The 72,089-nt window shown below is 39.4% G+C and overlaps 2 protein-coding genes across 2 annotated transcripts; both read right to left on the reverse strand.

Annotated features, from left to right (window-relative positions):
• Positions 1 to 2,449: 2,449 nt before the first annotated feature.
• Positions 2,450 to 14,544, reverse strand: LOC139458188 (protein turtle homolog B-like). Its single transcript, XM_071239522.1, has 13 exons — positions 14,487 to 14,544; positions 13,989 to 14,327; positions 9,269 to 9,550; positions 6,109 to 6,369; positions 5,382 to 5,663; positions 4,807 to 5,103; positions 4,327 to 4,623; positions 3,674 to 3,835; positions 3,337 to 3,355; positions 3,118 to 3,170; positions 2,923 to 3,012; positions 2,678 to 2,788; positions 2,450 to 2,472 (listed from the first exon to the last, which is right to left on the reverse strand). Exons 1-13 carry the CDS (start codon positions 14,527 to 14,529, stop codon positions 2,450 to 2,452), a joined length of 2,259 nt encoding a protein of 752 aa, XP_071095623.1. The 5' UTR covers positions 14,530 to 14,544.
• A 46,559-nt stretch (positions 14,545 to 61,103) lies between these two features.
• LOC139457060 (uncharacterized) lies at positions 61,104 to 62,108 on the reverse strand. Its single transcript, XM_071238503.1, has 2 exons — positions 62,054 to 62,108; positions 61,104 to 61,513 (listed from the first exon to the last, which is right to left on the reverse strand). The coding sequence occupies exons 1-2, from the start codon at positions 62,106 to 62,108 to the stop codon at positions 61,104 to 61,106; spliced, it is 465 nt and encodes a 154-aa protein (XP_071094604.1).
• Positions 62,109 to 72,089: the final 9,981 nt, after the last annotated feature.

A 72,089-nucleotide genomic window follows, 5' to 3' on the forward strand; every position in this document is an offset into this window, starting at 1 on the left:
CGTCTCTGTCATGCTTTCGTAGGCACTTGTCTCTCCTTCGCCACCAAGTGCAGATCCAAATGCTCACATTGAAGCAAATGCAAATGTTCCCTTTTCCCATTATGACAAGCATCCTTTCCTACAAATGTTACCTGTATGTTACAGTAAATCTGGAGAGTTAAATGTGACAACATCATACATGATAGGATCCGTCATACCTGTTACTGGCAACTGTTATCTATGGGATCTTATAATCCGAAAACACCTTTTGTATTGTCATATATCTTAGCTGTGTGTAATGGGGTTTGTCTGATTCCTCCTTCTTAAAGCTTGAATGATATTGTACTCCACTGACGTGATCTGAAACAGACCATTATGGCCATCGTATTATAAGTTTATTTTCGACTGAGAAGTGTCAAGAAGAGACCCTTGTTGTAAGATGTTTGACGGATATTCAAAAATCTTTGGCTCAACACACACGTCTTCTTTACGTTTGGTCAACTCGATACTAACAGGTGTGAAGTTATGAAGTGTTCACTGCCAGGTTTTCGAGGAAATTGCAAGCATGTCCTGCCTTATCCGTGTCACCCGCCACTCACAAAGTGCATATAACGGCTAAGCATGTGCTTGTTGCCCGACGCCACTCAGCAGTACTAAATCATTAGTAAAGAATGGATCAGCAGATGGTAAATAACTAAACGTGGTTAGTATTAAGCACTCACTAGCTACATTTGAAACCTCTGAACTCTGCTTAAGATTTGTTTCATTTATAATCTTCAGTCCTTGTCACAAGCGACAATAATGATGAGCAAACGTGGATTGGAGTCCAGTCTTTGGTTTAATGTAAAGCCCCTTGTACAAAGGTCCATCAACTACTCAGGAATTACTTTGCTGTGTTCGTGAACATGTGCTACTTTTCGTTTAAAGCGCGTGCTACATTGTACCTCAAATGTTGTGCAATGCAGAAACATAAAGCTGGAGCAGCTGGACTATATGCTCGACAAAAGGAAACGTTGACCCTGTTTACATGTAGCCATGTGTATAGTCAGGAGAATGTTCAATTGTACCTCAAACATATGCAATCTCTGTGATAACCAAGCCATTGCTAACCCTTTTTCACTTATTGTCAACGATCTATTCACATAAGTTTCACCAATGTTGTACCTGTTAAACTCAATGGAATCTGTTTCAGCAGATGCACGAGATTGTTTATTCTCTGTCTTGATGTTTTAGATTTACAGAAATAAATATATACATAAATAAATAAATACAGTTTAATCGGTGTATTCTTACTCTGTTTATTGAACAAGTGAAAGTATCTGGCCACTGACATCGTCTTCAGAATGACACTGGATATAAGTTGTGAAACAACATCACAATGCTTACCTAATGTGGTAACTCGTGTTCATGGTGTTGGCGAACACGTGGACAAACTGAACAAATGCTAACAAGTCAACCAAATAACGTTGTTTGTAAAAAGGAATGAAACGTATTTTGTAATAAGTCATAAAAAGGTAATGATTTATTTTTTATAAACTGACGTGCTGCGTGTGCGTAAAATATATCGCCTGGCTTTGCAGCAAGTATTATAAATCTGTAGATGGAATAGTGTTCACATGTAAGCCTAATTCAAATTAGGTATTCAGTATTCTTAATCTCTGAACAGCATGAACGCAGTTAGTTGTATCATAATTGATCCCCATTTCTTAAGTCTGTGACGTTGTATTCGTTTTTCCCTTCTTCAACACGCCTGTCGTTTATTTACTGTTAAATTATTAATTTCAGTGACAAACATAAAGGCGATACGCAAACAGACATGAGCATAACCAACATAATTTGACTGATCTCCATGGTCCATGTTTGGTTTCTGTAACTGTCCTTGTATCGAGCAAACGTTCAAACAATGTAATGAGTGAGTGAGTGAATACGGTTTTACGCCGCTTTTAGCAATATTCCAGCAATATCACGTCGGGGGACACCACAAATGGGCTTCACATATTGTACCCATGTCGGGAATCGAACCCGGGTCTTCGGCGTGACGAGCGAACGCTTTAACCACTAGGCTACCCGACCGCCCCTCAAACAATGTAATGAAACAGTGAAGTAAGTGATAAAGATGTTTTGTTGTTGAATTGTTGTTTAACGCCCCACTCACCAATATTCCAGCTATATAACGGTGGTCTAAAAATAATCGAGTTTTGACCAGAAAATCCAGTGATTAACATCAAGAACATCGATCTACGCTATTGAGATACGATGACATGATTGTATCAACCAAGTCAGCGAGCCTGACCACCCGATCCTTTAGCCGCCTCCTACAACAATGGAAACCCGTCTTTTACAACGATCATAGTTTGCTGAAGACCTATTCTACCCCGGATATTCATGGGTCTAAAGATGTTTTGAAATCTAATATGCTGATTTCCTTGGTCTGTTACAGGAAATGATACAATAATGAATTCCTTCTTCGTTACTTATTTCCATTGTCAGGACCTGAAAAGTACAGAACTACATGTAATTAAACACAGAATATGACAGATTATATGTCAAGTCACAAGAGCATGGGATGGTTAACGTGTTATATTAGCACAGGAAAGAAGGTATATGCTTCTAATGAACGGTTCTCTACATGCACACAGTTGATCCATGGCAATGACATAAGATTTCAACAAGGAAGAGTGTTTCATGTTTTGGGTACCTTGAGAATGTGCTCCAGTGTTCTGGTATGGAGATCCTTTGATGGACTCATAGGTCACAGGGGAAGTCTCTGCTATGCCTTCATAGGTACTTGTTTCTGCTGCGGCATCCACTGAAGATGTAATTCATTACGTATTTAACAAGAAATCCACATCATAACTCTTCTTAAGAGCACTTCAATGTTACCTTCACTGGAATACTGATATTTAAATCAGTATTGAGCAAAATGACAAAAGATTTATCTACCTTTTGTATTCTCATAAATCTTCAACTGAGAGTACTGTTGTTTTTCTGATTCCTCCATATTTGAATACTGGGCAGGACCATTTATTTGATCTGAAACAAAACAATGTGGAAATATTGTAATGATTTCAGTGCTAAACAGTCCCATACAGATTGATAATTTCAGCAAAAGGGTAACAACCAATACCCAGTACATACCTAATGATGAATACCCTCTGTTGTCCATTTCTGTAGTTTCAGGATTCCTGGTGCTGCAAAATTAATAAGGTCCGTTTCAACAAGAAACATAATTGAATGGAGAGCTAACATTCACAATGTAACATACGTCTTTAGTTATCTTATTATGGCTCTATTACCTTATTTAGTATTTTCACATGTTCTGTATATTGTTATCTTTAACTCTGACATTCATAATACCTTTTTCGTGATGCAGTTTCTGGAAAACAAAAATATCCACATGGTACATAATGTAAAACACACATCACACATGCCAATAAAACTCGTCATTCCTAAAGAAAACCTACAGCAGCAAGGATCAAGTCAACTGTAAATGACTGCATGTTTATAGTATTAACAACATAAATTTGATGATGAAAATGTGTCGTTTATGTCAATATTAATGTCGAACACATGCTAATTAGGAAATCCTAGGCCTGACAATTAGGTGTCCAAACCCATTCATCAATATAATGGAACATCCTTATGAAATTATTCCTATTGACAATCGCTTAACAACGGAATTTTAACTATATACCTTTCAGAATATGCCCGAGCCTAGGCTTGTATACCTTTCGGTACAGTACCATCAGAACAATTCCCCCAATGAGCAAGGTAAGAAGCATGCCTCCTACTGTGGATCCTGCTATTAGCCCTGTACACGAGCATGGAGTTTCGAGTTTTTGCTGATTTGGTGGATCTACAATGTAAGCCAAAGATCATAACAGACGAGTGCTAATTGTTTGACAGTGTAAAGGGTCGGATGAAAGGGTAATTGTGTCCAGTTTCCTACTGTCAAACAAACTAATATGGTGATTGTTGGGTGATGACACAGAATACATATGTTCGAATATCAACATATGTGTAAACGTGATGGATGGTATCATTGATACTGACACTGCTAAAAGATATGTAGCTCACAACTCATTGGCTCGAACACAGATACACATGATTACGTTGAATGAAAAGAACCCATGGAAACTTTATTAGATATGAGGAACACAACTTCAAGTACTTCAAAATAAGAAATGAAAAATATGAATTATATTTGTGAACATAAACAAGGAAAAAATGAAACTTCCAAATACAACATATTCTGATCTATTCAGTTGTTTATGGTGATGAGTTGTTAACTACATTTAACTGAAAATCAGATTAATTCATTTGTGATTCTGCTTGAGTGACACATACCTCCAGCAGTCCTAGTTTCTACTAATACATATCTGTTAGAATCCACATAGTCATTTCTAGGATGTAGTCGGAATATGTGAATATCTCCTGGTGTAAGCCCAGTCACTTCCACCACCATCCTCTTGCCGGTGTCTGCATAGGTCTTGTAGACAGTCCAAAGTCTTGTAGCAAACTTGAAATGCTCGAGCTGAAACGTCTGAGGGTGCCCACCATTGAACCCAGGCAGCCAAGATAACCATACCGACGATGTTGTTGCATTATCCAGATCTCTAAACTGTGTTGGCATCTGTGGTGGCCCTTATGACAAATAAATATAAAAAGGAATGCTATCTTAGCTTTCTCAAAGAATTTTTTCATGTTCAGCTCTTTATTTGTACAGTGTAGAAGAAATGTTTAAACAGCAGTCACAGAAAGGTATTGGAACATATGAACAAGTGCATCCTGAAATAGTGAATCATAAATCAGAAAGTCGCAGCTCACCTTCAGACACTATGCTGACTGTGTATGCTACTGTACCGCCTTCATCCTTGTTGGCTGTCAGACTGTAGTCCCCGAAGTCCTGCTGTTGGAGCTTAGTAAGGTGTAGTCTGGCAGTGACTGAGATGTCGGAGACAGGGCTGGAGAAACCAGTGAGGTCCTGGCTGGTGCTTGTGGTTCTACTCCAGGTTAATGTAGGAAGGGGGTAGGCCAGGACTGACACAGACACGTTCACGTTACCACCCAGTCTAGAGGCGTATTTGTGGTGCTGGGCAACTGTCCCATCTAGTCGAGAGGCACCTGGTTGAAAGTGGACAACATATGTAATGGCCCTGGAAGAAATCCGTTGAGGGCAGAATATTTTGAAGATCAAATTTATCGATTATGTAGAATTATTCATCAGGACACTTTCGTGTTGGCAGTATCAACATAAGAAACATGATAACACAAATATACAAGCATACCGTAGGCAGGCCATTTACTCAACAGCGTTATTATCATAGACAAAGTTGTGACATAAACCATCAATGGAAATCATCACAACACTTCCATCCGTAGAGAAAATCCAAAGAGATTACATTTGACCAGCAACTCCACCACCCTCTGGCTGACAGGTGCCCCGATGTTGTTAGTGGCAGTACAGGAGTAGTTCCCTCTTTGTCTACAGTCTGCCGACTCTAGTCTATATTCTGCTGTCAGGGAGTTATCTGCCCTTGTCAACTCCTTAGTTCCATTCAGTAACCTGATGACTGACCTTGGGTTACTATCAACATGACATCTCAAGGTCACTGGATCTGACTCGTTAACAGCCACTGAATCACCGTGAGAGTTGGCGTTAAACATACTTACATTGGCTGGATCTGAAAATATAACAGCGTGAAAATATGTGGTTCGCTTTACCATTATGAAGATAATGCATAACAAAGTGGATTTTACTTTTCACTATGTTCAAAGATTGTGATGTGTAGACTATATACTTACACTGAGCATCAATACTGACTGTAACACTGTCACCAGTGTAGACTATATACTTCAACTGAACATCAACACTGACTGTAACACTGTCACCAGTGTAGACTATATATTTCAACTGAACATCAACACTGACTGTAACACTGTCACCAGTGTAGACTATATACTTACACTGAACATCAACACTGACTGTAACACTGTCACCAGTGTAGATTTTATACTTACACTGAACATCAACACTGACTGTAACACTGTCACCAGTGTAGACTATATACTTACACTGAACATCAACACTGACTGTAACACTGTCACCAGTGTAGACTATTTACTTACACTGAACATCAACACTGACTGTGACACTGTCATTTCTCCCGTATGGATTAGAAGGCTGACACCAGTAGGGGCCTGTCTCTGATCTGTCAGCTTGTCCTAGACTCAGAGTGGCTCCCCTGCTGAATGCTGTTCCATTGTGTAACCAACTGTAGCTACATTTGGGTCTACAGAGGGCGGAGCACGTGATTGATGGAAGAGCCTGGTGTTCTGTCACAGTGTAGGAGGAGGTGGAGGGGGTCAGGGAGATCTGGTAGGGCCCGGCTGAAATAGATGTCTCTGTGGCACTAATACCGTGATACAAGATATAGTTGTACCTCCAACAACACACAATGAAAACAATGATGAGTTGATGGTATTCAGAAAGCACTTTGAAAACTATATGACAACACATTATGTATTTAATAGCAGCATGTACATAAACGAGCGATTGTTTAAACGTTCCATGGTTTGGTGTGGCTATCGAAATATAATTGTTCAGCATGATATTTACATACTCTGTTCATCATTTGTTCATGGTTATGACGTCTTGTGTCTGTTCATGGCGACAGACTGTGAGACAATAAGAAACAGTATGGGGAAACTTGACAGCGGTCTGCTTCTGTATGTATTTACAAAAAATCTAACTATCCTATTAAACACACGTGGTGCTGGCAAATGGTCAACATTCCTTGGAGTCTGTTATTCAACTGAAATTCGGAAAGCATGAATATGTGAATACTAAACTAACTTGCTTTGATAGTCCTTTGCTTTCTGCTGTAAACTCCATCAATCATAGGGCGGTCGAGTAGCCTAGTAGTCAAAGGGTTCGCTCGTCATGCCAAAGACCCGGGTTCGATTCCCGACATGAGTACAATGTGTGAAGCCCATTTTTGGTGTCCCTCACCCTGATTTTACTGGAATATTGCCAAAAGCACCGTAAAACCATACTCACTCACTCACTCCACCAATCCAAATGTTAAGAATTCAATACCATCGACATAGAAAATACCTGAGGTTTGTTTTGTGTTTTTGATCACGAGGAAGGTACAGGTAAGAAGTCCCACGCAATATGGCATATAAATTGAAATTTTAATATGTATATACAACTTATTATCGAGCCTATCCCGATAAATGCTATTTTCCTTACCAGTGTATTTCAAAACGAATCCATCGCGCAGCATCGAGTTTGAAAGTGGTATCTAACGGGTAAGGGTTTTTTGGCATATTTATAACTTAAACTTTGTAAATTCTAATTTGAAAAGAAAACGTCCCTGGTATAAGGGTGCCGTGTGAATATATATACAACTTTCGTAACTGATGATTCGATAATGGGCTCTTCTCTCAAATTGCAACCTGGAAATATGTAGTGCAAAGATTTCTCCGAGATCGATTGTAAGAAATGATAAGATCCAGACTCTGTAATAACGTTAATAATAACATCAACATTAGCATCACCAAGTGAGAGACATCGACAGTCAAGAGGAAAATGTAGCCACATAGTATCAAACTCGGTTATGTGTTTGTTAGGGGAGCCCGAGACACGATCGACGTATCAGTCATCACTTTTGTGATGTTGCCCATCCGATTGTAAACAAGTCAGCAGGTAGTTTATAAGTTATGAGGTAAGGGGAAATGTGGTTTGACGTCGTTTTAGGACTATTACACTTATAAAACGACGTGCATGTACGTGTGTCTGTGTGTGTCTGGCTGATTGTACTTGTCCGGACAAATGCCGAGTGTGTTGTGCTGGTCCACTGAGATGCAGCAGTTTAACATGAATACTCCACTCAGACACAGTATACTGGCCCTGAGCCGACCAGTCCTTGTTTCTGCCCCTAAATGTCGAGCTCCTGGCAGGGTACTGTCTTTTCATGTATTTTTGTGTGACGCGACCGGGAATTGAACCCACAGTCTTCCGATCTCCGGCGGACGTTATGTCCACTGGACCACAGAAGCGATCCTTTTGAAGTAATGAAATTGATTGTAATTATTGTTTGGCATCACCAAAAACGGTGCACTAAGACAGGAGATTGCATCGGTTGACATTTCTAGCTGCCCATTTTGTCCATAGGGCCTACTCTTATTTGAAAAATGAGGTTGAAAGTAGTAAGTATGATGAATGTTGTGTTGATGGTTCGATATAACGTATTGTTTATTAGTGATGCTCTGAAGCGTTATGCAACAACAATACTTGTAACATTGCAATAAAAAGGAGATGCAATAGATCACAGGCGACCGAAAAATCCAACCGACAAATTCAAATACATGTATACATGTAAACAATGCAACGAGTTGTGAGACAACTGCAATGTATGACTTGTTTAGTGAATGTTAATAGTTTCCTTTTGAAGGAGGTTATCGCCTGAAAGTAGAGTAAACATTGTGTACGCCATTCCAACGATCAGCTGATGACTACAAATAGTCCGGACATGGTGTTTATACAACTATTTGTTTATTTAAACGGTAATATTTCCGAAGGGTATATAATAAATATATATATTACTTAACATTGAACAAAATGTTACTTTATAAATATCTTCATAATAGCCTAACCTAAGTTACGACACATCAGGGGAAACATCTTGCCTGTGTAGGTGATTCATGACTTCATAAAAGTGAGTCTGTATACCCTTTCGATGTATATATTATATATATTCATATGTTTATTTATTTGGGAGCCCTTCGATATAAACAAAGCTAGTGAAATAACTCATCGCATTCAACTAGTTATTTCAACAATTCAGCGAGTGACGAGAGTAAAGTGTCCAGTGTGGATGACTGTTGTTTCTTGAACATCGTAAGGGTCTTTCGGGAGTAGATTAGTAGTAGATCAGAGTAAAAGTAGGAGAAGTGTACAGTTTCACAGTGGTACAGACGCCTCCATTCGAATAAACCGCTGATGATAAGAAATAGACCCATAATGACTTTTTAACAGTGGGTGAGTAACAAATTAATTTAGTAGATCACTTAACTACCAATGGCATGCGAACAGCCAGACAATACATCAATAGCTAATGTCACTGACCCCTTTCCTGTTTCGTCGAAGAAAGTAGTTCTAAATGTAGTTATTTGTATTTTATTATTGCATGTTTTGTAACTGTTCATATCGACAATTGATGATTGAGCCTTACATTAATCAGTAGTGTGAGACATTTATAAGTAACGTGTTTACAGTACTTACACTGAGTCTCTACGTTGTAACCCTGACTCCACTCTGACTCCAGGCCCTGACTCTCTCTCGCTCTACATCTGTAGCTGTGACTGTCCCGGGAACTCACTGTGAAGATGTAGGTGGAACCAGGGGAGGTAACTGTGATGTCAGTGTTGTCACGCTGCCAGGTGTAGGTCAAGGTCAGACCGTGGTCAGCTGGGACAGAGGTGGAGGTGGAGCTACAGGTCAAGGTCACTTGCTGGTTGTAGACAGGAGTTGTGGACACTGGACGGCCAGGAGTGGTGGGTTTGCCTTTCAAAAGACTTCATGTGTAAATTAGGAGCTTGTACATGTATACATCTTAATATATATAATGACAATAGTGGCGTGAGTGGTTGGATGAATGCTTAAGTGTGGCCTGGCCATGTTAGCGATCTTAACACCAGCTATGGATGAAACAATCTTCATATTGACAAATTGTAATGAATCGTAATGAAGTCTTATCATCCACTCTTAAAGATAAGCATTCGTGAGAAGGTTGCGCCTTCTACACATTTAACCATCTTATGAATCTAACTAGTGTGACGTCAACGACGATGGCCACATGCTCAACATTGATGTTGACCAACGTTATGACTAACTCATATGGTTATATACTTTCAAAAAAAAAACAATAACGAGTCTTTAAACGAATTATCATTGATTGACAAGATTACAATTCCTCGACTTCATCAGATACGATGTTAAGTTGAATCAAATCAACAGATAAGATACAATAACGATCTTTAATGTGCAAAAACCTTTTCTGTTGTGTGTTCAAATGTTGTGTCACGAGGGTTGAAATTGCGATACACATCAAGTATTGAGACATGTTTACATGACATTAACCCAAAAAAGTTTAGATAATGTATTTGATTGAATAAATAATATTCTTGCTCAACTAGACACATGTTACATTAAGTTTTATACAGTTTTAATACATCTGTCTATCCTATCAGTGCAAATAAATCAGTTTTAACTTCTTTTATATCTATGTTGTGCATATGTACGTGCAACAAACATCATTAATCTATATTTGAAGAAGTTTAACATCATTAGGACGGATTGGATTTTCCCTATCAGTATGTTAAATCTGTATTTATGTATGAATTTAAAGGCACTGTTTCAGTTCTGTCTTATCAATACATTGTGCCCTTGTTTGCAGGCATGAACATACTGGACGTGCGTTACAGATATGGTTCGAGTAAGTGAAGCTGGCAAGTGTCATTATTTGTAATGAATTTCTAGTTACGCAAGCGTAATCGACTCTGCTTTATGCAGAAATTCTATTGGATATGGAAAGGGATTTGTCGCTTTATTTACATGACTCAAAATACGGGATCAAGAAAGTACTGTGTAATCAGATGCAAAATACAGCCTTAAAGTGACATAAATAAGATCCATAAATAAGGGAATAAAAATACAATAAAAATATGCAGTACATTTGTTATACATGTAAACCTTATCCAAATATTCGTACTATGCGCGCTTGTATTTTCTACGATTTGAGCGGCATAGACAGTAGATTCTTAAAGCCCGTGTTTATAATTAATGCTTAAGCTCAACATCTGCCTTGCAGAAAGTAGGTCAGTAAACTGTCAGTCGGTTACAGATAATCAACAGTTGGAACATTGGAGTGACGTCATAGATGTATTTTAATTTTGGCTCCAAACCACCGTAGCGACTATATGCACAAGACAACTTTCCCGAAATCACGTCAGCTCTTCTTAAAGAAAAAAATACCAAGTACAAACACACAGAGGCACATTACGACCATGATCTCCCACGAATATAAGCAATTATCAAAAGCGAGTCCACTATAAGCAGGGTCTACAATTTCGATTTAAAGTGTATTGGATCTTAAGGAAACAAAGTTCTGCAGAAATGTATTTGTTATGGAGTTTTGCTTATAGCTATACCTGGGAATTGAACATGGCCCATGTAGAAGGATCCCACCTGCTTCATATGGCCAGAGTAGAATATCATACCACAGAGTCACCCATTATGCACCTTCTACATCATCCGACCAGATACCACCCGTTCATAGAAATATATATTTCGTAATGGATATAATACTGGTGGTTTATAAAACAACGATAATTAAATAACTTCTCAACTAATATTCTGAATTCATTTTAGGAAATGTGACGTGAATTGATTTCTAATTTTACACTGACCAAGTTAACATAAACAAATGACAACTGTACGATTCACTATAATTAATCATAAGTTGATATCGTCATTGCACATGCTGCCTCTAACAATATTATTAATCCACTTTTAATCCAAATTCTCGAATTAATTAATGATCTTGCGACTGGCCAATATGACATCGTCTTTTGTTGGTTACCAAGCCATGTTGGTATTACAGGTAACACAATGGCCGATGCTGCTGCTAAAGCAGCACTCAACAAATCTGTGACACCACTTCTCATCCCCTACACTGATTATCAACCTGAAATTAGATCTTACATTCGTGATCTGATGCAAAAGAAGTGGGACACCCAAGTAGGTATCAATAAATTACATCAAATTAAACCAAATATTGGTTACACCTACTTGGGCTGTCAGTCCAGATTTGACGAGATCATTATGCGACGATGTCGTATTGGCCATTCGAGATGAGTACGCATGAATATTTATTGAAAGGTGAGGATCCTCCGTTTTGTATCCCTTGTGATGAAAGAATCACGGTCAAGTATGTAAATGTCCTGCTTGACTGTATTGATTTTTCCATCACAAGGGATAAATATTTCAGTGTAAAAACAGTGAAGGACCTTTTTAGTACAGTTCATTCTCATTTAATACTAGGTTTTTTAAAGGAAATAGAACTTATTCATAACTTTTGATGTATTTACTGTATTGTTTTAAAAACTGGTAGTGCAAAATTCATAACTTAGATTGTTAGTGGCTGTACCCTCGAGGGGGGTTGAAGTAGCGTAAAATTATTGTCCTCCTAAGAGGGTATGTAAGTCCCATATCATTCAAAGTATTTTTCTGCATGCCAGGTTTTTAATCGTAGAATATTCGTCATTTTAATGTTTGGCTTAATTGGTACACTGTCGCCAGTGACTGAAGGGATGATATAAATCCTGCCGGGGTCCATGCAGGAAGCAAAGGTACTGTAAGTCCCCATGGACCCTAGCATGGTGATCTACCTTCAGTTGCTGGCGATCTCTAGCCCATTTTTATATTGTGTTGTTCTCTGATACTTATGCCTTTTATATATTCTCAACTAGTTTTAAAAAGATTCTGTGATATTCTAGTTATTGTACTGTCCATCGTTGACAACTTTTTATATTGTATACATTTATGTAGTATTAATGTACTTCTCGTCACGATATGGATGAAATACTGCCGATGTGACGTTAAATCTTAACTCACTCACTCACTCACACAACAATATTAATAAGATACGAGGGTGTGATGAGGCGATGACAATGTTGCAAAGGACACACATGTATTCTTTGTTTTCATAAGGGTATACATTCATACACATTATTCAGCTGCTATAATGTTTGCTTGCTCTGAATATACACGGGTTTTCAAAATCGATCAGTAAAATTGATTCGATATTAAAACTCATGATATCACAACATACATACAAAACGTGGACACGCACTAAATGCACAGGTAACCAAGTGACTGCTGGAGTTCGGCTCAGTATGCTTTAATGCTGTTTGTTTATTTGCTTATCCGTTTGCTGTTTACCCCTGTCATCAATATATCAACAGTCTGTAATTAATTGAGTCAGGATGCACTTCTCTGTCAGAATTGTGTCATCTAGGCGAGTTAGGCTTTGTCAGCAGCACACACGTCTTGTGGATTTCTTAAGAGCGGTAACAGATCAAAAAATGTCCTCCCACATTGATAGTGTTCACTCACTCACGACAATCACTTGGTTGCCGTCAGTGGGTGAGCGTTTGTTCGAGATCGGGCTGGTGTTTTTTGTTTGGGTTTATATTTTGCTGTTACAACTGATCCGTTTCTAAATATCATTACTTTGTAAATATCCTCCTGACAGTAATATCTAATGGGTTGTACCAGTGTTACTTTGCATGCAGGCGACACTCATCTGCATTACAATCGTTTGTTACCTGCGACATCTAATATTATTTGAGTGAGTGTGGTTTTAATCCGCTTTTAGCAAAAATCACGGCGGGGGATACCAGAAATGGGCTTCACACATTGCACCCATGTGGGTTATCGAACCCGGACTTCGGAGCGGAGGTTTTTATATTATTAGAAACAGGGAATGCAGGTATTGTCATAGAATAACAACTCGTTCATTTTAAATACAAAGTTGTCTATTTCATAATCAGGACACGCTCTGACAAAAGTCAAGAGATGAAATGTTGCTTTTGTTTTCAAACTATCCACGTGGTTGTATTTTTATTTAAAGTAGAACTTATGTTCCATAGAACACAATTTTTGCAACCTAGTGTGTATCATAAGTAGGTTCTCATTTGCTGATATGAATTGAACAGTGTAGAACAAAGCACCAATGGAGGGAATACTGTTACCCCTGTGTGACAGCCGTCCATATAACTGAGAGTTCTATAACTAATTCATAAACGCGGACGATTATGTTTACATTACATTCTTATTTAAGACACAAGTTTATTTTTTATCTGAATATGTATACGGAGTATAAAGAGAACTAACCTATGCGTATGAAACGTCAACAAATCAAAACTAAGTAGCCACTCACCCAGAACAACAAGTTTCTGTCCACAGTTCTGTATCACACTTGTAAATCCTCCATTCCCACATGTGTATGTCCCTGCATCAGATGTCTGGATGTTGCTGAGGGTGAAGGTGACGTTCCTGGCTGCTATGTTCCCCTGGTACACCAGTCTGTCTCTGTAGTTGGGCAAGATAACAACTGTCCCGGTACTTGTCACAATGACCACAGCAGCACCAGCAGGAGTGACAGTGTAGAAACCAGTATTTGCCCCCAGACCTCCCTGTGGAATCTCCCAGCTGAACCTGGCTGTGTCAGACACTGCAGACAACACTGGACTGGCACTGGGGGCACTTGACACAACACCTGCAGGAGGAGGTATTTGGACATGTAGCATATAGCATGAGGTATGACCGTACATTACGCCAAGTAGAATATAATCCATTCATCTCAAGTATGTAAGGTAATTTAAGTATATTGTAAAATATACCGTCATTACACATGTGGGTGATATGAACGAATTACCTGCAATCACATATAATACAGTAGCAGTAGTTATCTTCATCATGCTCGTTGTCTGGTTCCTTGAAGAGGCCTGAAATATAGGTTCATCATTTTTCAGTAATTTGGATACTGATTTGATACATTTGGTATCTCTGAGATATGCGTATGAGAAAAGGATCACGTTACTGTCTTACCAGCTGTCTATTTTTGTTTATGATGATAGTGTGTGTGATAAAAGTAGCTAATGTGTCAGACGGTATGACAGTAAATACGCATTTCACACTGAACGCTGATGGATGATTTCGATGAATATATGCGTATTAACTTCATAAACTTCAATAGGATAGAATAATGTGTGATCATAGCGTTAACTGTACTAAAACAAACATTATTTAAAAGTGTGATATACGCTCACATGACATATGTTTTATATCAACATACATATCTTGACTTCGAAACCACGATCAATGGATCCTGGCATGCCAAAGAAAGGCCGGCCTATGACTGACAGAAAGACAACCACCCTGATAATATGAACATACATACTGGTACAAGGCATCAGTAAGGGGATAGGTTTGAATATCATCAAAACTCTCTGCTTTTCCAACGTCAAAGGAAACAAAAGTATTATTTCTCTCCTTTAAAAATATTTCCATTAGGACATATACATGCTATAAACATCAACGACCGGAAAATGTCACCCTCCATCTGTATGTCCAGCTTCCCCAGCGCAGTCGCGGACATTTCCATACTGGTGTAATCAGGAGTATGCGCTTTTAGCATTACGGACAAAGGGACACAACTCAGCATAGCCTTTAGACGACACATACAATCCCATTTATGTCAGTGTGTGTTCAGTTTCTAGATTGTACCTGTTTTGTGTTTTAATTAACCCTTCACGTACAGATAATTGACACACAGGTAAAATGTATAAACAAATACAGGCCAGGTCAAAGTACACGAGTATGTAGAGGTAATGTTTGGTTATTCCCAGATATGTTATGTCATGTGTGTTCAGTGAGTGAGTGAGTATGGTTTTACGCCGTTTTTAGCAATATTCCAGGAATATCACGGCGGGGGACACCACAAATGGGCTTCACACATTGTACCCATGTCGGGAATCGAACCCGGGTCTTCAGCGTGACGAGCAAACGCTTTAACCACTAGGCTACCCGACCGCCCCTTCATGTGTGTTCAACATGGTGATATAAATATACATTAACAAATAAGATGACATGTGATAAGGTTAGAAATATATACTTTACACATACCTGCTGAGGCTTCAGTTTGTCCGAGACAGTTCGTTGTTCCAGTCGTCGTGTGTGACCGGGTAGCTCAACACGGAAGTAATATACAAGGCCGTGTTTACATGCTTATCGGTCGCTTCAAACTAGTTCAGTAGTGGCTAAATATAGCGGAGTCAATCTCTGGCATATGAATGCATGCTTACTGTTACAAATACGTGAGTGAGTGAGGGAGGGAGGGAGGGAGGAGGGAGGGAGGGAGGGAGCGAGTGAGCTTTAACCCCGCTCAGAAGTGTCTTTTGATTATTTCAGGGACTTTCAATTTGTCAAGCCCCTACGTATTAACAAATTCATGTTTACATGCATATCAGTCGCTTCAAAGTAGTTCAGTAGTATCTAAGTACATTGGAGTCAATCTGTGTCACATAAATGCAGGTTTATTTAGAGTTTTAACGCCGTTTTAGACGGTATCTACATAACATCATGGCATGTCAACTTGTCAAGCCTGAAATAATGCAACCCTTTGACGTTTATTTCTTCCGTGAATCCCACATGCTGACAAACCAAGAAACATAAACTTGGATATCCAATCGGACCCACGATCGTGCAGTCCTGTCACGCCTATGTACTCCTCTGTATACGGTGGTTGGTGACCTGCGCCCTCATCTGTCTAGATACTCAGTGGCGATGTATGGTATATGTGTGTGGCATGACGTCGTTTAGTAATACAAACACAGTTCCGATTGAGTACAGCTCAGTTATTGCGTCAATATAGACGTTCAGTATACTTCTATTTAATCACAGAAAAAATTGCAAAGTTTATGAAAATAGAAATAACTTTTAGTATTAAGTAACACAAACGGATCGAGACTCGTAACATGCTCTGTCAAAGCCACATACAACGTGGGAAACTGCTTCCCTTGGTCACGCCAGAAACCTATGATTGTGGGTTCGAATCCCGGTTCGCCCCGATTATGTTTCTAGGTTTGTCAGCACCATACTCGTGCTCGTGGGTTTCACCGAAGTGGAGTAGTATAGGTAATAGGGGTTCTGGCTCACTTCCACTGGAGCTGGATTCATATACCTATACTGCTACTACAGGGGGAATTTTTTATGTGTAAATGACTATGCGATTCAACGATAGTCATGATTTGTATTAAACGAAATATCAATATTAATTAATAATGAATAAAATTTACTATAGCCCACGAGGATATTGGAAAGGTGTAGGAGCAATAAAAAAAATAGCCACCGCTGCTAAGGTATCTAAAGATGTGGCCAAGGATTGGTTAAAGAAACAAGCGATGTGGCAAATATATTTACCGGCACCGCGTTATATACCGAGGAAGAAGTTTGATATTTCTACGACGAATGAAGTTCATCAGGCTGACCTCTTGTTTCTTCCTCACGATAAGGTAAAACGCAAAACGTATAAATACGCTTTAACAGTAGTGGATGTGGCTAGTCGATACAAAGAGGCTGAGCCATTAACCTCGAAAGATTCAACAGAAGTAGCTAATGCACTGAGTCGCATATATAAACGCGGACCGCTAAAATGGCCTAAGCTATTTCAAGTAGATCCCGGTCGAGAGTTTATGGGATCGGTAACTAAACTTTTAACAAAGCACGATGTCAAAATTGTCCGTGGTGAAAGAGAGGCCCACCGCAGTCAAGCTATCGTCGAAAGATTTAACCGGACTCTAGCGGAACGTTTGTTTGGCTATCAGTATGGGATCGAAATGAAATCCGAGCGATTGAGATCAACCGAATGGGTGACACGATTATCAGCCGTTGTATCAGCGCTGAATAATGAAGTAACGAGATTAATAGGGAAGAAACCATCCGATGCGATTAAAATGAAATCCGTGACTTCCGAATCTTCAGCACCGAGGAGAGGCAAAGAACAAAAACTTCCGGATAGAGTAAGGGTAAGATATTTATACCAGCCCGGTGAACTCGAAGGAGGCCTACGTCGCGCAACCGATCCCATATGGTCCCTTAAGACGTATAACATTAGTCGATTGGTTACGAAAGAAGGAGAGCCTATTCTTTATTATCTTCAAGATGGACCGGGCAGGGCATTTGTACGAGAAGAGTTGTTCATAGTTCCCGACGGTACGGTATTACCACCATAACCATAAGCATAGGTAGTTACACCATCATTATCAATCCATCTCTTTGTATCTAAGGGGGATAATGATGTCTTGTTCATTCTTAATCCATATATCCTATGATCATAACTTCTTAAAGAGTTCATCTCGTGTTTGAACGTTCTACCATTGAATAATGATTCTTTATACTGTTCGTGTTTGATATGCTTTTTTACCACATACTTCTTAACACCCTTAGCTTTTCTTATCTCTCCATTATCGGACTTTTTTATAGAATACATCTTAGGTCTTAATCCTACATACTCCGCTATAGGAGTCCCAGCACATTCATCCTTCATCTTACCTAACACCTTTTTATTTACTACGCTGTGCAGTGGATTATCTTTTGGGTAATCGCTCGTGTCGTACATATCTATTTTTTCTGCCATATCTTTATACACATCCTCGGTTTGTATTTCCATCAACAAAGAATCTGTGTCGGTATATAACACCTCGCATCTATCGCCGTATTGCTTCTTAAGTTCGTTGTAATAAAAGTCATACATTAAGTGTTTTGACAAGTCGAGAATACTCATACCGACGTACACCGGTCTGTTGAATTTTATATTACTCTTCTGCATATGCAACGCGGCTAAGTCGTTATCGAATATCTTGCTTCTGTTAAAAGCCGGACTGGCTATGAGTTTCCTGAGTCTTTCTTCCTCATTAGATCTGACTAATTTAACATCAACACGCTTCCTTAGATTCTCCATAGTTTTACCGAATACCGAGTTATTCATGAGCTTATACAGATTCTTTTCGAAATCGCTGGTGGCTATCTTTCTTAAATCTGTGTTCAACCTTATATAGGGCTCCATCCAAGGGCTTTGATCAAACTTAAGAACTCTGTGTATTTTCTTAAGTTTCATACCTAACGATAGATACAACTGGAGATTTCTGTAGTGAACTATATATTTTGTCTTATCCATCAAATTTGGTACGAGTTTTTCTACGTTAGCTAACCTATTATTACCCATCAATGAACGTTGATATTCCGACATCCAGTCTTTATTAACCATTAATCTTTCGGGAGCTAGCGGATAACTGTTATGGTCTTTATGTAAGGAACTCGGATATTCCAAGTCAACTTCTAGTATGTACCCTTTATTCTAATCATTCACATTGATATTATGGATATCATTCACATTGACCCACTCAAAACCACCCGTGGGTAAAGGTTGACTCATAGCCCATCCGTACAAATTGTTAGCGTCGAGATATAATATATGCGTGTCGGGTTTACTCGGATCGTATCCTTCCACTAATTTATTATTAGCCTTGGAATACCTTTTCGCTGCCATCGATATACCACCTCTTAATCCTTTCTCAATAAACAAGTGCATATCGTAATCTGTGAGTAGTTTTAGTTCTACGCCGGTCTTCTTCAACAATGCATCCCACGATAGTCCGGGACTGGAATAGTACCATGCCGGGTCCAAGCCGTATTGTTTTAAACACGTCTTTCTAAATATCTCGAATATATCGGCGAGTAACAGTACATCGTTTTTTAAGTACAGATCGTGATAATCGCCTAAATTCTTACAACCTAATTTATCCCAGACCGTCAGAGCGTGTTCATAATCGGCATCTGTTATTCTAGATTCCGTTAAGTTACTATAGAATGATTCGAGGGGTGGTAATTCAGTTTCTTCGAATCTAGACCAGTCATCCATATATTCGTAAGGATATACACCTTTTCTCAGCAGCAAATGACGAGTTATCTTATCTGTATATTGATTTGTTATAGCGAAGTCATCGGGATTGTTCGCTTTAGCTAAATTGTCCAGGGAAGATAACAGAAACTGTACGGAGTCTATGAATCTAAGCCCATTACTTTGCTTTATTCTAGATTTCCCATCCTTGTCCCTATAATGTATAGGTTTAGTCAACGAGAACGATATGTATTTTTCCATATTGTTAGGAATGCACGTTAAACCGCCGTCGGTCTTTGAGATAGCTTGCATAATGAGATGTGAATCATATCCTCTAAGGTTATGAAACACAACGGGGATGGGTATTGTTTGAGCATTCATTTTTAGTTTCAAGTTACACTCGTTATGAGCGGCTCCCCGATAATTACCCGTGACGTGACAATGATCTCTTACGGAATCCCCATCCAAGGGTTTATTACAAACGTGACAACTCGTTGACTTCTTGTGGGCCCTCCAATCATCTATCGTCAAACGCATGGGTTTCTTACACGATAATTCTTCCCTGATTATTCTCTCTTCATTTTGTAAATATTCTAGGAACTTTCCAGCTGCATCGGGACCTCTGTAAATCACGGGATTGTTTGTTTTCCCATCATACCTTACAACTATATATCCAAACCCACAAGGAATATGTTCTTGAGTTTTGTACGTAAAACTACTCTCTTGATTATTATGGTTGGTATTTTCTATGGGCTTGATAAGCGCTTCGAAGTCGGCATAAATTACGTACGGTACTGGCATTTGATTACAATAATGTTCAAATTTTAATATATTTTTTCCCTCTTTAGGCATATCGATCCTGATAGCTGTCTGTCCAACACCTCTACAGTCTTCTTTATGCGATTCTAATAGATCTTGTCTGCTGTACCCATGCAGGCATCTTTCGCAGAAATATTTCTTTCCCTTATATTTAGTTTGATCGTATAGCACCCTGTTTAAACTCTTTATCCACGTATAATGATATTTACCATCTTTTTCGATCAGAAATGAATTGATTCTGGGAATATGTTCCGGAGCGGAGCTTATTCTGTGTACAACAATTCCTTTAGAATGTCCGAAAACATTTATAGCTAAATTATTTTGCTTTTCCACCTTATCAATTTGCGATATTGGTGTAGGTTCGTCTATACCATCGAAGTTGAGTCCATCGTTTTGGGGATAGCTAGAAGGTCTATCCGCATTTTTGTCTACGGGGAACAATGCAGATCTTATCATCATTCTTAAACAATCATCGGATTTATTTTTTACGTTAATTATGGCTTTTTTCTTCTTATAATACGGGGGTAAATCTATATAAGATCCACCTTTGAAGGGCATATAATTCGCTATATCTAAATATAAACTATCGATTCTATCCACACCCCAACCCGAACCTCTATTAGTCCAGCGTTCTAAAGTTTCCTGTATCCTCTGAATTGATGTATCTAATGATGCGTTTATAGTATCGGATTCAGTTATAACTTCTTGATTGCTACGGAAATATGGTTCGGTATATTCGACGCTATCGTCTGCGTTACTTTTACTCAATGACATTTTAATCGTCAGCTGGTATTTTATACTTTGTAAATCATCTAATTCCTCGTTAATTTTACTCGATATGATGGGCTTAATATCGTTAACATCCATGTTGGAATTAATATCCATCTTCCAACCTCTTAGATATTTACCAACGCCGGCGGATGTGGGTACAAATATTAATTCTTGTTGTTGTTGATTATCATCATTATTATGTTGAATATCATCAACATCATCATTATCATCATTATCATCATCTAGTAAAGCAATCAATTCAGCTCTTCTCATTCGAGAATAACCTCTCAGCCCACTGTTTCTCGCTCGAACTCTGAGTTCTCTAACAGTCTGGGGTGGTTCCAAACCGAGTAAGGTAATCAATTCAGCTTTTCTCATTCGAGAATATCCACGTAGACCACGTTGCTTTGCCATAGCCTTCAACTCTCTGACAAAAACCATTGTGGTTGAATGGTATATGCAAAATGATTCATTTGTCTAATTGGTTGTTTTCATATATCTAAATACGTATCCTCCCCAACCTATTCCTCTCATTGATGTAATCTCTCTTCCTAGCATAAATAATCTGATTCCTGACCCTATCAGCACCATGTTTCTTACATAAACAATAATGACCTTTGACCCCTATCCCGCATTCAGAACACTTATAGTTTATGTGTCCACGCTTGATGTAATAATTGTGTATACCGCAGTAAACATCAACACAGCGGCGGTTACATAGAGTCGTCTTCCCCATGAGTGTAAACTTGCAGTTATTCATGGTATATACATCTATCACATCATTTGTCTAAATGCAAATCACATCTACACTAGGGAATAGCTGAAAATCAATACTGCGGATAACCCAATAATAACAAATGCGACCTCTCGGTCTTTCTGAGCCTCTGACGGTGTATAAAACTGACTCATTGTTGGTCTAGGTATTGGGTCGAGTTTTTTCCCATAAACGAGGTAGTATTCGTGCATGGCAGATTCGACATCCTTAAACGTTTGAATTGAATGTCCTTCCTTAATCAGTTTTTCATGAATAAAGTCTAATCTATTCATTCTCTGCTGCGTATATTGTAACTGAGCTGCTTGGTATTGTTCTAATGCTTTATTATGTCGTTTACGCTCCTCTTCAACTTCTTTAGCGTTTGATTCCCTCATACTGGAAAATAAATAATTACTCCCCGAAAAAGCTAGAGCATTAACAACAGCTCCACCGACCATCATCGCAATTGATGCCATATAAAATATTCAAATGTTTATATGAATATAAATATTCAAATGTTTAATTACTTCATTATGTCTTCCGGGATAAGTCCTTGTTTGATGAGCATATCCTTCGTTGCCATTGCTAATCCAATATCCAGAATCATCATACCTATATCATATCCATTAAAATCTAGCTTGGGAGGTGTGGCTTTAGTAAGCATTTTAGCCATACGGGCATAGCCAATGGCCAAGCCGGTGACCACCGCTGAATGATACGTCGCGTTTACCAACATTTTACCGTCTGTAACTGGAGTAGTCATGCTTCTTATAGCATTATATGAGGACTAACCTCTAATTGAACTTGTTGTTGCGGCGGGGGTGACGTTTTCTCTTCTCCGGTCTTATAAAAGAACCATACAGCCGCTATACCAGCAACTCCAACTAGTGCCCATGTTTTAATCGGATTTGAATTATTTATTAATTTTGCTTTGCGCGCCAGCCCTCCCTTTCTTCCTGCGGCTATTTTTGGGGGGTTCTTAGTAACTCTAGCTTGTTTTTGTGTTTTCTCATTCACTGGTGGTTCCTCATTCACTTGTGGTTCTGTTTCCGCAATCTGTTGTTGCGTTTCCGCAATCTGTTGTGTTTCCGCAATCTGTTGTGTCTCCATTATTTATTTGAACTTTGTTCTTTATATTATTAAGTGGGCACGTATGTTTAAATTGACAATACCTAGCCGTTATTAAAGCTGTGGTGAGCGGAGCTAAGAACATTCCGAATCTATGATAAAACTCACAGCTCACTGAGCTTATAGCGTGTTCGATGAATGGGTCTTTCTCTAGAGATTCGCATAAATACATGCGATGTTCTGCCGGGATAGGGAGAAACGTACTAGCTACGACTGTGTATAGTTGTAATATAGACGACCCTATAGTTTTAGTCATTGTAGCTCCCAGTCTAGACTCGTAACGCGCGTACAGTTTTTTAATCTCTTCGTCGGTCATGTTATCAATTTTTTCGATGGTATAATTTTCTCCCAAATATTGGGAACATTTTCCACCGGCTACCAAAGCCGCGAGTCTTTCTCTATGTTTATCTGCATGTTGATCAGGATCAGATTCTTTGAGAATTTGTTCGATGAGTTCGTCGCATTCCATAATGTAATACCTAAGGAGATATTTAAGTCTAACATAATATAATATGACGTATCCAATACATCCGGTAATAATGAACTGTTGCGAAAGAATGATGATTTCGAACCACATTTTATGTAATATTAACCGCTAATGTTCAATTTGCTACATTTTGCTATAATTTTGCTACATTTTGCTACATTTTTGCTATAATTTTGCTACATTTTGCTAAGCAATTGCATAAGCAGCTGGTTGATCGGTTTTTAATACGAGTTTACAGTGCTTCGTTGCTGCTAACACTTTTCTGACTTTGTCACGTTCATTCTTGGTATAAATGACATCATTTTCGCGTAAACATTCCTCGAATGAATCTCGATCTTTGCAATGAAACAGCGCTACCCATTTGGTTTGCTCTCTGAGATCTTTCAGGACAGAGTTGTATTTTTGAGTAAGTACCCAAACGCTATGTTGAGTATGCCGACCGGAGAATGCTAAATACGAAAGCATATCTTTCTTTTTTGTTAATTCTTTACTCGCGCTGCAGTCGTCTATTACGAAAAGGGTTGATTCTCCTTTGTATTTTTCGTGACATACTCGAAGACAGTCTTGTAAACGATCGCCCGGATCGACTCTGTGTATTCCGTCGTCATTCATTACCCAATCTCTCGATAAGTACGTTTTATTAACGCTTATAGTCGGGCACAGAATAATAATATGATCGAAAACGTCCCGATAATGACTTTCTAAAATATCTAGAATAAAAGCTGTTTTTCCGCAGCCCGTTTGCCCGCATATGATTGCGCAGTGCGGATCTTTAGGTAAAAGATTATCAATAGATTGCTTGCACGAATCTCCCATTTTGTATATTAAGTTGCGCATCCATAATCACGTACAAATATATGTTTAATTTACCAGCTGATTCCTGGAGCTTCGTTATCTGTATGGTGGCACCCTCGCTAGCATTTTCTATTCTCCTCCCACTGCCGTGTAATTGGTCATCGTCCGCTGTTCGCATGTCGAGCCATAGCGCGTACTTCGAGGTGAGGTATTCACCCATCGATACACTCCCGAGAGACAGATCTTTCACGACCGCGTTAACTTCCGGGGAGCGTTTTATAGAAGGAAGTTTTTTAATCTCTTCCCATTGTTGATGCGATAGCATTCCTTGACTATATAGTTGATTAGGAACGCCCTCGATAGTCAATTCTACTTTCGTAATCTTGGGATTGTAGAACTTCTCGGTATTTCTTTTAAACGCATCGGAGGGGTCCTCGAACAACATTAAAATACCCTTCAACGACCTCGTGGGGACGTTTAGATTGATATTCCACATCGTATCTTTTTTGTCCCACGTGATCTTTCGGTGTCGCAGCACGCGATCGTACAAAATGGCTAAACTTCCCGAATACTGGTTACGAATTTGTCTGGCTAATTCGGGATCCGTTATCATATCGTACTCGAGCGAGATATTGTCAATGGAATAGCTAGCATCTTCAGCAGCTCTGATTACTCTACCGTAGTCGTTAAAAGTGAGTTCGTATTCTAACCTATCTCCTAGGGATGCTTGATAAAATGGCATGTGGGAATCTAGTAATTCAAAGTCTAGGGGAATATAGAATCTGTTACCTAATGCGTCGGCAACGGCCTGATCTTTTACGACAGTACCATCACCACTAGAAGCATCTACGCGCAGTCTCAAAGTGTTCTTATTACAAATACCTTGGTACTGTATTTCCCGCTCTTTATCCGTTCTCCAGAGATCCATGTAACAATAGTATACATCGCTATCGTCGATACTCAAAACCTCATTACCGCTAATTTTAATAGCGATTTTCTTAACGATAGCACGACCTAAGTTCTGAACGGGCTCCCTGTTAACGTCGGTAGAAGTCAAAACAATCGTAAATGCTAGTCGGACAGTTCCCGGAACTAACACATCGTGTGCGCCGAGATTAGGAAAGCGAACCAGAAGCGTTTGATTCTGATCGATGGTACTAGGGTTATTAGTTATAGTTACAGACTGACGAATTGCTTTGACCCCTAATGGATCTCGAAGTCTGCGTTGTGGGTTTAACTTGCGTCCGTATTGCGAAGACATTGTTATATTGAAAACATGTACCCTATGTTTAATATAAAAATGACTGATTTTGATATTAATGACTTAGATCTAAGTACCTTTGGTGACCCAATCGAAGATACTGATGAAACCAGGTTTGGTGACACAAATCTTAATGATGAAATTTTACAATCAACCGTCAATGATTATTACGATGCATTAAAAGATGATAAAAATTATGTTATCCCAATAGGTCGTGAATATTCAAAGTTTGAGATAGATAGTAAAGGAATATTGCGACTGCGTGGCGCTCCGGATATTGATCTTATGCATTCTCGTACTCGTAAGCCCCTAGCCTTGTCTACGATAGCCGCTAAAAAAGGCATCGGCTTTGTTCGTGATGAATTAGGTTTTGTAGACTACCGATGACTTCCCGCGAAGACTACTAAGGCTCTTCAGACTATGAGGAAAGAACTCGTTAATACAGATGATTTGGAAGCAGCCTCGATGGTGGCCTCGGACGGACTCGGAGAAATCTTAGATACCTATTACGATAATTCAACGCATTCGGAGTTCAGTATTAGGGAATTACGAGGTCTTGACAAGGCAATGCAAACTATGCGGGGAGAACTCATCAATAATATAGCCAAGCTATCCGAAATCGACAAGCATATAGCTCAAGAGAAAACAAAACTCGAACAGGCGGGCGATGAATTCAGTAGACGTCGCGTTGCTGAAAGATTGCGTAACTTAGAAGAGGAAAGATTGGCCCGCCTCGAAGCAGCTTCCAGTAATAGAAAGGCACTTCGTTCGCAAATCAGTCGTATTCGAGAAACTATCGATCAAGTCCTCAACGATGACACTACACTGGCCGATAAAATTAAAACATTGTTCAGAGAACAGGGAATAACAATTGCTAGTATTTTAACCGTGTTGGGATTTATTATATCGACTTTGACTCTCTTGTTAACAGGTGGCGGTACAGGTGGAGGCGGATCACCGCCTAACGATAAAAACGGTATAAGAGAGTGGATAAAAAAGCATTTAAAAGCATTAGGTTCAGCACTGGGAAAGTTAGCCGAGAAAGCCGCGGCTGCACTTCCCGGTATAATAGGGAGTGTTGTTTCCTGGCTATTGAATTTATTAGCTAAGACCACCACTTGGCTTAGTCAAAACTTGTTGGGGTTGATCGTAGCAATTGCAGGGCTGTTGTACGTATTCGCTAAGAACTATTTAACCACCAAATCAGTTCGCTAACCAAATCATGAGTAAGCCAACCGAGACTCCACCCACTACAAGCGCTGTTTTTTCATCGATATGTTGTTGATTTTTAGCCGCAATATGCGGTGACACTTGTGCATCAGTAGATGTTTGTGAAACATGTGGTGTTTGTGGTTTGACTATTCCCTTTTCGCCCGTGATCGTTTGAGTTATTAATTCGACGTTCATATCTGAATTTATACCTGGTTTTTGTTGATCGGTAGCGATAACAATTTTATTATTATAGCCTATCACTTGACCGATCTTAAGTTCCATATTACTCGGAGACATGTATAGTCCCGGTGCATAAACAAAGTCCACTTTGGATTGAGCGTACTGTAATGCATCTTGAAAACGCTTTATAGACGATGGTATGTCAACTGGTGAATTAATGGCGTCCTCCACGTTTGCGACAAACTGTTTTTGCGCATCGAGCGCTGTCCCAGAACCGATAATGGACGTTCGTGTTTGAGATTGCGCACCGAGAATTGCCCATACATAAGTTCTTATCGATTCATTAACTCTTACAAATCCTGGTTTAGTAAAATTATTTTCCGTTTTATCATTAAGGAATTCATTCCAAGCGTCTCCGGGTGGTTGCTCAACCTTTTGGATGGTGAAAGCAACACCACCCTTAAAGTTCATACGATCATCTCTCCACTCGTTACTTGAGAGAGCAAAGCTCGGAAGGAGCCGACCCCTTTTCAGTAAATCATCGCTGACTTCTTTAACAGAGTGTGCACCAGCGTATGGAATACCTAGACCATGGTTAACTCCACTCAGACGCCAATCTTTACTCGTAGAAACATTAAATTCATTACAAATACGTTCGAATGCCTTCTTATCGTACTGATTATTTGTGGAATTCCACGCTCGATCCTGCGGTAATGGAGCACTAATTTCTTTAAGTATACGTCTAATCTGATAGTACACGTGAAATGACATAACAGACTTATTCAGTTCAAATCCTGGAGCGTAAAGAGATACGCCACATCCCGTTGTGGCACACCATACGGCAAAGTTTAACTGATTCTGCCAAAATTGCATCGGATTGTGAAACCAATCGTGCACCATTTTATCGCTAGTTGCCGTGACCCTGTATTTTTCAAAGATATCGGGGAATTTAACTAAAAATTCAGCACCAGAGGCAGTTACTATAATCGATTGATTAGTAATGTAAGTTGATTTCATATTTAAGTTATGATATAGTATCATTGTATATTTAATATGTATGTTACACTCCCGGGAATAACAAATGGCCAGTCTATTGAACTGCTTCAAACTATCGATAACTCGGACGGACAACTCGAAGTAGCTCTATGTGATATAACGTATTACCAACGGTGGACCAATATAAGTGCTGCGAGAGGTAATAATAAGATAATATTAACATATGACAATAATAGAATTGATACTATACCTGATGGGTATTACAGCATAAGCTCACTCAATGATGAATTTTTTAAGAATGGATTTTTTAAGAATGAATTTCATAATGGAATTCATATCACACAAAGTGAGGCCACTGGGAGAGTGAAAATCATCAATGATAACGCAGATATAATTATTGATGAGAACTTAGCACACACACTTGGATTGCGGTGGACAACATCATTACCACTCGGCATAACAGTGACTGCAGGCAGCATACCTGATTTAGTTCCCTATAAAGAGTTGTTCATCCATCTTGATCAAATAAGCACGACGGATAATATTCAACTAGAAAGTCCTTCAACTCTACTCAGAAGTGTTCCGGTCAAAGATGTAAAATACAATAGCGGTAGAACGGAATCTTTCTCGTTATTACAATATAAAAAATTAAAGCGGGGTATTATTTCAGACCTCAAAATTTCTGTATTAGATGTAAAACACCAACCTATACATGTAGGATACTTAAGTGTAACACTCCATATTATAAATAATGGTTGATTCCATATTTAAGTTGTGATATAGTATCATTGTATATTTGATATGTATGTTACACTCCTGGGAATAACAAATAGTCAGTCTATTGAACTGCTTCGTACTATCGATAACTCGGATGGACAACTCGAAGTCGCTCTATGTGATGTAACGTATTACCCACGATGGACTAATATAAGTGCTGCGAGAGGTAATAATGAGATAATATTAACACATGAAAGAGATAGAATTATTACTATACCTGATGGGTATTACAGCGTATGCTCACTCAATGATGAATTTTTTAAGCCTTATGGAGCTAGTCTAACACAAAATGAGGCGACTGGGAGACTGAAATTATCCCCTGGAGGAATGGGTGTAATTCCTTACAGGAACTTAAGAATTACAATTGGATTTGCAACCAATTATAATATAATAGTCGATTCATCAAATGAGGGAAATACATTACCCGATTTAGCTCCCTATAAAGAGCTGTGCATCCATCTTGATCAAATCAGTACAACGGATAATATTCAACAAGAAAGTCCTTCAACTTTGCTCAGAAGTGTTCCAGTGAAAAATGAAAAATACAATAGCGGTAGAACGGAATCTTTCTCATCATTACAATATAAAAAATTGAAGCGTGGTATTATTTCAGACCTCAAAATTTCTGTATTAGATGTAAAACATCAACCTGTACATATAGGATACTTAAGTGTAACACTCCATATTAAAAATAATGGTTGATGCATCAGGCCCTGGAACGATAAGACAATGTAATACAATTGCGCTTTCCGATCTCGGAGACACAGAAGGATTCGGTAAACCCGGTACCAATGGTAAGTTATACGCTTTACACTTACACGATAATGTATACAAGCGGAAATAAGTCACATTCACGGGTAATCTGGAAGATTTAAGCGATGTCGACGTTAGTAGACTCCTTAAAACCACTCCGTACAATATTATTTACAACAGTGAGAATAAATGGACTATGGTCGAAGCAAACATCAAGTGGCTACTGAATATCGTCATTACCCCACCTTATGCGATGATGGGTAAGGGACATAATTTAACTAAGATAATGAATAGTGGCATCGTACTCGCGGCCTATATCCCGTCAAAACGAAAAAGTGTGTTAGTCACTCCCCTGCCAGAAAAACCAGGTCATATGTTATATAGTCGTCCGGCAATCCAAAATGTTAGTTTAAATTTGGTTACCGAATTCGATGATATTAAACAGAACTTGAGTGCAATACCTAATATTTCTACGCTTATTATTGAAGTCTTGTTCGGAGATGCACCGGTAGATGCCTTCGAAATATTACCAGGTCTATCGATTAAATGGCTCAAGAAACACGAGCGTCAACGTTGCAGTATTATTCATGTCGGTGCATCACCCGTTACATCCCTCGAGGGGGTTCAAATTATTAAAAGTGGTAGTATTTCCCTTTCTAAGATATTCTTGCCGTATAATATACATTTGATAAGGTTGATGTATACTCTCAAAACATTTAAGCAAGACCAATTAAAGACTATTATATATTCGTAATATACACTATGAGTTTATATCCAGCGCTCGATGAAATGATGGAAACTGTTGATGGATTTCGATTACATCAAATAAGCGACATAAAACATCGAATAGAAAAGGATAGGGAGTTGAGACTTGGATTGTATAAAAAGTATCGCAGAGCCGTGAATGCTCTGGACGGAGTTGACACCGCTCTTGTAGTAGCTGGCATGGGACTCGGTGTAGCCGGTGTCGGTTTACTATCAACTATAATCGCCGCGCCTATCGTGCTCGGCATGGAAATAGCCGCTGGAGTCTCGGGACTGGCAGGAATAGCGATAAAATTCATTTCTCGTAGGTTGCAAAAGAAAGCATTAAAACAAGATAGTATTCGGATACTCGCCGATGCAAAGTTGAACAGCATCGAGGATCATATTTCGACAGCAATGGCCGATTGTAAGATATCCGAGGATGAGTTTCGTTTAGTGCTGTCGGAACTCACCAAATACAATGAAATGAAGCAGGAGATTCGATCAAATTCTCATAAGACCAATGGTATTAGCGAAGACGATAAAAAAAAGTTCATAGAACAAGGGAAGCAACAAGCGCGTCAATTATTCCGTGCCAAAACCAAAGAACTGGTTGGAGATTAAAAATAAATTGCTTACTATCGTGTGATTACATTTAGACAAATGCTTACATAAATATATAATAATGGAAAAAACTATTAAATGGAGAGAATTACCACAAGGTTTTTATTATATCAGTGATGTCAAACCAACCAAATACGGTAATCAATTGTTTCTTATCAATTTACAAAAAGAGTGTAGTTATATAGTCTGGTCTCCTAGTAAAATGAACGAAGAACTTAATAAAAATGTTGAATATCACTTTATAGATAAAAATAATGAAGAATATTTTTATTACCATTTAGACTCATCTAAAGCAATGATTGGACCCAGGTATTGGTGAGCTGGAGCCATGACTATCGTTGAATCGCATAATCATTTTGGCATAAAAAATTCCCCCTGTAGTAGCAGTATAGGTATATGAATCCAGCTCCAGTGGAAGTGAGCCAGAACCCCTATTACCTATACTACTACGTCTGAGATCTGCATCACTTCGGGCTTTCCTCCCACATTAAGCTGACATGCCGTGATATAACTGGAATACTGTTAAAAGCGGCGTTCAACTCAACTCACTCACTCACTCACTCACTCTCTGTGATATAAATAGAAATTATCATTGTCTGACTGTTCAAAGCGCCGTTAAAATCCCTATTTATACATTGTCGATGTATTCCTCATGGAACGGCTATTAGGGAATTTGTATTGGCATTTCACACTGAAACCTCCCCGTTAGCTTCCCCGCAGCTTGGTCCCTGTTATTTAAATATCCTATGTATCTATGAGTTGGGTATATAACAGATACTATACAATGTACATAAACCTACTGGTGACCCGCATAAAAGTGATATAAGATATACAGTTTATATCCTGCCTGCAGTTTCCAGCATGTATATCAACAGACAACAGTATATCAACAGACAAGCTATATTATTATATTTATACATATTTATTATTGGTAGTTTATCACGTATATATCACGTGTATATGTGTGCATGTTTTCTTATATACTGCCTCCAGTTGCCAGCAGTATATCAACAGACACGCTATGTAATCTATGCGTCTGAAGATTGTAACCCAGCTTTATAACAATAACATGTGGCTGATATGTCACTGGGGGACTGTGTGCTGTAGTGTTTGAATTTCACAGGAAGCCACTTGTTATATTACTTCCTGTTCGCAGTCGTAACGCGATCAACCACGACAACCGTCGGTAGAAAAATAACATGAACAAGTGAAGGTTACTGTAAGGAGCTAATCGGTCGGTGTGCATGCATCGTAGTGCTCATAATATTAAGCTCTTTCTATCAGAATGACAAAATATTACCCACTGTTATGAATATATTATAAACAACATTTCACAAGGTTTATAATCACACTGGTGTTATCTGAGAAACATTCAATACATCCTCCATGTGAGATTAAATCACTCCACATTAAATATCTACCTCCATCAGCATGTTATATTTCTTTCCGGGCCGTGAGTTAGCCTCCGCATAAAAGAATCGCCGATGGACGTTGAATGAGTTCACGATCCGCCGTGATAAAGATGCTTGCTGGGTCTGCGCCATCCCATTCCTGTCAAGGTACAGCGTGTAAATCCCTTTCTGGCGGTACCCCTTCTGCCTTTTTGTAACCTATCTACACTGAGATAAAAGCAATTCGCTATAAATACTAGCTTTCACCCTATGATAAAACTAGGATACTGTTCAGAGAGTTAAACCAAGCTCACTCACTCACTCATCCGTCAGACTGAATCAGCCAATGGTCATGTAGTACACCAAACGTCCTCTACAAACAACATTAATGCTCGCTTTGTGTAATACACGTCCCGCATTCACGTTATGTTCCCTCATAGTGTTATACTTACAGTACACAGGTCTTGTCATGGTCAGTCTGGACTGTTGTCACCGTGGATTATCACGTACTACTCCAGTGTAGTGACATCACACCAGTATAGCTACTGTGTATAATGCTTACAGTGTACAGGTCTTGTCATGGTGAGTCTGGACTGTTGTCACCGTGGATTATCATGTACTACTCCAGTGTAGTGACATCACACCAGTATATCTACTGTGTATAATAGTTACAGTATACAGGCCTTGTCATGGGGACTCTGGACTGTTGTCACCGTGGATTATCATGTACTACCCCAGTCACACAGTATAGCTACTGTGTATACTACTTACAGTGTACAGGCCTTGTCGTGGTGAGTCTGGACTGTTGTCACTGTGGATTATCAAGTTCTATTTCTGTGTAGTGACATCACACTAGTATAGCTACTGTGTATAATACTTGCAGTATACAGGCCTTGTCATGGGGACTCTGGATTGTTGTCACTGTGGATTATCATTTACTACTCAAGTGTAGTGACACCACACCAGTATATCTACTGTGTATAATACTTACAGTATACAGGCCTTGTCATGGGGACTCTGGACTGTTGTCACTGTGGATTATCATGTACTACTCCAGTGTAGTTTATGTATTCGTGTGGCTGCTTGTACTAGTCCGGACTGATGCCGATTTATAGTGCTAGCTCACTGAGAAACCATGCCGCAGTTTAACATGAATACCCCACTGAGACACAGTATACAGACTCCGAGCCGACCAGTCCTTGTTTTAGCCCCTTGATTCCAAGCGCCAGATAGGGTAACAACAAGTACCATCTGGATCGAACCCCAGACCTTCTGCTCCCAGGGCGGACGCTCTACCACTAGACCACGGAGGCGGTCATATGCTCAGTGATGTTACCGGTGGCCCATTTACCCTGAATGCTGACTTTCCCCGGGGGTGGCTGTGCAGGAGTTATTATGCTTTCAGTCGTGGACAGTCTCCATGAATAAAACTGCTTCCACGTGGCTTTCTCACAGTTTATTCATGAGAGTCGTCAGACACATGTCGTCCGACCCTCCTTACGAAATAGACAGTTACCTTCCATCGTGCTTGTTGGTGCATGTTGGTGTTCATATGACATTTACTGCAGCTGTTACAGTATTAGATCAATGCAACACCTAGTTTTTAATAGCAGCATATCAAATTAAATGTATAACTTTGAACGTGAATGGCATAACATTCAATCCAGTGCTGAATAAACTTGACTTAATCATATTGTAGTTCAAGGAGGAAAACTACAGATAATGTATGAACTACAAATATACACATTGTCGTTTATTGTGCGTATGTATGAAGCAGTTTAAAATCACAGTAAGCCGTTTGAAAGAGAACATCACATACGTCATAGAGTGAGACCTGGGAATGTTTCCCGGCCTGGGTACAATGTGCGAGTCACTGATTTGTATCATGTCCCCCGCCAGTATATACTCACTCACCCAAATACCCGTCCACCCACCCGACCACCCAAACCCACCCACCCATCCGCCCGACCGCCCGCCCGAGAGCTTTCTCACTATAACGGGAACACGCTAAACAACAACAACATATATTAGCCGATAACGTCAAGACCGGCATATCAGTCTACTAAAGTATGTCAGTGAAATAACCACTAAGAACGGCTTTATAATATGTCATCTGCATGCCAATGCAGAACTACAGAAGATAGGCACAACAGCATAATGTCTGACTTGTGTTTCACTGCTTGCTGCAGTGTATGAAACAGTGAACACTTATCATCCTGTTTGGAGTTCCCTCAATGCCAACCGCCAATAGAGAGAATGACAGACTATAAATGCTTTCATGAAGAGATATGGCTGAAAATTTGTTAACAAATGAGCAAAATATTACAGCCCTATTGACCAGAAGAATAAGGAACATTAATCTGACAGGACGAGATATAACAGAAATACTGTTTCAAAGCGGCGTTTAATCAAACTCACTCACTCAACAGAAAGCTCTTTAACCAATGTTCATGTTGTCAGGGATTTCACAAACTTGACCGGGAACGAGCTGACAATGTGACTGAATATGACTTACCATTAATGAATATTTCGGAAACATATCCGACCAATACCACGAAAAAGTAGTCAAATATTTTGCATTTCGTTTCATTTTGGTAAAGTAATTTCTGTAAACGTCACAGTACAACTGTCTCAAAAGCTGAAAGTGTGTCGCATATTGTCTGATATTTAATGGCGTTGTATTTCTATATGATATTCAAAGTAAGCATGGCCTGTATGTAATTGATATTACCGAAAACCAGTTGTCAATAGTCAAGATCCCCCCCCCCCCCCCCCCCCCCCCTCCAAAAAAAATAAAATAAAATAAAAATATAAAAATAAGAAATTATCCTTATGCTAACATCTTTGGGTATAATTTCCTACACGATATGGCACAGGCAAACGTGATTAACCATGTTCGACTTGAATAGTCTTTGAAGAATAAGCACATGGGAAATTTAACCATGCATATGTAGCAGGGCGTGGAGTCATCCCTCATCCTCACCTTGCTGACGGGGTTAACCTCTTTGGTCATGTGGACAAGGCGTCTGATCTCGGTTCAGAAGGTCTGTGGTTCGAATCCCCTCACGGGACTCGGAAATTTTATGGCCGCCACATTGGCGCCCAACGTGGGGCTGAGCACGTTCATATTAAATTTGAGCAAAATAAGCCTCAGTACCCTACTATGCGGCCCGAGACGTGTCTTCTGTTGACGGGGGAGTATGTAGCATGGCATGGAGTCATCCCACAGATGACATCCTCACCTTGTCAGCTTCCAGATGGGGTTAAACTCTTTGGTCATGTGGGCGAGGCGTCTGACCTCGGATCAGAAGGTTCGTGTTTCGAATCCCATCACGGGACTCGGAAATTTTATGGCCGCTACACATACATGTCTGAATTTCTGCCCCCGCCACTAAATGTACATAGTTACGTCCCTTAGCCGCGTCAGAGCCGCTGGTCACATAATTGTCCCTTGTAGTGCATGTGGGTTTCACCAATCTAGGAATCTGAGCTGTCACATTTCATTAAACAGACATACACGCATGTGATATTATTGCAATAGTGATCAAAGCGGCGTTGAACTTTCATTTAGATAATGCGCAATAGGCCAAATGTATCATGTAAGTGCATAGTTTAGACTTAAGTGTGAAATATATATAAATATGGGGGGGTGTAACTGCGCAATATGAGGTTCAAACAGTTTTACAAAGGATGACATTATTAGAGTTTAGAGTATATTGATTGCATGTCAACAACAGCAGTACAGCTGATACGTCTCTTTCATATATGATGTTGCTTATCTCCAGTAGTAGGTTGTGAATGTGAGAAGAATTATCTGCAACAAGGTGATGCAGCCAACGCATGTTTTAAATTATACTTGGCAAGTGTATCGATTTTACTCGACAAAAGGGCATGTGTTTACACCTATTTCAAATATAGAGGCTTACAGCAAGTCATACGCTTCTGTGGCGGTAGATATCAATAAATACACACTTCCTGGTTGACAAGTTTTTTACGCGTGCTATTATTAGGTCGGCCTTCGAATGCTCACGTAGCATGTATATAAGCGATAGTAGTCTGCTGGATTGTAGGGTGCTCGCCCAGCCTGAACGAGTGACTGTACACAGCGATGTCTCGTGTCACACGTCACCAACAATCGCTCAGTTAGGTAAACCCTCCCCGACACTGCATGGACCGCCAGTCAGAGACTGTCGTTGGTGTTTACGATGACATACAGTGTCTATAGACTATATAGAAGGTAACAGGGTTCCATCACCGTGTTCTAGCCATAATAATTCGACATCTAGCCGCAGTCTAGGATACAACAGACAATGCATATTCATAGTCATTATGGATCTAGTATTCCCTGGTGTTCGAGTGTTTCTCACAACATATAATTATAACTCTAGGTTCGGTAAACTCTGCTTTATTGGCTTAAACGATATAAAAGCCAATACAATCATGCGTTAGCAACAAACTGACAAGACATTTCATTGGCAAGATTGTCGAACGGTGGAAATAATGGAAACAATAATTTCATCTAGATATTCCTTTTAGTCTGTGGGTGATGATGTTTGTGTGACTACCCCATATTCAGTATCGAATGCTTGGCTGGGTTGCTATCTGAAATGAACAAAGATGCAACTAAATGAGTATGCAACTAAAAGATGCGATTATCAAGCACACACATAGCGTTATAACTGGTTTTACATACCAAATGGTTGATATCCAATGATACCATGTCTTCATATATATCATTTCAGTTGTGTTTAAAACACATTTACGCATAAGGACGGGAATATGATATGATTCATCAAAAGGTTGAACATATATTCAGGAATAATTACGTGTATTTTTGTTAACATAATCTGGAACCTGGAACGCCAAAGGGACAATATCCAATTAATTTTGGCGCTGTTCGCAACTTGGCCTTTATTAGGGGCGATTTCCTAATTGAAAGGTTAACCAGGAAATCGGTATGTACAGAACTTGTACAATCAGTAAATAGACACAACATCAATGAATAATTAACAAATAATATTAACACACAATGTTAAGTGTCCAGTCATAAAAGGCAGTGCAATCGGTCAAATAAGTGGCAGTTGCAATAAGTAACAAGCCCAATAATAAATGGCAATGCTATCAGGAATGTCCAGAATTTGTAACAAAATGAATTGAAAGACTCACGTGCCTCGTTCTTAAATCCGGAAACAATTATGGTAGCTGGCAGGAAGTCGGACATCTCAGATAGGTAGCCCGCCCGGACAAGCGCAACAGACACAGGGGTGGTCGTAGAAGACCTCGGATAGCCCGGGTCTCACTCTTTTATAGGCAGAGCCAGCCTTCTGGAAACTGTCATATCACGAAAACTCATTAACGACGTAGTCTGTTCTGTTTGTTTACTGCTACAATGTAGTGTTCATATGGTTTACGGTATTTGTAGCACTTCATTTTACCGCACTTTATCAAATATAAATAATATAGTCTTTACGAATTAATGAATTACTGAGTACATTCTAAGCATAGGTTCCCCCTGATATTTCACAGCTGCTTGGTAGATACGGATATGAAGTTGTTTCTGTGTAATAGCATCATAAGAATTCCTACTGTGAGTAAAAGAAAGTTTCTGGGTGTCTGGTGCAGTCCGTGCTATTATTCCAGTCCATGCAGCTCTAATGTGTGGGAAATCGGCAGCATCTGAACGGATATACACACATGTTTATAAACAATTAGCCACCTGGCGATTCGTGTTCGTAATGATGCAATTTCACGTTCCTGTAGCACTGCTATTGTTCACGCCTGAATTAATTTATTTGTTAAGAAAATGTTTCAGCTTTGATATGAAAAACTCTTGATGGTCTACATGTTTATGAATTCATTATGGAAGCATGGCTCTTGTCAAGAGGGATTATTTTCATCTGATATCTAGACTTCCGCCTTACATGTTTTGTACTTCAGTGACACTGTTTTGTTGCCTTTGTTCAGCCACACACAGGACAAAAGGGGATTTTACCCCTCACACGTTCCAATACAAAACATAAATATTGAATGGAATATGAAACAACTTGGTTTAAGTACCACATACTCATGTTCATAGTGTTCCTATTTTATGTTACAATTAGACACATATAAATAATAAACTAGAGATTTCTGAAGCGGGAAAATTAGGTTGTCTTGATCGTACTTTAGTCACAAGTATCGCAAGCAGCCCATGTGACCAACATGGCTATAGGCTGTATTTGTGGTGTCTTAGTTGCTGTTTCTGTGTAGTTATATTGGGTGATCATATCCTCGGATCAAACCTATCACTACCACAAACATCACCCTGCCCATGTCCTGTATGTAGTGTAGTCTGTTCATGTTCTTGAAGTAAACTGGCCATGCTCAACCAGGAACGTCTGCATGTGTCCTCCGTGTCCATTGTTGCCATGATAAACGTTATGACGAAGCTTGCCGACAGCGATAAAATGATGGTGTCTCAGCAGAACCTAGCAATCTAATTTACATCAATCAGATTAAAATACTAGCACGACATCGTGATATGATGAATAGAAATAGGATACATACAAATAACAATCAAGCAAATATGTAATCAAGCAAGCAATGCAACAAACTACTCAAACAAGTTAGAAAGCGACACAGCATCCAGTCAACCAGCCAAGCAACCATCAGACCATTCAAACAACCAACCGTCCAACAAACCAACAAACCATGGTACAATAAAAAAGGAAATAAAATGAGGACGGAATGATTTTAAAAAATATGACAATACACAGAGGATCTCACTCGGAGGAGTTTTTAACATTTGTCAACGACTTGTGATATCCAAGAATATATACACTTACAACTAATATTACATTGAAAAACATAATTATTCTTATTGGTGTACAATTACAAATGAAATATGTTACTTTAATTTGTAAATTGAATAGCATTTAATTTTCCTAATATGCTTATATCTGAGCTGAGAAAATTATCTCGCACTCACCTTCAGACACTATCCTGACTGTGTAAAACAGTCCCTTGCCTACGCCATTGTCCACAGTTAGCCAATAGTCCCCGAAGTCCTGCTGTTGGAGGTTAGTAAGGTGTAGTCTGGCAGTGACTGAGATGTCGGAGACAGGGCTGGAGGAACCAGTAAGGTCCTGGCCTGTGCTGGTGGTTCTACTCCAGGTGAATGTAGGAAGGGGGTAGGCCAGGACCGACACAGACACATTCACGTTACCACCCAGTATAGCGGCATACTTAAGTTGGTGGGGCACTGTCTCATCAAGTCGGGGAGAACCTGACAAAATGAAACGAAATTGTAAATGTAAATGTAAATGTAAATGTGCCTGAGCTCAGTTGGCTAAATCATAATTTCAAAACCTTAACACACAACAGTCCAACTGCATGAGCCCCATCTGTGTCTTTTACAAATGTAGAACATCCAAGATCTGATATATCTGAGTTCGGTTATGCATGACAGAGAAAAAAGAAGCATACATGTATGTCAAGGTGACCAACATCAAGCATAAGGAATTTACATTTACTATTTATGTTCCTATTAAAAGAAAGAAAAGGTTATATTTAGTTGCTTCCTAAAAGAATTTTTCCAGGGACTATTGCACCTGTTTGCAGGTTACCAGGTTTGTGTCATCTCCGAAATGGAGAACCTGCAACATGATGTCGCACATATTGTAACCTGAGAATATGAGTGTATTAAGTTTACTCAAATTTTGTTTTGAGTTAGATACGTTCAAATAATCTAACAATTATGATATATTTTCTTTTCTTTTTTATTTTTATTATTTCTTTGTGAAATGTTGGAATAAGACATTTAGGGAAGAAGTAAATGTGGGGGTCCCCATGGGCACGAATTGTTCTCTTCTTGGTGATCTGTTTCTTTTTGCATATGAATCGGAATTTCTGCTCATTTAGGAAAATTAAAACTACGGCCAAATAGTTTAACTTTAACTTCAGATTATTCATAATCTGACATTGTTCAATAACGGTCAAATGGCCACCTGGACTTGAAATACAAAACACCAGATACACGGACTCATCTGTTTCGTATTTAGATATATGCATAAAGCTTCTGAGTGAATAAAACATCTCCAAAAGACTGAATAACCAGACGGATTAGATCAACTTTCCCTTTATGTCGAGCAAAGAATGTCACACGACTCTTGCTCAAAAGTTGTTTGATCAGGGTCACATCTTTCAGGGCCTCAGTAAAGTTTTAAAAATAGTTTTATGGTAGACATGTGGAGGACATTTCCAAATATGTGGCACAAGTGACATGAATGATTTTGGATGCAATTCACTATTTTGACTTGTACCATACGTTCACGTGTCTTGTTGCGTTTTTTTATGGTGAACATGTTTCTTGCCTTTGCATGGGATTGTGATGGGTGCCAACTATGGGGCAGAATACGTTCACCTTTTCGCGAACACCTGGTATCATCACTATAAGTTTTATGATTACATACACAGATCATCACAGCCACCTCCACAGAATCAGATCTCACTACAGATGTCTCCTCCACCCCCCCCCCCCCCCCCAAAAAAAAAAAAAGACTGAGGGTGTTGTTAGCTGTACACACATATGTCCAGTATTCTAACAATGATACTTACACTGTACATCCACTCTCATCTCCCTAGACTCAGAGCGTGGTAAAGCTGTCCTCCCACAAGGATTGAGGGTGTTGGTAGCTGTACACACATATGTCCAGTATTCTATCAATGATACTTACACTGTACATCCACTGTCATCTCCCTAGACTCAGAGCGTGGTAAAGCTGTCCCCCCACAAGGATTGAGGGTGTTGGTAGCTGTACACACATATGTCCAGTATTCTATCAATGATACTTACACTGTACATCCACTCTCATCTCCCTAGACTCAGAGCGTGGTAAAGCTGTCCCCCCACAAGGACTGAGGGTGTTGGTAGCTGTACACACATATGTCCAGTATTCTATCAATGATACTTACACTGTACATCCACTGTCATCTCCCTAGACTCAGAGCGTGGTAAAGCCGTCCCCCCACAAGGATTGAGGGTGTTGGTAGCTGTACACACATATGTGCCTGCCTGGGATCTCTGTATGTTACGGATGGTCAGAGTAGATCCAGTCTGAGGAGTAAAGCTGCTGCCATCTTTCCTTGTCCATGCCACAGTAGCTGTAGGTTTTGAGTCCACAGAGCATGTGGCAGTAAGAGTCTGTCCCTTTGTCACAGTCTGAGTGGAGGCAACAACTGACACGGATGGGCCGTCTGGGATAGAAACATAGTAACGCATACAATTAAGCTCAAGTAAGGAAATATTATTAATGGGTTTTTTTATACAGTGGGTGAAACATTACAGAATGTTTGTAAACATTGACAGAAAACACTCCTTAGTGTCATGCATTAAAAACAAACACCAGGTGTCACAAGCATGCCATCTTTTCTCATTGACCAAGAAATAGTGAGATGCTTCGAGCTTTTTTCTACTGTACCATTTTAGTTTTATATCTAGTTCCCAACTGCATTGGTATCCTCCTACTTCAAATGTGTTTCATCGAATTGATATTTCACAAGTAGTAGAGGCCCTCAAGGCATGGCTACTAGTGTTGAACAATATCATTTCTATATTGACTGTATACAATTGTATTAACCATCTGTCCTCAAAGTCCTTACGTTGTACTTCTGAGACATCACACAATGCAACCACTTTAATGTATATTCATTGGAAAAAAGGAAGTTGGAGCGAGTGAGCAGTGTCAATGAAAACAGACATCGAACCTTTGTACCAAATGTACAGAGTTATTTTCAGTATGTTATCTTTGTGGACATACTGTTTGCGTTAAACAATGCCACCTGTTTCTTATCATTCGAACCTAATGCCCCCAGTACTAATGTTTTGATTCATTTTACACTCTCCAAAGAAAGATGATATAGACTTAAACAGAACAAAATGTAAAGATGAAAATATTGTAAACTTATTGTTAAAACAGTAGGTGCATACTTCCGTCGATAATAAATGTCCATCTATCCTCTGAAATCACAAGGATTTTAATGCTCGATCGTACATATGACAATAAGATATGATGCATTGAGTTTGCTACCATGACATAAAACGATGACACTCAATACACATTTGATTTTCTTTTGAAAGAGGCAATTGTTTTTATTTGCTATAAGTAACTGTGTATGTAATCAACTCTCATGTTTGAAATGTGATCCTTGCAGTTATTTATCTTTGCCTGCCAGAATATTTGTCCAAGCTGTATCATGTCTTCAGTCAATATCATTTAAAAGCTTAGTTCGAATTTAGAGCTTTAAGACCAAAACACTACATATTCATTACCTGAAATGACTGGGTTAAGTAAGCTGACATTCTGGCAAACTGATCAAAATGATCACACACATACGCTTACACGGAACATGTCACTGATGAAGCAGTTGTTATTGCTCCCCTCACAACTTACACTGAACCTCCAGTGTCACTGGTGAAGATATGGATCCACCGAGGCTATTGCTCCCCTGACAGGTATAGGATCCTCCACTGGTCCTGCTGACGGAGCTGATGGTGAACACTGCACCTCTCGCTGATTGGATAACAGAACTGTTGTGTGTCCACGTGTATGTTGTCACTGCCGGGTTAGCTGCCATCACTCGACATGTCAGCTGGACATTCTGCTGACCTACATAGAGTCTGTGTGGCCGACAGGTGGCGCTCCCTTGTGTCTCTAGAACCAGCTCTGCTGGATCTGTGCAGCAATAAACAAGTGACAATCTGACACATTTCAATATTTCAATGACAAGCGCAAATTGAACTATACAGTTAATGTGCCAATACAATTGCACCTGAAACACAAGGGTAACTGTGTTCTTGTTGATTTAAAAGATGTAGAAATGGGAAAATACATAAGTATAGTCCTAAACACATATAACCAGACGTAAGACACAAGTCTGATGAGTGAAGACATATTACAAAAGGGACAACATTGGACATGTGTCTAAATGAATATATTACATGACAAAATTCAAGGTCGGGAGAATGAGAACTCAATCTGCCTGGAACCTCCTGCCCATGGTCGAAATCATAGTATGTGTAATGCTATGTTTGGGTTGTGCATTTGGACGTTCCAGTGATTTCATTATTCCAAAGAATTACATTATTAAGTTGGCACCAAAAGGTATCACGTTCATGCTTCATGTATTGTGTTATCCCTCTTGTTGATTGGATGGTTATTGAAAGACTAAAGCATATGTGCACGTCATGCGTGGCATATACTGTCACCATCAACAGCAACACTGAGTGTAACACTGTCACCAGTGTAGACTGTATACTTACACTGAACATCAACACTGACTGTAACACTGTCACCGGTGTAGACTATTTACTTACACTGAACATCAACACTGACTGTAACACTGTCACCATTGTGGACTGTATACTTACACTGAACATCAACACTGACTGTAACACTGTCACCGGTGTAGACTATTTACTTATACTGAACATCAACACTGACTGTAACACTGTCACCGGTGTAGACTATATACTTACACTGAACATCAACACTGACTGTAATACTGTCACCAGTGTAGACTATATACATCTATGATAACCTAGGTACTGGTGACTACTTAGTTTACATATAGTAACATAACTACAAATACAGTTTCCTCAGATTCTGATTTAAACAGAGATATTGTCAAACCAGGCCACACACGGGCTATAATCAATTGTAACAAAATACGAAATGTCGCTTTGGAACCCTATTACATCTATCTGCAACAAACCCACATGCAAATCCGTGACTCACATTGAACGTTCACGTTGACCTGTGCTGTTGCCGTTCCCTGTTGTTGAGATCCTTCACTTGGTGTCAGCGTGTTGCTGGCAGTACAGGTGTAGTTTCCTCCCTGAATCCTGCTGATTCTGCTTCTACCAAGTACAGCTCCAGTACTGACAGTAGAACCACCATAGGTCCAGGTGTAGCTTGTTGTTGGAGGGTTGCCTGGTGTGGTGTAGGTACTACAATCTATCTTGAGATTATAGAACTCTGTGACAGTCTGCGCTGATGGTAGTCCAGATATAGAAGGAGCATCTGAAAAATGGAAATAACGAATCCATAAGTGCAATTGAATTTGACTGCTGTTTAACAATATACATGGACATTTATATTTACATTCACTGGTTAGTCTACCTTGAAGCTAAAATGGATAGAATTATCACTAAACCACCCGCATGTTATCAGAAATGTAACTTGTTAATGCCCTCATATTGCTTGACGACGTGCCATTATCACGTCCGTTGTTAGGTGACGCCATAATGATGTTCACTAGTGACGTCTTCTAGTTTGTTCTATGACGCTTCCGTTTTTGTGAACGTGTGTCAGTGATATTCGTTGTGTGCTGTTTGAAAAACCGATATTGTTGTTTATTTGTATTTGATAACAAATTCTATCCATTTAAGCTATTATAATGGTAACGCTATTTTTCAGAGCATTATCATTTACAGAAGACCTCGGTCTTTTCAACTGCTCTCCTTCGTCGGGCAGTGAATGGAATACCTGGGGCTTCTGCAAATAATAATGCCCCGAAAAATAGCGTTATTCTAAAAGTAAAATATGCACGACTCCTAACACTCTGCTATGTCAACTGTTATGGCATGATACAATTCATACAATATCAAGGATAGTGATAATTATCGTATTTATACAATTTATACAATAAGCACAACAAAAAAGTTTACTTTCATAAGAAGGTGTCGCAATTACTCACACTGTACATCCACATTGACTGAGGCCGAGACTGATCCCCGAGTGTTGCTGGCAGTACAGGCGTAGTTTCCCAACTGACTCCTGCTGATGTTGCTTCTATCAAGTACAGCCCCAGTCGTGACAGTAGAACCACCATAGGTCCAGGTGTAGCTTGTTGTTGGAGGGTTGCCTGGTGTGGTGTAGGTACTACAGTCTATCCTGAGACGGTATGACTCGATCACTGTGTAGATGGAAGGCAGGCCAGATATGAATGGGCCAGCTGAAAGGACATGGTGTAGGTACTACAGTCTACACTGAGACGGGATGACTCGATCACTGTGTAGGTGGAAGGCAGGCCAGATATTGATGAAACAGCTGATAGAACATGGTGTGAGTGCAACAGTCTAACCTGAGACGGGTCGACTGAGACGGGAACATAACGTATTTGGTGTCAAATCATCCCCAATATACTGTTATAGATTATGTATGCACCATTTTACCCGACTCACACGGTGTAGATTTAATCATTGTATTATATTATCAGACCAAATTGTAAGATAAACTGCACTAGAAGTAAACGATAAAAGCAAAAGCAGTTTGGGGATACAGAGTTTTGAGATAGTGAAAAGTAAAGGAATAAGACGAGCACATAAACTTGGAAACATACAAAATAACAAAACACATAACATACATAACACACATGAAAAAAAAAACATAAGTAAAACATATTTCCTGCATAAAGAAATAAGTCAGTTTTATAAGTACTTCATTTTTTTCGAGGTGAAACTTACAATTTAACGCCCCCTCCGATTCGATACCTTGATCACCAGATGGCGATCTCAACTCTACAGTGCTTAAGATGGCGTGGTCATCTCTGCCCTGTTATTCTAATAGTGTAGTAAGGGAATTAACATGCGCTTGTACCTGTATACTTACACTGAACATCAACACTGACTGTAACACTGTCACCGGTGTAGACTATTTACTTACACTGAACATCAACACTGACTGTAACACTGTCTCCGGTGTAGACTATATACATCTATGATAACCTAGGTACTGGTGACTACTTAGTTTACATATAGTAACATAACTACAAATACAGTTTCCTCAGATTCTGATTTAAACAGAGATATTGTCAAACCAGGCCACACACGGGCTATAATCAATTGTAACAAAATACGAAATGTCGCTTTGGAACCCTATTACATCTATCTGCAACAAACCCACATGCAAATCCGTGACTCACATTGAACGTTCACGTTGACCTGTGCTGTTGCCGTTCCCTGTTGTTGAGATCCTTCACTTGGTGTCAGCGTGTTGCTGGCAGTACAGGTGTAGTTTCCTCCCTGAATCCTGCTGATGCTGCTTCTACCAAGTACAGCTCCAGTACTGAGAGTAGAACCATAGGTCCAGGTGTACCTTGTTGTTGGAGGGTTGCCTGGTGTGGTGTAGGTACTACAATCTATCTTGAGATTATAGAACTCTGTGACAGTCTGCGCTGATGGTAGTCCAGATATAGAAGGAGCATCTGAAAAATGGAAATAACGAATCCATAAGTGCAATTGAATTTGACTGCTGTTTAACAATATACATGGACATTTATATTTACATTCACTGGTTATACTACATTGTAGCTAAAATGGATAGAATTATCACTAAACCACCCGCATGTTTTCAGAAACGTAACTTGTTAATGCCCTCAGATTGCTTGACGACGTGCCATTATCACGTCCGTTGTTAGATGACGTCATATTGATGTTCAATAGTGACGTCTTCTAGTTTGTTCTATGACGCTTCCGTTTTTGTGAACAGTGATATTCGTTGTGTGCTGTTTGAAAAACCGATATTGTTGTTTATTTGTATTTGATAACAAATTCTATCCATTTAAGCTATTATAATGGTAACGCTATGTTTCAGAGCATTATCATTTGCAGAAGACCTCGGTCTTTTCAACTGCTTTCCTTTGTCGGGCAGTCAATGGAACACCTGGGGCTTCTGCAAATAATAATGCCCCGAAAAATAGCTTTACCCTAAAAGTAAAACATGCATGACTCCTAACACTCTGCTATGTAAACTGTTATGGCGTGATAAAATTCATACAATAACAATGATAGTGATAATAATCGTATTTATACAATTTATACAATAAGCACAACAAAAAAGTTTACTTTCATAAGAAGGTGTCGCAATTACTCACACTGTACATCCACATTGACTGAGGCCGAGACTGATCCCCGAGTGTTCCTGGCAGTACAGGCGTAGTTTCCCAACTGACTCCTGCTGATGTTGCTTCTATCAAGTACAGCCCCAGTCGTGACAGTAGAACCACCATAGGTCCAGGTGTAGCTTGTTGTTGGAGGGTTGCCTGGTGTGGTGTAGGTACTACAGTCTATCCTGAGACGGGATGATTCGATCACTGTGTAGATGGAAGGCAGGCCAGATATTGATGGAGTGAGTGAGTGAGTTAATATTTAACGTCACATCGGCAATATTTCAGCCATATCGTGACGAGAATTAATACATTAATAACATATAAGTATATATACTTTATAAAAAAACTGTCAGCAAAGGACAGTACAATAACTAGAATATCACAGAGTGTATTAAAACTAGTTGAGGAACATATAAAAGCAGAAAGAATTAACAACACAATATAAAAATGGGCTAGAGATCGTCAGTAACTAAAGGGAGATCACCATACCAGGGACCATGGGGACTTACAGTGCCTTTGCTTCCTGCACGGGCCCTGGCTGGATTTATATCATCCCTTCAGTCACTGGCGATAGTTTACCAGTTAAGCCTTAGATTAAAATGACAAAAATACTACGTTCTAAAATTCTGGTATGCATAACAATACATTGAATGATGTGGGACTGACATACCCTCTTAGGGGGACAATAATTTTACGCTACTTCAACCCCCTTCGAGGGTACAGCCACTAACAATCTAAGTTATATATTAGCACTACCAATATATAAAAACATATTACGTACATCAAAATTTATGGATTAAATCAATTTCCTTTAAAAAGTGCAATACTAAATGAGAATTAACTTGACTAAAAAGGTCCTTGACTGTTTTGACACTATAATATTTATCCCTTGTGATGGAAAAATCAATGCAGTCAAGCAGGACATGCTTGACCGTGATTCTTTCATCACAAGGGACACAAAACGGAGGATCCTCACCTTTTAATATATGCTCATGTGTATATCTGCTGTGGCCAATACGACATCGTCGCATTATGACCTCTTCAAATCTGGACTGACAGCCCAAGTAGGTGTAACCGATAGTTGGTTTAATTTCATGTAATTTATTGATACCTACTTGGGTGTCCCACTTCTTTTGCATTAGATCACGGATGTAAGATCTAATCACGGGTTTATAATCAGTGTATGGAATAAGAAGTGGTGTCACAGATTTGTTGAGTGCTGCCTTTGCAGCAGCATCAGCCATTGTGTTACCAATGATACCAACATGGCTTGGTAACCAACAAAAGACGATGTCATATTGGCCAGTAGCAAGATCATTAAATAATTCTATAATTTCGTGTAAAAGTGGATGTTCATATGAAATATTCTTAATGGCTTGAAGACAAGAAAGGGAATCAGAAAATATGATGAAGTTATTATGTTTGGACTGAGTATTTATATATTTGAGAGCTGTTAATATTGCCTGCGATTCTGCTGTAAAAATGGAACTTTCATTTGGTAATCTGGATGATATGGTTCTGGATCCAAGGACGGTGGCGCAAGCAACTGCGTCACCATCCTTGGATCCATCTGTAAATATAGACTTGTAAGTATTGTATGCACTTCTTAATTGATTATACTCTTGCTGATACATGAGTTGATTGGTGTCTGATTTCTTTAGTGCCGTTAATGAAAGATCTACCTGTGGCTTTACTAGTTGCCACGGAGGAGACGAGAGTATTTGAGTCGGAGATATGATTGTGAGATCAATATTTGCAGCAGAAATGTCAGGTTGTATTCTTACTCCGAGGGGTGGAACAAGCGATGGTTTCTTATGATAGAGGTCTACATGATGAGGATGAAAAACGCAGTCATATGCAGGATTTGATTGATTTGAATATAGTTTCGTGATGTACTGTAAAGATAATTTTAGGCGGCGGTCTTTAAGGGATGGCTCATCAGCTTCAACATAAAGACTAGATATAGGAGATGTGCGGAAGGCACCCAGGCAAAGCCTGAGTCCTTGATGGTGGATAGAATCAAGCAGTTTTAAGTTACTTTTGCAAGCTCCACCATAAATGATGGAGCCATAATCCAGTTTGGAGCGTATGAGAGCTCTGTATAGTTGAAGGAGAGTTTTCTGATCCCCTCCCCACTTTGCGTTGGAGACAACTTTCAACAGGTCAAGTGCCTTCAGGCATTTAGTCTTTAAATACTTGATATGAGGCAAAAAGGTTAAATGATGGTCAAAAATAATGCCTAAGAACTTGGCCTCCTTTACAACTTTAATAGGAGTGCCATCTAAAACTAGATCTGGGTCCTTGTGAGGCTTGTACTGTCTACAAAAATGTATACAATTAGTTTTAGATTTTGAAAATCTAAATCCATTTTCTAATGACCACTTTTGGATTTTGTTTAGGCATAATTGTAGTTGCCTTTCAATAGTATTCATATTTTTACCACGACAGGAAATATTAAAATCATCCACGAATAAAGATCCATCAATGGAATCGTTTAAAACCTTAGACAGGCTATTGATTTTTATACTAAACAGTGTGACAGACAAAATACTGCCTTGTGGGACACCCTGATCCTGACTATAATGATCAGACAGGGTAGAACCCACGCGGACCTGAAACTGTCTGTCAGTTAAAAACTTGGATATAAATTGAGGCAAACGGCCTCGCAATCCAAAGTCATGTAAATCTTTTAAAATGCCATGCTTCCATGTAGTGTCATATGCTTTTTCCAGATCGAAAAAGATAGACACTGCATGCTGTTTGTTAACAATGGCATTCTTAACGAATGACTCCAATCTAACTAAATGATCAATGGTACTACGATTTTTACGGAATCCACATTGAATATTTGTAATTAAATTATTGGATTCTAAGTACCATGTTAATCTATTATTGACCATGCGTTCCATGGTTTTGCAAACGCAACTAGTCAAGGAAATTGGTCTATAATTTGATGGATCGGTATGATCCCGTCCAGGTTTCGGTAGAGGAACAACAATGGCATCACGCCACGAAGAAGGAAATTTTCCGGATGTCCATATATCATCAAATATGAAAAGTAAGGTTTCCAAACATGATTCTGGTAAATGTTTCAGGAGTTGATAATGTATGTTATCAGCCCCTGAAGCAGTATCATGAGCTTGCCCAAGGGCAGTAAGGAGCTCATGAATAGAAAAGACTTCATTATAATCTTCCCCGTTATCTGAATTAAAATTAATAGGTTTCTTTTCCTGCTGCTTTTTATATTTTTGAAATTTAGGTACATAGTTAGACGAGGAGGAATGCTCAGCTAGAGTTTCACCCAGTTTATTTGCAATATCTGATTTATCAGTTAATAACTGATCGCCATTTTTAAGATGATGTATGCTTGATTTATTACCCTTACCTTTAATTTTCTGAATCATGTTCCACACCTTGGACATCGGCGTGCGTGAATTTATTTTGGACACATAAGTTTGCCAAGATTGGCGTTTGTTTTGTTTAAAAGTACGCCTGGTTTTAGCATTGACAATTTTGAATTGATTTAGATTATGGACCATAGGATGGCGTCGGAAGTACTTTTCAGCCTTTTTCCTTGCCTTCCTTGCTTGTTTGCAGTCGTTGGTAAACCATGGTTTTCGAATGTGAGGATTTGCGGAGGACTTCGGGATACATTCTTCAGCTATTTTATTCAGTTCGTCAGAGAAAAGTTGGATAGGGTCAGGAACATTGAGAAACATTTCAGGTTTTAGTGTGGTAGTACAAAGTATTTCATATGAAGCCCAGTTGGCCTTAGTAAAATTCCATCTCGATGACGGAGGTACATCAGAAGGTGACACAGATTTTAAGACAGTAGGAAAATGGTCACTTCCACAAAGGTCATCGTGGACTGACCATTCAAATTCACTTAGTAAATCAGAATCGACAACTGACAAGTCCAGACAAGAATAGGTTCCAGTTGCAGGATGGAGATACGTTTCAGAACCATCATTGAAAATACATAAGTCGTTATTAATGAAAAAATCCTCCAATAATTTACCTTTTGAATTGCTGTCATTACTACCCCAAAGTGGGTTATGGCCATTCAAATCTCCCATGATAACACAGGGCTTAGGGAGTTGGTCATAAAGTGCCTGAAGATCGGACTGTCGCAGAGAATAAGATGGTGGAATGTATAAAGAACACAAAGTAAAAACAATATTCAATGTTATACGTACTGCAACAGCCTGAAGAGGGGTATGGAGAGCAACAGGACTGTGAATTATGCCCTGCCTCACCATAACAGAAGATCCTCCAGTTACCTTATCCCCTGGTGGAGAAAAGCTATGGTAAGAATCGTACTGTCTTAAATCAAAATTATCAGTAGTTTTGAGGAAGGTTTCCTGTAGACAAAAGGCGGATGGCTTGAAATCTTGAATTAATAGCTGAAGATCATTAAAATTGTTCCGAAATCCTCTACAATTCCATTGTATTAAATTAAAAGAGCAACTCATGGAGGCTCAATTGGAGATCGTGAGCGGGGGGAAGGTCCTCTACGCTGTATTGGGAGCGATGGAGTGACCTCCATATCTAGAGATTCAAAGGTGTTATGAACCTCCAGAGGAACATTTAATGACAAAGGCTCCTCAACATGTTTAAGGGCCTTTGCTTCTTTCCTTCTTTGTTTTTTTTCTTTGTTTGTAAGTTGTCTAGTAAGTTTCATTTCAGGTACACAGTCTGGTTGGATAACAGGTTCTGGCAAAGGCACAGCTTCTGGCAGCGGTTCAGTTTGTGCAGCTGATGAAGGGCAGATGTCAGCATCTATTTCATACAGAATTTTCTGATCTGTGGATAACCAGCTAATAGCTGTTTGACAGCTATTATCAGCCTTGAGCGGAGAAGAGGAGATTGCAGCAGAATACGTACGTGAAGAAGTGGAAGAGGTTGATTCACTTGTAATTAACTTCTTCGCATCTGTAAATGAAATATCATTTGTGTATTTCAGTTTTAGTATTTTTGTCTGTGTCACAAAAGAGGGACATGATTTGGAGGTTGACATATGGTCACCACTACAGTTTGCACATTTGATAGTATCTGAGCAGTCTGCGCTATCATGGGTCTTACTGCAGCGGGAGCAAACTTGGGGATGGCGACAGGATTTGGCTCCATGTCCAAACTGTTGACATTTAAAACAACGGAGTGGATTTGGTATATATACATCCACTCCGATGTTGAAATAACCGGCTTTTATGGAGGAAGGAAGCTTCGTGAGGGTAAATGTGAAAAGGTACGTAGTTGTTTTAATGATAGTATCACCATCTTTCCTGGTGAACCGTTTCACAGAAGATACACCTTGAGATTTCAATTCTGCAACAATCTCTTCTTCAGACATGTCTGAGAGGCACTTTGCACGGTCACGTACAATGCCTCTACAGGAATTGAGGGTTTTGTGCACAGAGACAACAATCTCTGTATTTGCAAAATGTTGGGCTTTGAGTAGATTCAGTGATTGCTGTCTCCTCGCGCATTCCACAAGCAGGGAACCGGACCTGAGACGAGTAACATTTTTCACTGTACCACAAATACCTTCAATAGATTTGGAAACTACAAAGGGGTTGAGTTTGAGAGGCTCACCATCAACCCCTTCAACAACCAGAAATCGTGGCCAAGAATCGATGTTTTGTACAGATTCCTCAGCAGAAAGTATTGCAGTATCTGTATCAATATGCCTTCTTTTATTTTTTGATCGAGAACCAGAAAACTGTGGGGTATCCATAATGGAAGAAATGATATTCAACAACCCTGCTCCCCACCCACCATGGAGTGTCTACAAGGACGGTGCTGCAGTGGAAGCCGACTACAAACACCAGGGTTACAAGGGTGCTATACTCCAGCAGAAAAGACACAGGTAGCTAAAATTGTCAAACAGAATAAAAGTAAGGCTGGTTCCGCCCTAGACAGTTATCTGATGACAGATAGAACCCGGAGGTCAATAATGCCAGATTGGCCCATGAGCCACCGCCTTCTGGCATAAGACTCTAGGCAATGAATTCCATCACAAAGTGTGAGTACATACAAGTTTAACATGACCAAGACCAAAATATACATTAAAATACAACACAAGTATGCAGATACAATATTACGCACAGGGCCTGGCATGACCAGCCGATTGATAAGACCGGGCCCATCTTACCACCCGTCTAGGCGAAGTAAGGGTCGAAGTAGTGTGTTGGACAATGTGAGTGAGTGAGTTAATATTTAACGTCACATTGGCAATATTGCAGCCATATCGTGACGAGAGAAAATGTGATTTTAATAACATATATGGAAACTGTATAAAATTCTGTCAACGAAGGACAGTAAAACAACTAGATTATCACAGCTGTAGATTGTAAAACTAGCATATTATAATAAAATTCATAACAATTCAAAACAGTACACAATAAAAATGGGCTATAGATCACCAATAACCAAAGGTAGGTCACCATACTAGGTACCATGGGGACTTACGATACTTCTGCTACCTACATGGTAACCCAGCAGGATTTACACCATCCCTCTGGCTACTGGTGATTGTCGGCAAGTTTAAGCCAAAACAATTAAAAACAACAATAATTCTACGATTAAAAACATGGAAAATGAAAAATACTTTGAATGAAATGGGACTTACATACCTTCTCAGGGGGACAATTATTTTACGTTACTTCAACCCCCTTTGAAGGTACAGCCACCAACAATCTCAGTTATTAGTTCATTATACCAAATTAAAATCACATATTTTTTAACAATACATATCAAAATTTGTCAATCAATTCTATTTCTTTTAAAAATCCAAGAATTAAACGAGGGCTTACAGTAAAAAGATCCTTTATGGATGAAACCTTGAAATAATTTTCCCTTGTGATGGAAAAATCGATACAGTCAAGCAAGACATGCTTGACTGTGATTCTTTCATCACAAGGGACACAAAATGGAGGATCTTCACCTTTCAACAAATACTCATGAGTATAACGAGAATGGCCAATACGACATCGTCGCATAATGACCTCTTCAAATCTGGACTGACAGCCCAAGTAAGTATAACCGATATGTGCTTTGATTGCATGTAATTTATTTATACCCACTTGAGTGTCCCACTTCTTCTGCATTAGGTCTTTGATATAGCATCTAATAACAGGTTTATAGTCACTGTATGGTAGAAGAAGTGGTGTCACAGATTTGTTGAGAGCTGCCTTTGCTGCAGCATCAGCCATATTGTTACCCGTGATACCAACATGACTGGGCAACCAGCAAAAGACAATGTCGTATTGGCCAGTAGCAAGATCATTGTACAATTCTAAAATATCTAAAACGAATGGATGATGTGAAGAGCTAGATTTGATTGCCTGTAGACACGATAATGAATCTGAAAAGATGATGAACCGTTTACAACTGTACTGGTTTTGGATATATTCCAAAGCAGTTAATATTGCTTTGGCTTCAGCGGTGAAAATCGAGCTATGGTCTGGTAAGCGGGATGAGACGGTTTTGGATCCAATGACAGCAGCACTGGAGACTGTGCCGCCATCCTTGGATCCATCTGTAAAAATGGAGCGATGGGAGTCGTATTTAGCTCTAACTTGTAAATATTCTTGCTGATATACTAATTGATTTGTGTCTTGTTTTTTAAATTGTGTGAGAGTCAAGTCCACCTCCGGTCTGATAAGTTGCCAAGGTGGGGAAGACAGAAGCCTGAAAGGAGAGATATTATCTAAATCAATATGTGCAGCTGTAATGTGGGGTTTAATCCGAATGCCTAGTGGTGAGACCAGCTTTGGCTTACTATAAAAAAGGTCTTCATAAAGGGGTTGAAATATACAGTTATAGGCAGGGTTTAAGGGGTTAGAGCGTAATTTTGCAATGTATTGAAGCGATAATTTGATACGCCGCTGCTTCAAGGATGGTTCATCAGCTTCGACATATAAGCTATCCACAGGAGACGTTCGAAATGCGCCAAGACAAAGTCTTAGGCCCTGATGGTGAATGGAATCTAATTTTTGTAAATTGCTCTTACAGGCTCCACCATAAACGATGGAGCCATAATCTAATTTAGAGCGGATCAGAGACCGATACAAGTGGAGGAGGGTTGTCTGATCACCTCCCCACTTTGTATTGGCAACAACTTTCAGCAAATCTAGAGCCTTCAGGCATTTAGTTTTAAGATAGTTGATATGCGGCTTAAAAGTTAAATGGTGATCGAAAATGAGACCCAGGAACTTGGCCTCTTCTACAACCTTGATAGGAGTGCCATGTAAAAATAGTTCTGGATCTTTGTGGTGCTTGTATTTTCTACAAAAATGAATACAATTGGTCTTAGCTTTGGAAAACCTAAAACCATTTTCAAGACACCATTTTTCGATTTTGTTGAGACATAGCTGTAACTGTCTCTCGATGGTACGCATATTTTTTCCACGACATGAAATATTAAAATCGTCCACAAAAAGTGAACCATCAATGGAATCATTTAAAACCTTTGACAGACTATCAATCTTAATGCTAAACAGAGTTACAGACAAAATACTGCCTTGTGGGACACCCTGATCCTGATTATAATGGTCAGACAGGGTGGAACCCACACGAACCTGAAATTGTCGGTCTGTTAAAAATTGAGATATAAATTGAGGCAAACGGCCTCTTAACCCCAAATTATGTAGATCTTTTAAAATACCATGCTTCCAAGTGGTATCATACGCTTTTTCTAAATCAAAAAAGATTGATACTGCATGCTGATTATTTACAATTGCATTTTTTACAAAGGATTCTAAACGTACCAGATGGTCAATGGTACTTCTATTCTGACGGAAACCACATTGTATGTTACTTATAAGATTATTAGTTTCCAAGTACCAAACCAGTCGATTGTTTACCATTCGCTCCATGGTTTTGCACACACAGCTAGTTAGTGATATTGGTCTATAATTAGATGCATCACTATGGTCCCTACCAGGTTTAGGTATGGGGACAACTATAGCATTTCGCCATGAAGTAGGAAAATTTCCTGACATCCATATCTGATCAAATATGTCAAGAAGCGTCTCTAAACATGAATTAGGTAAATGCTTCAGGAGTTGATAATGAATATTATCATTTCCCGTGGCAGTGTCGTGCGCTTGACCAAGTGCAGTATTTAGCTCGTGGAGCGAAAATACCTCATTATAATCTTCTCCATTTTGAGAAGTAAAATCAATCCTCTTCTTTTCCTGTTGTTTCTGATAAGTTTGAAACTTGGGATCATAATTTGTTGATGAAGAGTGTTTGGCCAGCGTCTTGCCCAATTTATTAGCAATGTCCACTTTATCTGTTAATAAATGGTCACCTTCCTTGAGATGGTGGACAGTCGATTTTGAGCCTTTACCTTTAATTTTGGCAATCATGTTCCACACCTTGGATATCGGCGTGCGAGAATTTATTTTAGAGACATAATTCCTCCAAGACTTACGCTTATTCTGTTTGAACAAACGGCGGGCCTTGGCATTTGTGATTTTAACAAGATCCAAATTATGTACAGTTGGATGTCGGCGGAAATATTTCTCGGCTTTTTTCCGACACTTTCTAGCCTGTTTGCATTCTAGATCAAACCATGGTTTTCGAATGTGTGGATTTGCAGAGGACTGAGGAATAGTTATCACAGCAATTTCATTCAACTTATCAGAGAACAATTGAATAGGGTCGGTAACAGTTCTGAACAGATCCGGTGTCAATCTATCGGTACAGAGTTCCTGAAAAGAAGGCCAGTTTGCCTTGGTAAAATTCCACCTAGATGTAGGTGGAACATCAGTTGGATTAGTCGCTGTTAATATTGAGGGAAAATGGTCGCTGCCACATAAGTCATCATGGACCGACCACGTAAATTCGTTTAATAGATTTGAATCTGTTAGTGACAGATCTAAAGCAGAATAGGTTCCAGTAGCGGGATGTAAATAAGTATTTGACCCATCATTGTAAATGCATAAATTGTTATCAGAAATAAAATCTTCAAGTACTCTTCCCTTTTGATTAACGTTAACACTTCCCCATAATGGGTTATGGCCGTTTAAGTCACCCACAATCATGCAAGGCTTAGGGAGTTGATCGTATAAGGATTGAAGATCCGATCTCTGAAGCACAGAGGAAGGAGAAATATATAGAGAACACAGGGTAAATGTAATGTGCAAAGTCAGGCGCACTGCAACAGCCTGAAGATTGGTATGAAGTGAAACAGGGCTGTGGATCACTCCCTGCTTCACCAAAACAGTAGATCCTCCAGTAGCTTTAGCACCTGGTGGAGAAAATGAGTGATACGAACTGTACCGACGCAAATCAAAGTTGTCAGTCTCTTTGAGATATGTCTCCTGGAGACATATTGCTGATGGCGTAAAATCTTGAATTAATAAATGTAATTCATTAAAATTGGTCCTGAGACCTCTGCAATTCCACTGAATAAGTGGATTCATGACGTTCAAGTTATAGGTGGATGAACCGGAGATCTACGTCTCCCATTTCTAGGCGACTTACTTCTGTTGCGCCCATTAGGATGAGGAGAGACATCCATGTCCTCCAAGGATTCAAAGCGATTATAAATATGGATGGGGTCGCGTTGACCCTTTGGCACACGATCTGAATTTTTAGAGTAATCTATCTTTTTGCTGGCATTTTTGACAACAGGGGAAGATGTTGGAGTTGTTGCAGTCGCCAGTGATGGTGTTGTCACAGGCACTGATGGTGGAGCAGCATTTGTCTGGGAAGAAGTACTTGACCCTAATACGGAATATTTTTCTGTTGATATCCAAGTAATATCTGTTTGACATGCAACAGACTGAACAGATTTCGTAAGAGGTCGAGAAACCACTGCAGAGTAGGACATACCTGCTGTTTGAGGGGTGGTGGCATTTAGCAAAAGTTTTGCATCATGGTATGGAATATTTTTCTGAACTTTGATTTTGACTATCTCATATTCACGCTTCCAGCTTGGACATGACTTTGATGAAGATATGTGGTCTCCAGAGCAGTTAACGCATTTTGGAGGTGTCATACAATCAGAACCCTCATGGGCTTCTTTACCACATCTGTAACATGTCATGCGATTCCTGCAAGACTGGGCACCATGGCCAAACTTTTGACATTTGTAACATCGAAGTGGATTTGGAATATATTGTTCCACTCCGATGTGACAGTATCCTGCTTTGATACATTTAGGATGTTTAGGCTGGGAAAAAGAAAGTAAGTAGGTGTTTGTTTGCACAGTCACTCCATTTCTCTTAGACGTAAAACGTTTCACAGTTGTCACACCTTGAGTTTGCAATTCTGCCGCTATTTCTGATTCGCTCATATCTGAGAGCCAACGGTCCCGGTCTCTGATGATGCCTTTACTACTGTTCAGAGTCTTGTGCGGTGAAACTGAAACTTCAGTATTCACGAGGTGTTTTGTGTTTAGAAGAGCAGCAGATTGTTTTGCCGTTTTACACTCAATCAGAAGAAAGCCAGATCGAATCTTTTTAACAGTTTGCACGTCACCAACTAAGCCATAAATTGCTTTTGAAGTTGCAAATGGATTTAATTTGAGCGGTTCTCCATCAGCAGAAGATACCACCACAAATCTGCTCCAGTTATCAGGCCTGTTTGAGGGACTATCCTCATCAGAGGACAAACATTCATCCAATGCTCGTTTGTGTTTTTTGTGTTGAGCCATGGTTAATAATAGAGGTTTCACCATCCCAGCTCCCCACCCACCACGGAGTATCATAAAGACAATGCTATCTGCCAGTGGGTCTCCAGCTGGCAGCACCAAGGATACTGAGATGGTATACTCAAGTAGATTAACTAAAAATTAATCAATCCACCAGATTGGCCCATGAGCCACCGCCTTCTGGGCATCAGACTCTAGGCAATTCAAAAAAGACACGTAGTTCAATATCAAATGGTGTTTTATAAACAAATTTGGCCAAGACCTAAAGTGTAAAGACAAGTCAAAAATACAATTTGTGCAAATACAATTAATGCACAGGGCTTGGCATGACCAGCCGATTGATAGAACCGGGCCCATTCTACCACCCGTCTAGGCGAAGTAAGGGTCGAAGTAGTGTGTTGGACAAAGGAACACAGTTCCAGGAACCAGTGCCCTCAACTACCAGACTCCCGTCCTCCGCCGACACAGGGACGCAACCCACGGCAAACGGGCTGCCCACTTTGGTCGCCTCTTACGACCAGCAATGGGGTGCTGTGGAAATATTCTACCCCGGTTCCACACGGGGGAAGAGCTATTAGCGTTACCCAGCACTCACCACGAGGAGGTTGCTCTTCACGAGTGCCAGATATTGATGGAACAGCTGAAAGGACATGGTATAGGTACTACAGTCTACACTGAGACGGGATGACTCGATCACTGTGTAGATGGAAGGCAGGCCAGATATGAATGGGCCAGCTGAAAGGACATGGTGTAGGTACTACAGTCTACACTGAGACGGGATGACTCGATCACTGTGTAGGTGGAAGGCAGGCCAGATATTGATGGAACAGCTGATAGAACATGGTGTAAGTGCAACAGTCTATCCTGAGACGGGTCGACTGAGACGGGAACATAACGTATTTGGTGTCAAATCATCCCCAATATACTGTTATGGATTATGTATGCACCATTTTACCCGACTCACACGGTGTAGATTTAATCATTGTATTATATTATCAGACCAAATTGTAAGATAAACAACTCTAGAAATAAACGATAAAAGCAAAAGCAGATTACAGAGTTTTGATATAGTGAAAAGTAAAGGAATAAGACGAGCACAAAAAATAATTATACTTGGAAACATACAAAATAACAAAACACATAACATACATAACACACATGAAACAAAACATAAGTAAAACATATTTCCTGCATAAAGAAATAAGTCAGTTTTATAAGTACTTCATTTTTTTCGAGGTGAAACTTACAATTTAACGCCCCCTCCGATTCGATACCTTGATCACCAGATCGCGATCTCAACTCTACAGTGCTGAAGATGGCGTGGCTATTCCTGCCTCTCGGCAGACACAATCTGCCCATCTGACTTAGTTATTTCAATAGTGTAGTTAGGGAATTAACACACGCTTTTACCTGTTGACAGGTTAAATGAGACATGCATGACAGCATCCAAAAAAGTTTCTTAACGCTATCTCAAATAATACATATTATAAACCCTTAGTTGAGACTAGTGAACTTCAGTTCATATTTTTATGCAGTTGTTCTTGCAGGTATCATATTGGTAAAGATATGACACACATAACACACAGTCACACAAAATGTTATGCCATGTGTAATTGTTTTCATAATGTGTTCTCCATGAGGTAGAAATATATGCTAAATGTAACTTATTACACTAAGTGAAGCGGCCACCCTCGACTTGGATGGGGCGGTGGAGTAGCTTAGTTGTTGAAGCGTTCGCACGTCACGCCGAAGACCCGGGTTCGATTTCGAACATAGGTAAAATGTGTGAAGCACATTTATGCTGTTCCCAGCCGTGATATTGCTTGAAAAGTACTGAAAGCGGCGTAAGACCATAGTCACTCACTCATTCGTCTTGGAAATATTCATGTATTCACATTCAAACAACTTTGCTACAAGGCGGGACTTCCTGAAACTGCTGACAGTTAAATTTGGAATTAAATGGAAAAATAGACATTTGTCCATTTATGCATTTGACTTAGAAAAGACTGAGTTGTCATTGTATCCCAACTGCGAGAATCGATGTTCATGATGTCAGTCACTGGATTGTCCGTTGCAGACACGATCATTTACACACCAACGTCATGTAGCTCGAATATTGCTGAATGCGGCGTCAACACTCACATGCACGCACACAGGAAAGCACGCACGCACACACGCACACACGCACGCATGCACGCACTCACATACATGCATAATAGCATACATACACCACAACAAAGGCAATGACATCCATGTGTCTGGTATATGACAGTTCATGCACTCACTATACACATACTAATCCAGTCATAGCTACAGGTCATCCTTGATCCTTCTATCCATAATAATGTCCATCTTATACTTACCCAACACAGAGGCAGTACAATCCACTTGTTTAGCACCTGACAGTCCACTCACTTCACACCTGTATGTCCCGGCATAGCTGGATGTCACGTGACTGGCAGGCAGCTGGATGTCCAGGGAGGAGGTGTAGTCACCAACAAACACGCCCTTGTTCTGCCAGGAGTCCAGGAATATGGATGTCTGGGGAGTCACTGAACCTGAGACTATGTTCACTGCAGAGTTGCCCTCCAACCTCCTCCAAGTGAATGAAGTAACAACATCCCCTGATGTCACAGTGTAGCTGCATCTCAGTGTCAGAGCCTGCTGGTTGGGTATCCCTGTACCTCCTGAAACGGACACTGTCACTGCTCCATCAACACCTGGAAATAAACATGCAAACACGGAATATTCTAATCTAGGACTTTTCCCAACTTCACTCGAGAGAGGATGCAAGTAAGGTTCCATGCTGCTTTAAGCAATATTTGCTAAAACTATGTAGCGCCATGAGCCTGAACTTGGTGAATGGAATCTGGCCAGGTATAAATGGACTTATAATATAAAGGATTAGTATTATTATTCCTATTATTATCATTATTATTTCCGGTATTTCAAGGATAGAGGTCCATGTACATGTGTGACAGGTCCCTGACAAGCACGGGTATGGTGGAGACAAATCAAGAATCATAGTAAGAGCTTATCTGGTTAATCTACAGTTTTCAATCGTGTCCTAATAACAGCTGAAAAACATTTCAAAGACTTCCATATATTCTGTGATAATAGGCATTACAACGTCTCAGCTGCAAACTTTCCTTGATAATAGTATGTTACACCATACTATGTGTACGTGACATCAAATGTAAGATTATATACAGAAAAAAAGCTAATTGCTAATACTAGTGCAGTGATTTTAATAGTAATACCTTTCATGAGGCTAACTGCAAGCAAAATCGTTGCTGCTCTAAGAAGGGACGCCATTGACATCAGTGTTCTGAAAAGGTAATACATTTTATGCTAGAGAACAATACACATTCCAATCTGGAGACTTACATATTCAGTTATGATCTGATAGGGTTCTAACCCGTGCCTTGCAAGAATAGAACCGTTGCATGTGCGTGTGCATGTGGATGAATTATCTTCATACCTTCTTTAAGTGGCAGACATCGTCAAGTTGTGAAAGTGTAAAGTGAGCGTGTCTGCATCCTTTAATGTCAGGTACGGATCCAAAACACTTCTGACATAGATTTTCTTAAGAAAATACAGTAAAATTGCTTGACTTTAACGGACCAGTTTTCTTTAAATACGATGTACTGTGACATTATAAAGTGGTATATAGGTAGATATAACACTGATCTATAGATGTAAACAAAATTGAAGATAAATTTGTGTGTTTAAAGTTGATTTTGACCGCCCAGGCCAAGTCGAACCCAACACAAGGCAAACACTTCTGATAGAGACTAGTTGAGAATGTAGAGGGAAAAGGGCTTCACTTTTAGCCCCTTGTTTTCTTTAAATACCGCGATCTGAGACACTATAAAGTGGTATTTTGGTAGATATTATACTAGTTTATAGATGTGAATCCATTTGATGATACATATGTGAGTTTAAAGTTGATTTGACAGCCCGGGCCAAGTCGGACCGAACACTTGTGTGACTGTTGAGAGTATAGGGAGAAGAGGTCTACTTTAACCAATGTGTCTGCTTTAAATACGATGAACAGTGACATTATAAAGTGGTATTTACTTAGATATAGTACTATCCTATAAATATAAACGCTATGCCGACAGATGGAAATTTGTATCGCTATAGCTAGAAGTATTTGATACGTTTCAAATCTTATTTCGTTTAACGATTGCTCTTTTACATGTTACCTAGATCAGCGACGCTTACACACAGCCCCACTTTCTGGTTTTCAAGTGATTTACTCCGAAATACTTAATTATGGTGCACATTTTTGGTTGGTAATTATTCAGTTATGTCATGTGTGTATGTTGCATCAATAATATGTAGGTATGGTCGCCGGTAATGAAGTAATTAGCCAATAACACTTTGGACCGTCTTGGCCCGGCCCGACTTTTAGGCAATGCCAAAATTCAGCCAGCATACTTTACACAGGAGGAAGCAGCCCAACGAATGCCATGCCAACTCTCACAACCCTGTGTTATTTGATCCTGCCCCAACAACCACCCGTCCCTTTGCTGGCTTGAATACTCTTCACATTGCCTTGTCTGTGCACATGCCAAGACCAATCCAAAACGCGATCAAAGCGGTTCCGTGTCCCCGACCTTAACTTAAAATGTGCCCATAAAGGCGACTCGTTCGTGTTCAGAGCAACTACACGGGCAACAAAAGGTTCACGATCACAGTCAACATGGCATTCAAGAGACTGAATAGATAAAGGGCACAGTATATAGTTGTAATATTCTGTCTTCTCTGACAGCTATTCGTTTAACATTATTCTCAGTATGTATACACTAAACAATGCCTCGAAACTATTGAGAACTTTATTATATGACGAACATGATATAGGCATACAACATGACAAAACCATGAGATCACTAAAGGTTGTCGGTGTCCTGGACATTATTTTAGGTGTTCTCTTGCTGAACACCTCTTCGCTTTGGGGTCAGGGTTAAATATATATTCTTGGAAACCCTAAAGTATGGGATCATCAAACTGACATTTTGAAAAGACAATATACAGTAGTTTATTTGAGGTTGTGAATGAATATTCAGAATGGTGTTTCTTGATTGATTCATATATTAAAGGATGGCCGGTGTCGTTTATAACTGTGCGACAGAGAGACGGCATTTTTAAGAAAGTCTTTCATAACACTCAGGCAATGCAGCCAAAATTGATATAAAGTAAACATGAAATAAGGTGTTAGACATGAAATACAAAGTCTATCAATTCTCTTCACAATGGGTGCAAATGGCGTGGCAGCATACGCCTACCTTGTGTCAAACACCAGGTATTATCGCTATTTCATGGTGATTTATTCGAACATTCTTATGATATACTCGGATTCGTACAATAGCCTTCTATGAAACAAAAAGTTATTGGTTTAATTTAACAAAAGTGACTGAAAAACTTCAATAACACACATTTATTTAGCGTGAATCGGTTTTTATTCCTTTGAGAATTGGATCTCAAACAAACACTGCAACCCCGAAAACGTCGTTTTTTCAGTATATGGTAATTGGACGAAAAAACGACGTTATTTGGATACTTTCAAACCATCGTTTTTCCGTCCAAATAACGTCGTTATTTGACATCGGAATTAACTTGAAGAGAGATATCATAAAGCTCGTCCCTTTCTTGATTGACATTGTCAATCAAGCAACAGCGTCTACCGATATTCCTACTTCTCAGATTTCATTGGTCAGTTCTCGCGTGTTAGATTACAAGCACGAGTTTGACGCTGTACTCTAATCGCTAAGCGGAAGTACAGAAATCAATCGTTCTGCGCTTGCGGATTGCTTAATGCCTTGTCCAAATTTTACGTTCTGTGGATGCGCGATTTCGCGTATTGTTTCCACTATGTAACCACTATTTGACAATGATTCATAAACACAGTCTCGTGATAAGTTCGGAATCGTATAATGTCGCTTTAATTTATTGCACACATTTCCCATTAACTAATACAGTGATAACGGTAATAATTTTAGTCAAAATAATTAGGAAAGCGCAAGGCTCAGGAACGTCTGAGTATAGGAAAAGGATTTATACTTTCGAAAGTTAAACAATCGTCGTATACTCAAACGAATATCAACCGGCTTTTAAAACTCATTTCTGTAGAAGGTGATCTTGGTGTATATTGTCAGATATTATATGCATATACATTTTTCCGATATTGAATATTTTAATGTTTATTAATAGTTTTAAGGTTCGTCCGCCTAATTGACGGGATTCCACTTTCTCATTTGTACATGTACATAGCAGCGTCCTGTTACTATAAACAGATTAGTTTCAAATTCCAAACTGGTGATGTCTATTGAAACTAATGCTTAGTCTCTAAAACTGTATAGTTTTGAAAGAAACATGTACCTCCATTTAAATTGAAGAGGAGCCCCAGTTATATGGGAGATTCCGAGATAAATAGTGAGGTCGTCGTCCTGCGAATATTTTAATCCGCCAATCTAGTTAAACAATGGGTATCGAGTGTTATTTTAACAACTCGAGCAAGTAAAAAAGTGGGACTGGATTTTGTACTGACTTACTCTGATGTTCCTGAGCGAAGCGTATTGGCTTGGGTGTTATAACCCGTTTATCTGGTAATCCTATTATTTCTTCATTTGTATCTAATGACACCCTGTTCTCTGGCTCCGTGACTGTCCATAACAATTAAGATGAACATTCAGATCAAGTACATGAATGAGTTTGTTTGACGCCACAGTCAACCAAAGACCAATGCTGTGCGGTTTCATTACACACTTCTACCAGGTCAAACATCGTGGATCTTTATGTTCTACCTAAAGAGAATCATAGTTCATATGCTAATCCATCTACGAAAACCGTCCCGCTCAAGATGACCTTACTTGTTAAATCCATCATCTATCCCCCCCACTGCCCCCCCCCCCCCCCCCCCCCCCCCAACACACACGCACATACACGCACGCACGCACAAACACACACACATACACACACACACACACACACGGACCTAATTAACCTGGACAGGAATCGTATGACATTTGGCTAGTTAAGGTCGCTATGTCTTTTGGGGTTACCTAATAAAGTCAATTCATGGTTACACGGTTGTGAAGAAGCTTACAACTTTATAACACTTATTCATCTCCATCTCCAATAGAGCTACTCGTGCTCACATAAAGTTGCAGTTATCATGTCACTGTTTTATTTCTTTAAAATTATATTACGTGTTCATCAATAACAATTCAGATGCACACTCAGTTTCCGATACAAGTAAATGAATAAGTGTGTTTTATGCCACAATCAGTCAAAGACCAAAGTTGGCCGGTTTGGTGACACACAATCTACCAGGCACCACATTATGTTCACCCGATCCCCATATAAGTCTCCTCTGTGTGGATATTTCTGCCGAAAATCCCCCATGTACCTGGGAATCATTGATACATTCATGCGCGGCATTCTCTACCTTAAGAATATCAGTTTACATGTTTATCCAACTCGAACTACCATCCCGCTCAAGATGAATGTTTTATGTAATATCCAACAGACACACATTTACACACACACACGTACACAAACACACACAAACACACACACACGCACGCACGCGCGCGTGCATGCACATCGCTATAAAAGTGCAATAATCGTGGACGCGACGCTAAACCCCATTTCACCTCACTCTGCAAATTGTAATTGCGACCACCATGTTCCAATTGTCTCAGTGATCGAACGATTTGGAAGTAATTGTAACTTGCCGGGCAAAAGTAAGTATGCACCCATGTTTGAGTGAGTGAGTGAGTTAAATTTTACATCGCATCGGCAATATTTCAGCCATATAGCGATGTGAACTAGGTTGAACAAGTTAGGCATTTATATTATATATCAAAAGCTGTCATCGAAGGACAGTACAACAACCAGCAATATATCACAGATTATAATTTTAAAACTAGTTTTAGAGCAATAAAATAATCAGATACAATACAAACGATACAATATAAAAACGGGCTGTAGATCGCCAGCAACCAAAGTTGGGCCACCATACTAGGGACCATGGGGACTTACTTCTGCTACCTACATGGTACCCCAGCAGGATTTACACCATCCCTCTGGCCACTGGCGATTATCAGACAGATTAGCCAAAGAGTTAAAATCAACAAAAATACTACGATTAAAAGCACAGAGAAAGGAAATGATACGTTGAATGATACTGGACTTACGTACCGTCCCAGGGGGACAATTGTTTTACGATACTTCAACCCCCTGTGAAGATACGGCCACCAACAATCTCAGTTATGATTTCATTCCACAAAATTAAAATTCATTAATATAAACTATACATATTATTATCAAAATTTATCTAGTAATTCTATTTCTTTTAAAAAACCGATGATTAAATGAGCACTGATTTGATTAAAAAGATCCTTTATAGATGACACTTTGAAATATTTATCCCTTGTGATGGAAAAATCAATACAGTCAAGTAGGACATGCTTGACCGAGATTCTTTCATCACAAGGGATGCAGAACGGAGGAACCTCACCTTTCAACAAATATTCGTTGGTGAAACGGCAATGGCCAATACGACATCGCCGCAGAATGATCTCTTCAAATCTGGACTGACAACCCAAGTAGGTATAACCGATATTTGGTTTTATTGCATGTAATTTATTGATACCTACTTGGGTGTCCCACTTCTTCTGCATTAGATTTCTGATGTAAGAACGGATAACAGGTTTATAGTCACTGTAGGGAAGAAGAAGTGGTGTCACAGATTTGTTGAGTGCTGCTTTAGCTGCAGCATCAGCCATTGTGTTGCCTTTTATGCCCACATGACTGGGCAACCAACAAAAGACGATGTCGTATTGGCCAGTTGAAAGATCATTATAAAGTTCTAAAATGTTTAAAATAATTGGATGATTAGAGGAGACTTTTTTCAGTGCCTGAAGGCAAGACAAAGAATCAGAAAAGATGATAAATTGTTTATATGCAGACTGTCGTTGAATGTATTTTAAGGCTGTAAGAAGAGCATTGGCCTCAGCAGTGAAAATAGAGCTAGTGTCTGGTATTCTAGATGAGATATGTTTTGATCCAACGACAGTGGCACATGCCACCTTGCCACCATCCTTGGATCCATCAGTAAAGATTGAACGGTGGGTGTCATATTTATTTCTTAGTTGTACATATTCCTGTTGATATATAAGTTGATTGGTGTCAGATTTAATAAAACGGGTTAGAGAAACATCTACTTCTGGCCTCACCAGCTGCCAGGGAGGAGTAGACAAGAGACGATATGGTGAGATAATATCAAGATCTATATTTGCAGCAATAATATGTGATTTCATCCGAATTCCAAGTGGTGGAATCAGCTTTGTTTTTTTCTGAAACAGCTCTTCATATAGGAGTTGAAAAACGGAGTCATAAGCAGGATTAGAAGGATTAGAGTGTAATTTAGTGATATATTGAAGAGACAATTTAACACGGCGTTGTTTCAAAGGGAGTTCATCAGCCTCGACATAGAGGCTGTCAACAGGAGAAGTTCTAAAAGCACCAAGACACAGTCTGAGTCCTTGGTGGTGGATTTAATCTAGCTTTTTTAAATTGCTCTTGCAAGCTCCAGCATATACAATGGAGCCATAATCTAATTTAGAACGAATCAGTGATCTATAAAGGTGAAGGAGGGTTGTCTGATCCCCTCCCCACTTAGAATGCGAGACGACTTTTAACAGATCTAGGGCCTTCAGGCATTTAGTCTTTAAATATTTAATATGTGGCAAAAACGTCAAATGGTGGTCGAAAATTAATCCCAAAAATTTGGCTTCTTTAACAACCTTAATTGGAGTGCCATCTAAAGTGAGTTCTGGATCTTTATGGAGTTTATATTTCCGACAGAAATGAATACAATTTGTTTTGGTCTGTGAAAACTTAAATCCATTCTCAAGACACCATTTATTAATTTTATTAAGACACAACTGTAACTGTCTTTCAATGGTATGCATATTTTGACCACGACATGAAATATTAAAATCATCCACAAACAATGACCCATCTATTGAGTCATTTAATACTTTAGATAAACTATTTATTTTGATGCTAAACAAAGTGACAGACAAAATACTGCCCTGTGAACCCCCTGATCCTGATTATAATGATCAGACAGGGTTGATCCAACACGAACTTGAAATTGTCTGTCAGTTAAAAACTGTGATACAAATTGAGGCAAGCGGCCCCTTAAACCAAATTCATGTAAATCTTTTAAAATACCATGCTTCCAAGTGGTATCATAAGCTTTTTCAAGATCGAAAAAGATAGATACAGCATGCTGTTTATTTACAAAAGCATTTTTAACAAATGATTCTAAACGAACCAAATGGTCAATTGTACTTCGGTTTTTACGGAAACCACATTGGATGTTACTAATCAGATTATTGGTCTCTAAAAACCAAACTAATCGATTATTTACCATGCGCTCCATGGTTTTACAAACACAGCTAGTTAATGAAATAGGTCGATAATTTGATGGATCGGTATGATCCCTGCCAGGTTTTGGTATGGGTACAACTATCGCATTTCTCCATGAAGGAGGAAAATGTCCAGTTGTCCAAATATGATCAAAAATATTCAGTAGCGTTGTAAGACAAGAATCAGGCAAGTGTTTTAAGAGCTGATAATGAATATCATCAGCACCAGTCGCAGTATCATGAGCTTGCGCTAAAGCAGTGTGTAGTTCATTTAGTGAAAAAACTTCATTATAATCTTCGCCGTTGTCAGAATTAAAATTAACGTTTTTCTTCTCTTGTTGTTGTTGATACTTCTGAAACTTTGGATTATAATTTGACGAAGAAGAATGTTTAGCTAAAGTTTCGCCCAATTTATTGGCAATATCTGATTTTTCAGTCAATAAATTATTGTCATCTTTTAGATGACGAATACTAGGTTTGGAACCTTTGCCTTTGATTTTTTGGATCATATTCCATACCTTTGACATAGGCGTGCGAGAATTGATTTTAGAAACATAGTTCTTCCAAGACTGACGTTTATTGTGTTTAAATGTTCGTCGAGCCTTGGCAGAATTGATTTTCAAATTGTTTAAATTTTGTACAGTAGGATGGCGTCGAAAATATTTCTCTGCCTTCTTCCTACGCTTCCTAGCTTGTTTGCAGTCGTCAGTAAACCATGGTTTCCGAATATGTGGGTTCACAGAGGACTTAGGAATAGTTTCATCAGCTATGTTCTTCAGTTTGTCAGAGAACGATTGAATTGGATCAGGTACATCCATGAAAAGGTTTGGCTTTAATTTGTCAGTACATATGGTCTGAAATAATGGCCAATTGGCCTTGGAAAAATTCCATCGTGTGGACGATGGAACCTCAGTGGGATGTACAGTTGTAATTACAGTGGGAAAATGATCACTTCCACAAAGGTCATCATGGACTGACCATTCAAATTCATTATATATGTTAGAATCTGTGATTGACAGATCTAATGCAGAATAGGTACCAGTTGCAGGATGTAAATATGTGTTAGAGCCGTCATTGAATATGCATAGATTATTATTAGAAATAAAATCTTCAAGGATTTTCCCTTTATTGTTAGTATTGGAACTTCCCCATAGAGGGTTATGTCCATTAAGATCACCCATGATGATACAAGGCTGAGGGAGCTGGTCAAATAAATCCTGAAGATCGGACTGCTGAAGATTCGAGGATGGAGAAATATACAATGAACAAAGTGTGAAGGTTATGTGTAAGGTAAGACGGACAGCAACAGCCTGAAGATTACAGTTAATAGAAACAGGGCTGTGGATAATGCCCTGCCTCACCAAAATTGAAGCACCCCCAGTGGCTTTATCACCTGGTGGGGAAAAAGAATGATATGAATTGTACTGACGCATTTCAAATTTATCAGTATTCTTAAGATATGTTTCCTGCAAACTAAATGCTGATGGTTTATAATCTTGTGCTAATAATTGAACTTCATTAAAATTATTCCTAAGTCCTCTGCAATTCCACTGAATTAATTTAGGTGAATTAGTCATGGAGGTTCTATGGGGGATCTCTCACGTCCACGTGAGGAGGATGGACTCCTATTTCTGAGTTCTGAAGATGGAGTCACTTCCATCTCCAGAGGGTCAAAGGAGTTATGAACCTCTACAGTAGAGGGGATTTGAGCTATTTGTCGTCGATTTAGACGCTTTTTTTGTTTGTTTGACAATTCAACATATTTATCTTCATCAACAGCTGGTTGGATAACTTCTGGTTGTGACAGACTCACTGTCTGAGATGAAGATGTTGCGACATTGGACTGACTGTTAGAAGTATGAGGCGGTACAACAGTTTGAACGGGTTTGTCTGACTTAGTCCAAGTCAGATCAGTTTGACAGGATACAGAAACAGTGTTTGATTTTTTTGAGACAGTAGCTGAGTAGGTGATAGTAGGAGAGTGTTTAGACGGAGTCTGGCTGAGAACACGCTTTTTTGCTTCAAAGAATGAAATATTGTTTTCGTATTTCAACCTGAGAATTTTTGATTGTAATTGCCACTCAGGGCATGACTTCGAAGATGATAGATGTGCACCATCGCAATTTGCGCATTTAGGATCGTTACTGCAGTCGGAGCTTTGGTGATCCTCACTACAACGATGACAACGTGGAGCATGATTGCAAGATTTGGAACCGTGTCCAAATTTTTGACAGGTATAACACCGGAGTGGATTGGGGACATACACCTCCACTCCGATATTAAAATAACCAGCTTTTATTGATTTGGGCACAGTACAGGAAGCAAAAGTAAACAAGTACGTATTGCTTGGTTCTATTCTACCATCGTTTTTCTTGAAAGTGAAGCGCTTGACAGAAGTTACATTTTGATCTGTAAGTTCACCAACTATCTCCTCCTCAGACATGTCAGTTAGACATCTGGCTCTATCTCTAACAATGCCTCTACTGGAGTTGAGTGTTTTGTGTGCCGAGACAGCAACACTAACGTTTGCAAACTGTTTTTGTTGTAATAAATTGAGTGATTGCTGTCTCCGCTCACACTCCACAAGGAGCGAGCCGCCTCGGAGACGTGAAACGTTCTTAACTTCTCCACAAATAGATTGTATTGTTTTTGACACTAGGAACGGATTGAGCTTGAGAGGACCTCCATCGGATGATTCAATGACGATAAACCTTGCCCAAGTTTCTTGTTGCCTTAAAACTGAAACTTCTTCATTAGATGTAAGAAGATCAGCCTCTAACCGCCTCTTTTTGTCATTTCTACTGGAACCAGAGTGTGTTTGAGCCATGATGTAAGTAATAGGATTCAGCAC

The sequence above is a fragment of the Haliotis cracherodii genome, unplaced genomic scaffold (assembly GCF_022045235.1).
Source record: "Haliotis cracherodii isolate W230 unplaced genomic scaffold, xgHalCrac1.p SCAF_12, whole genome shotgun sequence".
NCBI lineage: Eukaryota > Metazoa > Mollusca > Gastropoda > Lepetellida > Haliotidae > Haliotis > Haliotis cracherodii.

Coding starts and splice junctions, on each gene's coding strand:
- LOC139458188 (XM_071239522.1), bottom strand. CDS start 14,529: ATGATGAAGATAACTACTGCTACTGTATTATATGTGATTGCAG. Junction 14,328..14,486: donor TGTATTATATGTGATTGCAG/GTAATTCGTTCA, acceptor CTCCTCCTGCAG/GTGTTGTGTCAAGTGCCCCC. Junction 3,836..4,326: donor AGAAACTAGGACTGCTGGAG/GTATGTGTCACT, acceptor CTTACATTGTAG/ATCCACCAAATCAGCAAAAA.
- LOC139457060 (XM_071238503.1), bottom strand. CDS start 62,108: ATGGCGTCCCTTCTTAGAGCAGCAACGATTTTGCTTGCAGTTAGCCTC. Junction 61,514..62,053: donor TGCAGTTAGCCTCATGAAAG/GTATTACTATTA, acceptor GTTTATTTCCAG/GTGTTGATGGAGCAGTGACA.